Source organism: Centruroides sculpturatus, unplaced genomic scaffold (genome assembly GCF_000671375.1).
Source record: "Centruroides sculpturatus isolate CEXI.00-Female unplaced genomic scaffold, Cexi_2.0 scaffold1834, whole genome shotgun sequence".
Lineage (NCBI taxonomy): Eukaryota > Metazoa > Arthropoda > Arachnida > Scorpiones > Buthidae > Centruroides > Centruroides sculpturatus.
In genome coordinates, this window is record NW_019385978.1 from 52,933 (window position 1) to 115,207 (window position 62,275).

Sequence of the window (62,275 nt, forward strand, 5' to 3'; positions counted from 1 at the left end):
GCTTGAATCAGTCCAATAAAGTTAGAGGTAGCCAATTTATGTTAGTATTTCACTGTGACCTATTAAACATAGATCTAATGAAAGATGAATTGAAGTACATGATGTCATTGTAGACGTAAAAAAACAACCAATGGTTTAAACATCATGGACAGATTTTTCTTCAACAGCAAGTGATAAAATACTTTGTGTACTTATTTCCATCAGGTAACATCATTGTATATATAACAAGATCAATTATGAAATTCACAAAACATCTAAAATTTTAACTAAATGTTTTTGTTGTTTGTTTAAAGGCACAAATATAAATATTCTAAGTAAATCTCTGCACCATGATACTGTTCAAGCATGGACAATTTATATGTGGAATTGTACATTTAATACAAATTGTCAAATTACAGTACCTATTGCTGAATTTTGGACAGCATTTTGTTATCAAAGTTAATTCACTAATTCAGAATATTTCTATACCAAGCAGAATATTGTCCTGACATCTAAACAGTACATGATTTCAGGCAAAGTTTCAAGGCTATGAAGAGGTCATCTGATTCAATAAAATATGACAGCAATCTAAATTCTGTTACAGCCAAGTAATACATCATAGCATTACAACAGATTTATACGACTGGAAACAGAAAACAGTAAAAAAACAGAAACATTGTAATCATTTCTATAAAGAATTATATTTAAGAGAGAACAAATGAAATCTCAAAAGAACTTAATTTTATACAATTAAATATGTTGATTTTAATCTCTTAAGTCTATAATAGATACAATAATACTTTATTCCAAGTTACTAGTTATGAGATATTTAATCAGGATAATTCCTGCTAAGTAGTGCTGAAAAAAAAATTACGCACTACAAGGTCAGATAGTAATTTTTATACATATATGTACATACACGCAAACGCATATTCACACATATCAAAATGAATAATTTGTTACATTAATAGATGACCAATTCTAAATACTTTGAGCTAATAGCTATCAATGGATAAATATATTTAAATGACAATGATAATACAATTATGCTTTTCCACTGTGATATCTAGCCAATGTGAAACTGTTAAAATATGGAAGTACTTAGATTATCATGCTAGTAAATATGGACACGTTTAATCCAAATGTCAATTTAATGACATTCTATTGACTGTACTATCAAAAAGATTAACTGGAAGGATAAAGTGAATTGTAATCATGAACTCTAAGGAACATTTTCAGACTGTCAGGTATGAAGTGTTATATCTGCACAAAAACAGATCTTGCATTACTGAAGTAATGTTAAAGGCACAGAGTAGGTTAAAAATGGAAACAAACACAAACAAAATTGTTCTTTTAGAAGAACATTATATATAGTCTGTTCGTTCAAAAACTCTATCTGAAAGTGAACTCAAATATTATACTGTATATATGGATTATTATTTCTGATTTTAACATAGTTTGTGAAGTTTTAAAGTATGCCGATGTTAAAAATTCTCTATGCCAGAAGTTATAATCAATGAATTTTTTTACATTTTTGTGACAAATAATAATTAAATTTAAACACATATACAATGTTGTAATTTAAATTTTCCATGTGCATGCAGGTCAAGCAATTTGAAAAAACATTGGTTGATATTTGGGTTCTTTTTCTTTAATTCAAATGTTTTGTTCTCTAAGAATGATTCTGCCTAAAGAGGATAGTTATACACTGTCGCAAGTACACACAAAATGAATTATTTTTACGTAGCATCAACATATAGTGGTGTACATTATCTTTTTCTGGTTGTTAAATGTTAAAGAGAACATTCTTCCAAATAAAATAAAACAAAAAGATTGTCATCTGCCCAATTTAAAAGTGGGATGGAAGCTTTTGTTTACAGGGTTAACAAACACTTTGCTGTTTGTTCACAATTAGAATGGGAGTGAGCACCGGTTTGACTGATGATTTCCCTTTAAAGTAATAGTTTTCCTATCTGACCTTGAAAGACAACACTTCTGTCTCCAATTACAAATAAACACAATGTTAATCTATGAAATCTAAGATAATTTACAGCAAAGTGAAATTTAATGTTTATCTGATCAAATTTCAATAAAATAAACAAAATATGCATTTTCATCAATTCACGTATTTTACACCATTAGAAAGAAGTCAAAATATGGAAATAAAAGATAATTGTAGGAATGCCAATAATTTCACAATTTTGGAATAAAGAATGGAATCAGAGATGCCATGCATACAATACTACTAAGTTAGTCAGCCTCATGTGATATGCAGAGTTAATTAACATTGAGTTTCCTTGCCCCTCAGTTTTCTGGTATTATAAATGATGCTCAAAGTCATCTTTATTTTCCTAATGCATGTATAAATTCTATGTCAAAATGTATGTTTTTGAGTTCAAACACCAATGAGCAACTGGGATAACATAATATAGCAATAAACACATCCACCAATAGTCTAAATTATTTCACATCGAATGTTACTGGAAATAATTGAGTCTCCTTAGTGAATGTGTTTTTGCTATGTCTGATTTTAGTATCACATCTCATGGTATGTTTGTAGTTTGTACTGTACAAGCTGATTGAATTCTCTCAATTGTATCTTCTCTAGTTGTTGGTTCTCTAAATATCCCCACAAATAAAATCAGGCATCACAAATGATCATGAGGACCATTGTACTGGTTCATATAATTCTTTCTTTTTCAATGAACTTCACAAACATTAACAGATGCATGCATGCAGTGTAGCAAACACACAAAAGTTTAAATGTTAACCACTAATAAGTGCTGATTTCAGAAAAATGTTCAGATAAAAGTTTTTTTTATGTAGAATTATAATATGCAATAAAAAATGGAAATTCTCATTTAAGAAAATGAAGATGATCTATTTTTTCACTAATTGTATTGCCATCTATGATGAAACAGTGTAATCTTCAAGAAAACCAACATCTAATATCTTTGGTTTAATGAAGTTTTTTGTAGGATATGCATTTTTTGAATTATTCCAGTGGCTTGATTAAAATGAACCACCCTGTATATAAGTAGTCTGAGTAGATCTAAGCAAGAATATGACAATGAAAAGTCATATTCAGATTTGACATCACAATCCTGAGTGTGCGATTCTATTAATTTATGTATACATAATATTGGGTTGTTCCAAAAATAATCTCATTTTTCACACAAAAAACCAATTTTCTTATATAAATATTTTATTGAATTATATATTGACCATTTTGGTCCAATACCTTTTGCCATCTTTCTGNCTTAGCACCATTATCATTTCTCATTTTATAAAAGTGCATAGTAGTTGCCCTAATTATTATTTATTTTTAATTTTTTTTCCTTGACTATACATGTGAAACATTGAGCAGTAACACTATTCAGATTGTTGAGTAAGCCATTCTAAAAGTTTCTAAAGGAAAAGCAAAATAGCTGCTCTTTCTACTTATAAATATCATCCAGATAACTGTCCTTTACAAAGGAATAAATATATTTAAGTATTTTTAAATCTGTAGAATGATTTAAACATACTGTACTTTTTTAAAGTAAAGCATAACAATCAAAATATACAAAAAAAGTAAACCCTTTAAGCACAAATTAAAACTAAAATGCTAGATTATATTGAAAGATTACAGATTTTTATATGATATATAAGTATTTTTTCATTTTTCATAAAAGTGGCAGCATTTATTGATGTGACATGATTAGAATCATTTATTTAATATAAAAAATATTGTCATTTAAAAATTGAATTTTATGTGCTAAAAGGGTTTAATAAACTTATATTACTATGGAATCATTTATAACAAAAAAAACATGTAAAGGAATTTTAACATTAATAACTTTGGAATTTATAACTTTGTTAAAGGTTTAAAATTCAAAAATAAAATGTAGGATGATATTTTCAGCATCTGTTGTACTCACTATATCATTTTTTCAGTTTACTCATAAATACAGGATTATTTATTTCTGCCATCAGGAGAAGCTTTCCTTATGCTTTAAGATAGTTTCAAAAATGGCACTGCATTGAGCACCAATAGTCTTTGTAGATGTCATTAGTTCTATGTACAGTACATTATGAAATAAACATTCCATGCAATTCAAGCTTTTTTGTTTTTGTTTTTTTTGGAAGTCCAATCCAAATTTGCAGTTTGCAATCTTTTATCATCATTTTTACACCCATTATTATAAAACTCTCCATTCAATGATGGAAAGTTACAATATACTATTAACATGCCTTTGAATTGATTAATGAGGCACATAGTCATATTTTCAGATCTTCTTGTACACCAAAGTTAGCAATGGTTTTTTTCACACGAAGGGCAGTTAATCTTGAAGCAGCATTATGATACCAGCATTCTTTCATAATTTTTGACATTACTCTAAGGGCCTTGAAATAAAAATACAAAATAAATATTAATAATGGTGTTGAATTTATCTATACATTTGTTATTTTAATGGAATATTCAATAAAATAAAAAAAGCATAAAGAGAATAATACATACAGTATTAATTACATTATAAATTGTAATAATGATTATAATTATAAGATTTCTGTTTCCTATATCCTATTATTTTTAACTTTTTGTACCCTTTTCTTGTTACCACAAAAAGTGTCAAAACATTGCATTGTTGGTCAGCAATATATCCCAAAAGTCTCCATACAGTGACACAAATGAAGTCCACCAGTGGCTGAATAAATAAAACCATTGAATACTGATAGTTGGTCATTGGTTCATGCCTGACCAATGGGCTGGCCACCGTGCAGTGTTCTGGGCTTTCTTTGTATGTCTAGCACCGAAACAGAATCCAGTTTCCACATAGAAAGTCCTGCTAGAAGTTACCCCATTGGCAGATCACACGTGTTCCATTACCTTAATCTACTGACACAAATCTTAATTAATTAATGCTGACATTTTAATGTTTTGTGAATAAAGTTACATTTCACCACGGTATTTATGGAAACTTTTGGGACACTCTGTATAATTATAAATTTTCATATTTTAAGAAAATTAAATAAGCTAAAATAACTCCTAAAATTATAAAGGAAAAGATTAACTCAATTATTTTTTATTTTTTTAAATTACAATTATTTACTGAAAAATCTTAAAGTTATTGAATAATATATATTCCCGTTTTCTTATTTTCACTTAAAATTATCATCATCATTATTAGTACTGTAATTGGTATACTGTCTTTTTCATAATACAATATATAATCAAACAATTTAAAAAATATATTTATTTAATTTCATTAATAATGGTAAATATATAATTTCATAAAGATCATAAAAATTTTAATTATTATCTAGTAGAGACTTATAAACTTAACATTCCGTAAAATTCATTATGTCATTAAAAAAAAACAAACACTAATGTAACACTTGAATTACTCTCCTGGCAACACTTGATAATAGCATCAATTCTGTGTGTTAACAAATAATTCTTTTCCCAAAGTGCCACTACAAAATGCCACAGCACAAATGTCACTAACTCAAAAGTAGCCATTAAATAATCAATTTTTTTTAAATCAAAATTTAAATAGAAACAGAAATAGTCATTATTTGTACATAGTTAATACATACAGTACATGAATTTTCACATATAATACATTGTAATAAACATGTAATAATAAGACATTGGCAAGAGGTAATTTTTTTATCTTTTATAGTATAGTAATTATTTCATATTAGATTGTACAGTTGATTTTCTTTCACTCTGAATGTGTTAAAAGATTTTTAATAGATTAATTTGCAGAAATGTATTATGAGTTGTGAATAATGTGGCCCAGAGTCTGTAAAACTCGCCACTTTCTTAGTCCACATTAAGTTGACTCTACTGTAATAAAATAAGTGCCATAAATTGAATAAAGCTATATTTTGACAAAAATGCATTCCACTATTGCTTATTAAAACATGTTACTTAAGTGTATTTTGTTTGTTTATTAATGAGACAAACAAATAAAATTTCTGTATTTCTTCATATACATGAGGCATACTTTCTTAAGACACAAAGACTTTCTTAACAACTCTTGTATAAATAATATTTTCCTTTAAAAAATATTTCAATTAATACAAAAATTAATTAAAATGGCCATGGAATATTTTTGTGATTTGTTCTGCCACCTGGGAATTGTATTTTAATGTTTTTTACATAACAAGACAGATGAGACACTTCAAAAAAAAGGCAACTCAGCCCGTAAAGATTTTTTATTCCTGAGGTTGTAAGAAAGGACAAGATGTGAAGACTTTTATTGTTGCTTCTATACTGTGAATATTTATATATATATTTATAGTCCTTGGCCATTTTAATTAATTTTTGTATTAATTGAAATATTTTTTAAAACTACGAGTTATGAGCAGAACACTCAAAATCTGTGAAGCTTACTTGTGTCTGAGATGCTGTCTGAAATATTTTTATCAATAAAATATTTCATACTGCATAATAAAATATACAAAATCAATAGAATAGTGTAATACATGCTTGTAAAACAACAACATAAGTAAAGTGGGATAAGAAAAAGATAGGGGTCTGTATGTTCTGTTTATTCCTGCATAAGTTACTACATTAGCTGGCTCATATTACACATTAGTCTAAGTATATTCTTTGTGAAAAATTGAGTAAAAACAATTCTATGTTTTCATTATTTATTCCCTTGTTTATCTATTATGCTATGACCAAATTTACAGATTGGAAACACGTGTTATAACAAAAGAGAGTATATGTATATTTATCTATCCAATTACAATATTTTTAATGATTTTCAAAATTATAAAGAATCATTTATGCTTGAGAAAAATACATTGATGATTTTTTTTAAATAAATGCAAATAATTGTAATACTACATTGTAGTTTTTATCATTACAATGTAACCTTTTCAATTAATTAAAAAATTTTTTTTAGAATAAAACTGAATTATTAAGATTAATAAAACAAATCACAACTAATGCTATACAATTTTTTCATTTTTTTTTAAAGAAAGGAACTGTAGTTTTTTATTTTTTTAAATTATATATAGACAAACATTAAAAGGTGTTAAAAAGTTTTAAGTTCTTAAATACTTAATTAATAATTATTAATTTTTAAATGAATTATTCAGGCCTCTAGTTTTTGTAATATGCTTTATTATGAATTAGATAAAGATAAAACCAATAAATTGCCTTATTTAAATTGTGTAATGAAACTTCAATTCTACAGAACACTGTTCTTGGTGGGAAGAGCCAAGATCATGTTAGATCACACAAGGTCACTCATACAACTCATTGCACCATCTGTCTGTAATTATGTGCTGACATTGTATGAATTTCTGAGTCTCAACATTAATTTACCCATTTATTAATAATAATTTAATGTGTAATTTTACTATTAATTATTTAATAGTAATCTAATTAAATAATTAGAGATTAAGAAAATAGTAACAAATATATAAATGCTTAAATATTTTAATTTAAAAAGTTTTGATGGTTTTTTTTCTATTTTCAAATTGAATTTTAGATTCAAATTGTTGGAAATCGGTGCTAACTTGTGAGCCAAATCCATGTGCTAATAATCAGCAATGTATATTGAAAAATGGTGTTTTTCAATGTCATTGTTCTGCTGGATTAGAAGGAAATCTTTGTCAATATGGTATTGTAAACATTAANCACAACTGACATCTGGGGACAAACTAGACAATGCACTCATTCCTCCGATACCAGCAGCACACTGCTACTATCGATAGTTTAATAAATATATCAGTTTGAAATACGTATATTCTTTTTGGTCCACCCTGTATATTCTATCCTATAATGGTGGCATGTACTTAAAGGCAACCAAAGGCTTTTCAATTTTATAAATAACATTTTTAATTGAATGTCACCAATGTAAAAATTACAATGCAACAATATTAATCAAATCTGTATAAACTGAAAATGAACTTTTAAAATGATTTGTTTTTATAGAATAATAATTCATATAGAAGAGATTTTACACGCAGATAATTTTATAATTTAGAGAAAAATTATTATAAACCAAGAGACAATCAAATTTTACTTTAATATATATCCTTATGAAAGAAAACAGTTACATGTTATTACTAATCAAATGAAATTATTTTATTAAATAGTAATTACCATTAAATAAATAAAATAAAATATCTAAATTGTTTAAATTAAGGTAATAAATATATGTCCACCCTATGCAGTTTTCATAAACAGTAAAAATAATTGAATTGTTTTTAATTTGTAAAGAAACCTTTTACTAAATGGAATATGCCAATTGAGTTATGTTCTATAACAAAAATCAATACATATTCTTGGTGCATGCCTGGAAACATCATTCCACTCAAAACATGAAGGCAATAATTTATATACATCCTGAATTTGCAAATAATCACTATTTTCTGAATCTCCTTTTGCAGCATACTTATCAGTTACTCATTTAGACATTGATATAACACAGACACAACAAAGGTTTTGTGAAATATTGGCTCATGCATCTTGAAGTACTGTCTTCAGCCGATCATTTGCTTGGGGTTTGTATTTTCACATCTCTTTTCTTGAGGACATGCCATAGGTCATTGATTGGGTTCAGATATGAGAAATTTGGGACCCATTCCACCTGATTTTGTGAAAGCCAAGTAGTAGTAGGGCAAGCAGCACACAAGTTGTGAGATCTTGTTGGAAGAGCACATCTCTCTGAGGATGTAAACAGGTAAACAATACTAATGAAGAATTACCTGTAGTGTTATGCATTAATAGAATTAAAATCAGCAATGCCAGAATATTCAAAACATTCCCACATTTGCATCATGGCTGGAACCTTGACTTCTTGTTTTCATAGTTTTAAACAAGTCTTTCATTGGACTGTCTGATATACAATAGCAAATATTTTTGTATAGTATTAGGAAGGACAACTCATCATACCAAATTACAGTAATACCTCGACTTACGCGAACCCAGAGTTACGCGATTTTCAAATCTCATCGATTCGTCTTTTGTTTGAGTGCCATGCAACCCTTGATTACTCACTCCCCCACACTATTGTTCAGCTTATATGTTTGGACATGTTGCACGGAATTGACGCATAGCTACAATTTATTTTGTGTTATTTATTTCTGTGTTTGTTATATCTACGGAGACTCAAGAGACTCTATGTGTGATTTCTTGTAACCATGGACGAATCAAAAGACAAGATAAGATTATTTAAGAGAAATTAAGAGAACATTTATTAGCTCACATACACCCGACTTGGATTTTACACAAATTGTGAAATTATATCACAACTTACGGTTATCGCTCGGTCCAACCTATCGCGTCAGTTCGGGGTATTACTGTACTTGTTACTATTTAGTTTCTGTACTTGCAGGTGGTCCCTGGCCATAAAAATGTTTCGTATGCTGAAATGACATTAATATGAATTTCAGATTATTCTTGTTTGAGCCATAGCTTGTGTCATGTAGTCTGTTGCTAGCAGTTTGTTGAGTTACAGGATTGTCTATGCATACACTCCAGAATTCTGTTGCTGCCATGTATATACCAGCTCAGTATTTCATGACATGATGATACAAAATTTTATCTCTCCTGGCAGTAGTTGTTGGCAGTCTACTGGTGTTGTGTCCAGTTGCTGTAGAATAGTTTTCTTGTAGTATCTAAAGAATGTTCTGACAGCAGATTTGTTTGAACACAAAAGTCCATAGAAATCTGCTACACAGTCATTGCAATTTTTCTGGAGGATCTGCTCATGTATCAGAAGTCCTAACTTACTTACTTCTTGTTGTTTGAGTTTTGAAAAACAGAGACAGCATGAGATTTTATACTGCCATTCATATGCACATGAGTAATCATACAGTACATAGTATAAAGCAGTGAAAATTTATGCATGTGTAGCCGAGTGACAGCTAAGAGTGTGTGTAAATTTATTGCCTTCACATTTTGAGTAGAATGATGTTTCCGTATATATTGAGATGTTTATTAGTGTAGATCCTAATTACTAATTTAGTTGTTGAGCATAGCTTAAGTGGCATACTTTGTTTAGTAAAAAGTTTTCTTACAAATTATAAATGATTCTGCTTTTCTTACCCCATTATTTTGTGTGTGTGTGTCAGTGGCGTACCGTGGGTGTCAGCCGCCCAGGGCGAAGGGAAATTTCGCTCCCCCTTATTTAGGTATTTCAATTTAAAAGACCAAAATTCAGTTTTGTCACAGAACAAGCAACGAAAAATTCAGTGGTAGTGCAGCGACTGTTTAAAATAGTTCTATTGGATATTAGTGGTGTATATGAATGTGAATGAATCGTACAAGTAAGAAAAAAAAAGATCAACAGGTTTCACAGGAATTCCTCGAATGAAAAAGTTCACCCGGCGAGCTGATTCACTACACGATACTATCAATACTTTGCCGGACGATAGCACTATCGTAGGCGCGATGCAAGTATAGATTAGGATGTTTCAAATGTTTTCAAGATATTATTATTATTTATTGTGAAATTTTGCCGCCCGGGGCGGGCTGCCCCCACTACGGTACGCCACTGGTGTGTGTGTGTACATTACTCTACCATGAATAAGATATTTAATTTTAATTTTCAAAAATTATACATAGAGAAGTTTCTTAATTACATATATATAGTATATAATTTTTTATTATATTAATATNTTTTGTTTGTAAAAAATAAAGAAATTAATATATAATGAATACAAATATCTTAGAATATTAATTTTTGCTTTTAATTTTCAAATTAAAAATATATTACATCTATATAAAATCTTACATGATAAAAATAAAATTTATTTTTTTAAAGAAGAAATTATGCATCAAAATTTAAATTAGGATAATAAATTTTTATTATGAATTCAAACAACTTATTAAAATGTTATTTATTGAAATTGATATTACTATTTATTGTAATTAAAAACTGGATTTGTTGCATAATCATAATTCATATTTTATTTCTTTAAAAATTTAAAATGAAAAATAATAAATTTATCTTAGTATACCTCATATGATTGCCATCTGTTTGGTATAGGTGGTCTTTGCCTATCAACACATACCACTTTTTTCATCTCTTCTATACTGGGATCAGAAGGCACCATGTCATAGTAAGGAAGTTGATAATCTTCAAAAATTCCTAAATTTTAAAATTTAATAAGATTTAAGTTCAATGACACAGTACATTCAAAGTTGTACAGAATTATAATAATTACAATAGAACCCTGTTATAACAATCAGTAAATGAGTGTAATGTAAATAAAACTTCAAATTTAGATAATTATACATAAAAATTTTAAAGTTTAATTGAAAGAAAAGAAGAAAAACCCTGATTAACTAACATACTGCATTATCTAAGATGAACCCATACATGAATATACTACTTTTCTTATCCTGTTAATTCTTTAAAAAGTTTAAAATGATAATATGTATTACAAAATTATTTATTTCTGTTATCTTTTATTATTTAACTTCAATGTCAGACAAATTATTCATATTAAACTGTAAGTACAATAATACATATTTTCGTTCTTGAAACTATCGTATGCATTACATATATAATAATTAATGTAAAAATGTTATTCTTATATATAATTAAATTTGCTAAGATATAAAAACAGACTTAAAGTGATGTGCCATATAAATCTTTTACATTTGTAATTTTTAATCCAAAACAGTAGTAGCCACTCATTTTATCCAAGTCTTCAGTTATCTGAGGTAGCATCAATCTACATTACATCAGATAATTGGGGTTCTACTGTATTTCTTAAAACTAAATAACTTTACTCTTCCCTATAACTTCTCAAAATAATTCCTTCCCTTTCCAAGCCTTTCTATTCTTGCATATAATTGTTTCAGCATGAAATTATTGTTTACAAAATAAACTTATTCCAGAGAATTTCTTTTGAAAATATCTATTATGTAATACAGCACCATACTTTGTTAGTATTCCCTTTTTAGTAATATTTCAAAATTATACTAGTAACAAAGCTAGACATTCAATTCAATATTTCTTTCATAAAACTATTATTAAAAAAATCATTATCTGAACAACAAAATAATGTCTGTAATGTTTATATAACTATTGCAGTATAAAATATTTTCAGAATATCATTTAGTATATGAAAGAACTTTTGATATATCATCACAAATTACCAGCTCCATTATCATATTTCAATTGTTATTAATTAAATGCAGATTAAAACCATTTAAAATTAATGTGGATAGTAGTCTATATCTGAAAAGAGGAATCAGACAACCAGTTCTTCACATGTATTACTTTTATCTTTATTTAAGAGATCCATGAGTAAAAAAAAGGTTGAGAACCACAGGTCTAAACTCTATATGACTGCATTGAGTTGCATTGCAAAATAATTTTCAGTATCAGAAAATTATGTTGAGAAAATCTCTATTTGCTATGGTTATAATCAATTTAAGAAATATGAAATAAAAATGCAGTCATATAGTTTAGACCTGTGGTTCTCAACCTTTTTTTACCCATGGATCCCTTTTCCAATTAATTTTTTTTGTGGACTCCCATAGACATTGCACAGAAAAAGAAAAATCTTATATTTTTCACTAATAAAAATGGAAAGGAAAACATTCAGAAATGTTTTCCTTGAACTGTCAAGTGACATGACGTTGATGGTATAAGATTCTTCTAACAAATCCCAACTTTATAATCTCTCTTTGACCTTTGTCAATGAGATATATATATGTCGTAGACGTATTCAATATTTTAAATAATTTATATTTTAACCTTTATACAAGAAATGAGTAATAAAGAAATTGACAATATACAAAGGGTATTTTTTAAATAAGGTCTGATTTTTAATACGAAGAAAAATACTGTAAATATCATTAAAATATATTTTTTCCCATATTCTACATACTTTTATCTACTTTTCTACATAATTTCCATTTTTGTTCAAACATTTGTCATACTGCTCAGCAATTTTTTAAATTTCAACTTCAAAGAAATTTGCTGCCGGAAGACAGTAGGCCATGACACTTGGTTTGTATGGCATGCTAGAGTTCTCTCAAGGTCACACAATACACATCAGAATTGATTGTCGTCTCTCTTGGCATAAAATCCCTTTCCTGTCCCAAAAGACAGTTGCCATGATTTTTCATGCTTAAAATCGAATAACAGATTGTATCTCACAGTTGGCAGGCGACTCAATTTTCTTAAACATTATGAACTTCTACAGCTCAGCACACAAACAGACAATAAGGATGCAAATGGCATCTAAACATGCACAAAGCATGCTGGGAGCAGATGCTCATGCACACTGCTGTGATTGCATGTCATTCTCACTCTCATTCACAAATGGACCTTATTTAAAAAATAGCTCATGTATATACTGTAGAAATTTAATTCTCAGTAAAACAATTGTTCAGAAGTAGAATTACCCTATAGACCATTAAAATATCACTATGAATCCCCAATTCAGTATTTTTTTTATGTGGGCCCCAGTAATGTTACACAGACCCCTAGAATTGATGTGGACTGGTTGAGAACCATTGGTTTAGTTTAACAAAAGAGTGCATTAGATGACTGGAAATGGAAAATGATTGGATATGAGCAAATAGGTAAAATTCTTTAATTGATTAAATGAATGTAAGAGGAGATAGTCACTGATTATGAGTGTCCATGTTCATAAATTTTGGATTTTCATCATTTTTCTTGTTTTTAATAGTGTTTCAAATGCAATAGCATTGTTTCAAAGTAACTCTGTGGAGTAGTGCTAAATGCACATACACAAACACATGCGTACACAATTTTTTAAAAGTACAGTAGAGCATCATTTATCCAAAAGCCGGTTATCCAAAATGTCAGTTAACCAAAAGCATTCCAGTCGGCAAATTTAAATTTTCACTAGTGCTGTGGTGCTGCAATCTTTGGTTATATCTTGGGCTCCTCCAATATTTTTTTTTGTTGGTGTGTGTGTTTTAGCTGGCAGCATTGGCACTTTTGTGTGGTGTTTTTCTGAGGACTGTGTGTCATGCTGAATCGAACGTTTTTGATACTAGATTAACTTCTAAACTATAATTGTTTTTGTTTTTATATTTTTCAATATATTTATTTTGTTTGTAAAAAATAAAGAAATAATTTTTATGATACAATAGCCACGATTATTATTTTAAAATGTTTATGTTACGCTTAACATGGACAAAAATTCAACGTGAAGCGACACACAACAAAGAAAAATTTCAACATGGGATAGGTTAATATATTTTTTCGTACATAATCAGTTATCTGAACAACCTCAGTCCCCAATTGATTTGGATAAACTACACTTTACTGTAATTTAAGTACATATACACACAATTTATATGTTAAATCCAATCTTTAGCCAAAGCCATCATATTAACTGTCTGTGATCATATATATAAGTACTTAAACGTTTTTCTAGTAGCTTCACAGTTCTTAATATTTCATCTAGTGATGATACTAAAATTTAAAAAATATTAATCATAAATAAACATAAAAAAATACAAGCTCTTAACTAAATAAATTCTTGTATACATAAAATAAATTCCAAATACTACTACAATATTAGTAATTCAGTTTCTTTGAATATTTCAATATTCAAACTAGAGATGCCACGAATATTCGGCTACTATTCGGTATTCAGCCGAATACCAAATCATAAAAAAAACAAACACATACATATTACTCAAAACATATTTATTTTAATCATAAATTACTACATTTAATACTTAAAATCTATCAATGGCAAGTTGTGATGAATGAAAACAATTTTTTCAGCATTTGTTGATAGCAAATGATTGTGCTTTTCCTCATAAACTATACCTGCTTCTGAAAATAGCCTCTCACTATATACTGTAAGGAACCAAGTCTGAGTGTTATTTTTAGTTACTTTTATTTTTGCTTCTATTCTATTTTTGTTTGGGGCTTATGTTTTGTTAGGATGAAGGTTTCCTCACCACTCACCTTAGAAACTTAAAAATAGAAGAAGAGAAACCAACTCACCGACGAGAGAAAAGCACCGTGGATAAAACTCACGCACACTTGCGCTCCCGAGCGGAAAAAGTAAGTCCGCACTGAGAAAGAGGGGGGGAGACCCCACAAGCACAACTTAGGAACTTGCTAAACCTTATAGAATAAAACATCCTGAAAATTGTCAAAAAGAATAATGTAAAAGATTAGCGAGTATTGTCAGAAAATAGACTGTCAGGCAAACAGAAAAAATTTATTGTTAGCAATAAGTATGTAAATGAGGGGAGTGATCGCTCTCAGAATTGTGACGTCATCTCACAGTATAAAGACTGAACCTCAAGTGAAGGTGACTGAGGTGAGCTTCTGTTATCAACGAGCGTGGTGAGCTTCATAGCAGCAAACGAGAGAGAGGTATCCGATAGGATAAAGTAGTTCCAAGGCAAATTTGAAGTTATTCGATTTGTGGATCGAAGGCTAGAGAAAGTCTTGAGAGTTGAGGAAAAAGGTTCCTAGTATATTGAGGTGACAATTAAAACCTTTAATTCGTAAGAATTATTGTACATAAGTTAATTCTTTGAAATTTTGTCAAATTCCAAAGGGGAATAGAGTTAAGTTAGAAAATAATTGATTTGAGTTTTGTTGGGTTGATTCTTATTGATTTACATGAATAAATTGTTATTTGATTTTTACTAAATTTTGTATATAGTTATTACTAGAAATTTTATTAAATATTGGCTTGGTTTTGATTAACTTTGTCATTATTTAATTCGGTGCACGCTTAAAGTCCAGGCCTGGCACATTAACGCGAATCCGCATAAAGTACCCGTTAGATAACGGCTATTTCCGGCACACAGTCGTGTCGATAATTGTTGGAAAAGTCTGAAAAATAATATAGTATTTTACTATACACTACTGTCGGGAGACAATAGATAAATCTTAGCAAATTCTGTCAGGCTTGGATACTGTTTTGCGTTTGCTGACCACCACTTGTAAAGGTCTGCCGTCTGATGTAGATGAATAGTTTTCATATAAAGTGATACAGTGATATTTTTTTAGTAATAAGGACTATTAGTAACACAATTTGATGTAACAATGAACAAATAATGCACGTTGTGACATGATCTACTTGCAAATAAAACAAATGCACCCACAGTGTTGCTACTGCACCCACCGCAATGAGACCAGTCGTAACTTGTCACCCGTGAAATGTACACATATTTTACCGAACATTCGGCACTTTGGCCGAGAGTGTAGCTGAATATTTGGTATTTGGCAAAATCACTATTCGTGGCATCACTAATTCAAACACAAAGTAATTTGTAAATTTTTGTTCATTTTTATATTGCATTTGACTGCCAATTTTTCAATACACTTAGTTCCATTCCAAAGTCTTGTTGGATTAACAGTTTTACTAGATCAACTGAGGTCATATATAGTGATGGGATGATACCAAAATTTCTCCCAATTCTGATTCTACAAAAACTCCAGATTCAAATATGATTCTTTTGAACACTTTCTAAAGTTTAGTTTAGATTAGAAAAATTAACAATTTACTTATGAACATAATACATTCATTATTTAATAAATATCAAGCTTAAGAATGGAAAATGATTGGAAAATCCAGAATCAATGTTTTAAAAGAAACCTGAAAATTTTTCATTTATAGGTTGATATGCATGCTTTTGCTGTGTACTACAAAATAAATTTGTAATCTTATTTCAGATAAAGTTCTGCAACACTACCCTCAAAGAAATTACAGCTAATTCCCTTTTACTAAAAGAACTCCCCCATCACATCACCTTGCCATCTTTGGAAACTGGCTTTGCCAGCCAACATGATGACTACAGGAAGGTAAATGAGAAGATGCACTTCTGTACATGAGAAAATAAAACGAACCTCTTTATTTGAAATTCAAATTAAAAATTTCTCATTAGTAATATAATACACATCTACAGAGAGGGCCAAGAGTGGAAACTGCCCTTTCTAAAATTTGCTTTATTCTTTGTTATTCTTTATTGTAAAATTGATATTCAAGAATCACAAAGTAAAGATAATTTTTAAGAATTGCTATTTCATTAAAATGAAGTAATTTTAGTCTGTAAATGACAAGATGATCCTTATATTTCTTAAAGATGTAATGCAGGTATTTTACTATTTGAAAAATAGTTTTTTAGTGTAACTGACCTTTTTACTTGTTTTTTATATTTATTATTCCCTCTTATGAAGATAGTTTAAGTAAAATCTTAAAACCTATTTAAGGAATGCAACTTTAGTAATTCAATTAGTTAATTAACTGTTCTTTTTATATCTTATCTAAGACAAAATCTATGGAGCCTTCTTAATATGTACAAACTTATATAGAATCAGTTGAACAAATGATAAGCTACCACATACTCAACTGCAATATTAAGTATGACAGTCTCTTTCAGGAAGTTTTAGCTTAGCATAGCTTAGAATGTTAGAATGGCCCTCCAGTTCATAAAGCTTTGTATCTTAAAGTAATCCTTGGAAAGACTTAATGGAGAAAAAATACTATTTTACTAGGTTTTCTTCTAGTTCTCACTTGAAGGTCTACAATACATAGGTCTTGTAGATCATTGACAAACTATACAATGAAATGGGAAGGCTGCCATTTCTTGGAAACAACTAAAGTAGTTGTGTGGTTTAATTATAATATTTCAAAACCATGTAGTAGTTATTATTAATTTATTCATAAAATGTTTTATTTTGTGTGCAAGCTTGTAATAATTTTGGAAAAATTTTGTTTGTAAAACTTGTGTTCTGGAAAAATTTTGGGCTCTGAAAATATTCAGAACCTCTGCATGAAGAAACCTTGTAATACAGCACTGTACGTCTGTTTGCAAACACAATAATTCCTGAGGCGTGCTATGAGCACATACATGCTTGCCTTTCCAGACTTACATATTTATGATAACTTTACTTGACCATGATAACTTTACTTGACCATGACAATGGCAAATATGATCAAAATTACCCTGAAGTAATTATTATTATTATTTATATTTTCATGTATTTTCTAGTGGCACCATTTTTAATTTCCAGTATCAGTGAACTTTAGCAAGAAACCCCCTTAGAACATCATAATATGGGAATCTCCAACACATACTCACCAATTTTTCAATTCCTGACATTTTTTTGTTTTTTAGCTATAATTAGTCTGATCCCTCAACCATTAGTCATTCCCATTCCCTCAAGTTTTATAACTGGTTCACTTTATTTGTAATACCTTGTATATTGAAAATTATTTTTTTGCATTTGATAGAGAAAGTATAAAGAAAGGTCAACTTCACTGTGAGCCCATTATTTCTTTAGATATGTAGAAAAGACAAGATATAAAAATATCTTAATATTTTGTCTCTATTGAGAATTTTTTGTAAATTTTCTGTGTATATTTTTTGTAGTTTGGTAATATTTACAATAAATTTTTTTCTGCATCTTGTTGATTATATATATTTCAGATACTACATTCACATGTTATAATTTCTTTATATATTAATAATTCAAGTTAATTTATTAAAATATAAAATTTTTTAACAACAACATTGTGAAATTGAGAAGATTTTTTTTGAAATGTTAATCAAAAGATTAAACTTAAATAAAAATAAAGGAATGATTTATATAGCCAATGTATATCATGATTTACTTCATGATGTGCAATACCTGATTTACCTAAAGTTAAAAAAAAAACAATGAATGAAAAGTTAATTTTCAATAATTATTTATAATTAAAACTTAAAACTTTTAACAAAACTTCTAAATAAATATTCACAACAACAGTGTGCTTTAAAGCAAATAACTATAGTTTGGTTATTCGCTTTAAAGCACAAAGCTGTTCATAGAATTTAATAATATACCGTAACTTACAGTAGAGCATTGATTATCCGAATCAATTGGAGACTGGGGTTGTTCGAAAAACTGATTTTTCAGATAACTGATTATGTACAAAAAAATATATTAATCTATCCCACGTTGAAATTCGTTCAAATCCTGGCATGTCCTTAAGTACCCTCTCATGATCACACCAGTGCTGCCAGCTAAAACATGCACACCAACAAAAATACTATTGGAGTAGCCCAAGACATAGCCAAAGATTGCAGCACCACAGCACTAGTGAAAATTTAAATTTGCCAACTGGAAAGCTTTTGGTTAAAAAAATTAAAAAACTATTGGAGGTTGTTTTTGACATCAGAAACTAGCTTTAAATAACTTTACCGAAGTAAAATCCGTGCACTACAACTTTAGAACAATTAATTAAATTTGATAAAAAAATCACATTAAAAAACAATTAAGCACTAATTGTGCATCATTAAAGGTAAATTAAAATCGCGATAAAATTTTTTCGCACAGGAAAAAATTTTTGAAAAAATTTGGAGACTTAAAAAACATTCCAAAAATCAAAAAAAGAAAATTTTTTTTGGGGGCCAAAAGTTAATTGACATTTCAGTTGATCAATGATCTGCTGTATTTAATAATTAAAATAAAAGCTCAATATAATGGACTATCACAAGACTGAAGAAGTCCATTACTAGAGAGGTTGAGGCGCACGTTTTAAATGTGTAAACGTGTACGTGTGACGTTCGGCGCCGCTTTCCCGTAAGCCTAAAAGTTTGACAATGGTGTTTGGATAGTCGGTGGAATCACTCTCGACATTCCAAACACCATCGTCACACTTTTAGGCTTACGGGAAAGCGGCGCCGAACGTCACACGTACACGTTTACACGTTTAAAATGTGCGCCTCAACCTCTCTACTATATAACAAATACTTAAACTGGACAGTAACTATGTATGTTTCAGTAACCTTACATCCAATCCAGCAGGATAAAAAAAAAAAAAAAGCAATTCAAATGTTTTTGGCCTATGCTGAAGACCTTCCTCAGGAACAATCGAGCTCTAAAATGGAATGCTAATGTACAATGGAACACAAACTTTAAAAACTTTAACTGTTAGAATACTGTTACATTGTTGAAATAAGTAATTTTCATTGGTTCACAGTGACAAATCATAACATGTTTGCCTTGCTCTGGAAACAGGTTTCTCAAGCTTGTAATTGACACAATTATCCCTTAATGTAGCTTTAAAAATTTTCTGGGCCCTCATATCTCCACTGTGTTGACTCTTGTTGGGAAGAAGAGTGAGAGTCCTGAGAAGAGTGGCATGTTGGAGTAAATGATCCACATTCTCACCTGAAGCGCAAACAGAGAGGGCAGCGGTGGCTTTCCCATGTGCTTTGCCACAACATGATCTTTCCCCTATTTCAATAATGACCTTCTTGTGGAGCCAGTATATCACTAAGTCCTTATCACATCGCTTTAAAACATTGACTTATAGGGTCTCATCAAGGAAGTGTACATGTATTGCTTATCTACAGAAGACATTGAAACAGAATTAATTAATAAACACAACATAGCATATGCATTTTCCAACCACCTTGTTAAGAATATTGATCTTAAAAACTCATTTCACATTGTAGAGTGACCAGAATGCAAGGGAAGACAAAACATGGAAACATTGTCTAGTTGTGAAATACCACCAATCCTTATCTGTTATTTTCAACCAAACAGCCTGTCTCGATGACCTCCAGATTGCATACAATGTTCCCCAACTATTTTCACATTACTTAGAAATAGGAAGGATCCTACCAACACACACACACACAGCCCCCGGAGAATACAAACTTCCCATATATGACAATGCAACAAATCCAAGACTCGTCATTCAGAGAAAATGAAACCAAAACTGTACAAAACTAGTCAATCAGAAAATGAACAAAAACTAGATGTAATGTGAAAATCTACATTTAAAAAATGAATTTTATATAACTTTTGTATTATATTATTCAAAATAATATAAAAATTTTACATAAAGAGCCAAAAATATATAACAAAGTTTAAAGAAAGTATTGAAATTTTTAAAAGCCGAAATAGTATAAATAAAAATCCAAGTGTAAAAATAAATAAAAACTGGTTTAAAATATTATAAAAAATTAATATATAAAAAAATTTTTTCAACAATAGTCCTAAAAAATAAATATGAAATATTCAATTCAGTATTAATTAACTTAAGACGACAGAATATGCTAATGAGCACTATGGTGATGCGACATAGAAAGAGGACAAAACCGAATCAGAAATGAAGAAATAACTTTAGTGGTTTGAAGACTGTATAACTACTAGTAGTATTATCCAAGTAGAATTTAACCCCAAAAATGATAATTTATTAGTGGAATATAAGTTTTGTTTCTTTGTCTTTTTGGATTATTGTGAATAAAAAAGGAATACAAGTTTATAGCAGTTATGTCATCTCACAAGAATATTTATATTAATTGAATTTTGTAATAACTGTAACTCAATATAAAATTGAAATTTTAGTCAAAATGGAATATCATATTAACCGTGTACTTCTCCTTATCATGATTTAACCATGTAAGATAAAAAACGGATTAATCAAGGTATGTTAATGGCAAATATGTGAAATAATATAATGTAATAGTTAACAACACAAATAATGATATATTTGCCAAAACAGACATGCCAGAATACATATGTAGCAAATATGTGAAATAATATAATGTAATAGTTAACAACACAAATAATGATATATTTGCCAAAACAGACATGCCAGAATACATATGTAGAAAATATGTGAAATAATATAATGTAATAGTTAACAACACAAATAATGATATATTTGCCAAAACAGACATGCCAGAATACATATGTAGAAAATATGTGAAATAATATAATGTAATAGTTAACAACACAAATAATGATATATTTGCCAAAACAGACATGCCAGAATACATATGTAGACATGCCAGAATACATATAGGTTGAGTGCGTGTTGTATGAAACTTTGTTCAGATTGCCGAATCAGTAATATCCAGGTATGCTGGTGAGTTAACTAATTTGTCTACATCCTTTTTAAATAGTGTAGGAGGTTTTTTAAAGTATTGCATGTTAAAAGATTTTTTATTCTTAATAATTTTAGATGACTAAAGAGGGGCATATTTAGCACAAAACGCGAGATGTAAGCACGTATCAACTAGAACAAAGATGAAAGCCAAGAAACCCAAGTGACCGTTAAGTTACACTACATTGTGTTGGATAAACAATACAAATGACTTTTGTATTTATTTTTTTCAAATAAAGTAAATAAAATGACAACTATTACAAAATAAAATGGCAACTAAAATATCTACAATAACAGAAGGATGGTGGTCTGCAGGACCTAAAAAATAGTCTGTACTAGCAAGAATCTGTTATAAAGGAATCTGTTACAGCAGATGAGTTTTCTTATAAAATTCCAATACTTTTGGTCAAATGTCAGCCATCCATAATAATGCAAAGTCCATAATATCAAGCTTTTATTGTATTAAATAAGATTATGGTTTACACAGTTTGATGCAATCTCAATAAAACTGATATTATAAATTATTCCATAATATATACAATAACATGCATTATTTCTTTCATATACACTGCTGGCCATTAAAATTGCAACACCAAGAAGGAAAGCAAATAAAAAAAAAAGATATTTATTGCACATAAACAGTATAGCAATAAAGACAAAATTATAAAATTTGCAAGCAGTTTGGGGATTTACAGGGGTGCAAAATTAGTAAACACAGTTGCCACCCCCGGTGGCTAAAACGGCCCTTATCTGTTTAAGCATGGAGTCGAACTGGGCTTGGATGACAGAAACAGACAATTCATTCCATGCTGCTTCAAGTCTATGCCATATTTCGTCAACTGTATTAGCAGGAGAGGGGGTGGCAGGCCAGTCTCTCAGCAACCCATGACCAAATGTTTTCAATTGGTGAGAGATCTAGAAACCGTGCAGGCCAGGGCAACATTGAATATCCTCTGTATCGAGGAAGGTCAGAACACAATGTGCAACATGAGGTCTTGCATTATCTTGTTGGAAGATGGCATTTTGCAGGCCTCGAAGATAGGGCACAACACTGGATGCAAGATGTCAGAAATGTACCGATCTGCGTTCAAATTACCATCAATCTGAACTAAAGATGTGTGTGTCATGTACCCAATGGCTGCCCATATCATCACACCAGGTGCAGGGCCCCTAAGCCAATATCAAATGCAAGCAGGCGACGAACGGTCTGCTGAGAGCCTTCAGACACATATACGGCCATCAGAATGCTGCACGCAGAACCGGGACTCGTCTGAAAAAAAGACATTGTGCCACTCCTGTATCCAGCTTTGTCATTGGGTGCACCAGAGTTGCCGTCTCTCTCTATGCTGCATTGTCAAGGGAAGCCGAAGTAATGGTTGCAGTGCTGACAGTCCACACTGCTGCAAACATCATCACACCAGATACTGGACGTGCTGCAAACAAGCTCATTTCCTGACTAATGGCCCGTGATGTGGTTGTACGATTTTGCACAGCCGACCTCACAATATGTCTGTCCTCTCAGGTGTTAGTCATGGGAGGGCGTTGAGATCCTGCATGCTGTTCAGTAAGACCCTCAGCAACCCATCGATTCCATATTCGCATGACAGTGGTTGGATTTCGCCCAGTGCGAGTGGCAATATCATGGAACGATAATCCACATTCTCAATAGTCAAAATGATTTCTGAATGAGAAATCCACTGCACAACTTTTCTTTTATGCAGTGCTTCAGATGTCATTTGTCCCTCCTGCATTGTCTAAATGACCTGAAATACTAATCATTTGCATATATCAACCTCTTCTTCCTTTCATATGATTTTGATGTTCATACGATCATTCCTTCCTGGTGTTGCAATTTTAATGGCCAGCAGTGTATAATATCAAAAAAAGAGTATTTAAATAGAAAAATGTACTGACCTCCAACATTGCATCGTCGAGCAATTTCCCAAAGTACTAAACCAAAGGCATATATATCAGCACGTTTAAATGAATCAAATTGATTGGTATTGATAGTCTCATCAAGTACTTCAGGAGCTAAATACCGTTTTGTACCAACTCTTGTATTGGGTGGAATATCTACTGAATATGTGACTGAGTCATATCGAACTGCTAGTCCTAAATCAGCAATAGCACATGTTCCATTGCTTTTGACTAAAATATTTTTACTTTTTAAATCACGATGTGCAATGGCTGGTTTACCTAAATATAGAAAAATAAATGAAAGTTAACTTTCAATAATTATTTTTTACATTTTCTATTGATATTTCACTTCATATTGCAAGAATTATAGGAGAAATTTTTTAAACTGAAAATAATATTATACTCAAATATTTACACGAGGTTCATATTAATATTTAGATATGCAATCAAAACAAATTCAATACAAATATCAATAATTTGTTTTATTATTATTAGAAGTGTAATTTAATAATCAAGCATGTAAATATTACATATTTTGTTATTACAAATTTATCAAGAGATTCTTATAATAAATATAATGAGTGTTACAAGTATCTCTTAATAATTAATTAACCTTTATTATGATTCTTGAATTCTTTTATACATTATTCAATTTTTAACTGATATATGTATAAAAGTATAGATTTCAAAATTTAGGATTTTGAATATTTATAAAATCTTAAAAATAATTTTTTTACCTTGAGTTCCTAAAATTTCAATGTGCAAATGAGCTAATCCATTGGCTATGGAATAAGCCATTTTACACATTCCAGCACTGTCTACTGTAGTTCTTTTTAAATAATCAAATAAGGATCCATTTTCATGATAATCAGTGACTAGCCATAACTGAGTCCAAGTACCATTATCTAAAATAATTTTATAGTTTTTTATAAAATTTTATAAATTCAAATAAAAATAATTATTTATTATATTTTATTTATTTTAATACTAGCAAATAAACTTTCAACTATTTGTGAGTTATACTATGTGGTTTAGAATGTAATTTTGTTGCAGTAAATTTTCATGTTATGTGCAACATGTGTATTTTTAATATGCTATGTAACATCTAACATCCACATAACATAATATCATATGGATGTTATAAAGAAATATCAAACATAATACAATAGCTCCTAACATAATACATTGCAGATTCGAATATATCACACTTGTTTTGGTCTCCAAATTTTACAAGCACTGGAGTCAATAAATTTTAAATTATCAATTTCCATTGAATTTCTTTTTTGCAATGGAATATGGTATTTTATTCCTATCATTGTCTTTGAAACTACCACTGCAAGTGAAACAATAAATTAGTCAAGATCTAAATAAGCAAAACAGGTGAACAGATCAATTATCATTTATGTTTCATTTTGATATTAAAAGTTGTTTATTTATTGGTTTTAACCTCATTTACAAGTTTCTGTGAATTTGAAATTTTACACTTTATGTGAATTGAGGCAATACTGGAAATTTCACACCTTTGTATAAAGGTGTGAAATTTCCAGTTCACCACATAATGTATAAAGAAAAAATTTGTTTATTTCTGAAGGGAAAGTTGTGAAATGTTTATATAGTAGTAACTTTATTTTGCTTTTTAGAGAATTTTTACTCTGTAATTTTATAGGTTTTGATGTTCTATGTTAAATATTTATTTTTAAAATTTTCAATTACTGTATTTATAATTTTTATTGAAAAATATAATTTATATGAATTTTTAATAAGCTACTAATTGTGAAATATAGTATCATATAATAAAATCTCAATTGATAATTTGTTTTTATATTGACAGTACTTGTGTTTAAATGTCATTGTTAAAGAAACAATAATGCTAAATGGACGAACGTTCATGGTATCGAGGTTTACGTAAATGTCAATTAATACAATATAACCATGAATAAAATTCAGTATTGAGAAACTCAGCTTATTTTATATCAGAAATATTTACTGATGAAAGAATAAGAGGATAGAGATTCCATAGTATGTATAATCTGTTTAGTAAAAGCCCAGAATTTTTAGGGCTACTGTATTATCTTTGTGATAAATATTTTAATCATTTTAAACAGACTTAAATTTTTGACTAAATAAAAAATTGGTATGTTATATCCAAATTACGCTTTATTTGTAATACGGCAATTGCCTGTTACAATGGGAGAACCATAAACTTAAATAATATAACNCACTTTTAGGCTTACGGGAAAGCGGCGCCGAACGTCACACGTACACGTTTACACGTTTAAAATGTGCGCCTCAACCTCTCTACTATATAACAAATACTTAAACTGGACAGTAACTATGTATGTTTCAGTAACCTTACATCCAATCCAGCAGGATAAAAAAAAAAAAAAAGCAATTCAAATGTTTTTGGCCTATGCTGAAGACCTTCCTCAGGAACAATCGAGCTCTAAAATGGAATGCTAATGTACAATGGAACACAAACTTTAAAAACTTTAACTGTTAGAATACTGTTACATTGTTGAAATAAGTAATTTTCATTGGTTCACAGTGACAAATCATAACATGTTTGCCTTGCTCTGGAAACAGGTTTCTCAAGCTTGTAATTGACACAATTATCCCTTAATGTAGCTTTAAAAATTTTCTGGGCCCTCATATCTCCACTGTGTTGACTCTTGTTGGGAAGAAGAGTGAGAGTCCTGAGAAGAGTGGCATGTTGGAGTAAATGATCCACATTCTCACCTGAAGCGCAAACAGAGAGGGCAGCGGTGGCTTTCCCATGTGCTTTGCCACAACATGATCTTTCCCCTATTTCAATAATGACCTTCTTGTGGAGCCAGTATATCACTAAGTCCTTATCACATCGCTTTAAAACATTGACTTATAGGGTCTCATCAAGGAAGTGTACATGTATTGCTTATCTACAGAAGACATTGAAACAGAATTAATTAATAAACACAACATAGCATATGCATTTTCCAACCACCTTGTTAAGAATATTGATCTTAAAAACTCATTTCACATTGTAGAGTGACCAGAATGCAAGGGAAGACAAAACATGGAAACATTGTCTAGTTGTGAAATACCACCAATCCTTATCTGTTATTTTCAACCAAACAGCCTGTCTCGATGACCTCCAGATTGCATACAATGTTCCCCAACTATTTTCACATTACTTAGAAATAGGAAGGATCCTACCAACACACACACACACAGCCCCCGGAGAATACAAACTTCCCATATATGACAATGCAACAAATCCAAGACTCGTCATTCAGAGAAAATGAAACCAAAACTGTACAAAACTAGTCAATCAGAAAATGAACAAAAACTAGATGTAATGTGAAAATCTACATTTAAAAAATGAATTTTATATAACTTTTGTATTATATTATTCAAAATAATATAAAAATTTTACATAAAGAGCCAAAAATATATAACAAAGTTTAAAGAAAGTATTGAAATTTTTAAAAGCCGAAATAGTATAAATAAAAATCCAAGTGTAAAAATAAATAAAAACTGGTTTAAAATATTATAAAAAATTAATATATAAAAAAATTTTTTCAACAATAGTCCTAAAAAATAAATATGAAATATTCAATTCAGTATTAATTAACTTAAGACGACAGAATATGCTAATGAGCACTATGGTGATGCGACATAGAAAGAGGACAAAACCGAATCAGAAATGAAGAAATAACTTTAGTGGTTTGAAGACTGTATAACTACTAGTAGTATTATCCAAGTAGAATTTAACCCCAAAAATGATAATTTATTAGTGGAATATAAGTTTTGTTTCTTTGTCTTTTTGGATTATTGTGAATAAAAAAGGAATACAAGTTTATAGCAGTTATGTCATCTCACAAGAATATTTATATTAATTGAATTTTGTAATAACTGTAACTCAATATAAAATTGAAATTTTAGTCAAAATGGAATATCATATTAACCGTGTACTTCTCCTTATCATGATTTAACCATGTAAGATAAAAAACGGATTAATCAAGGTATGTTAATGGCAAATATGTGAAATAATATAATGTAATAGTTAACAACACAAATAATGATATATTTGCCAAAACAGACATGCCAGAATACATATGTAGAAAATATGTGAAATAATATAATGTAATAGTTAACAACACAAATAATGATATATTTGCCAAAACAGACATGCCAGAATACATATGTAGAAAATATGTGAAATAATATAATGTAATAGTTAACAACACAAATAATGATATATTTGCCAAAACAGACATGCCAGAATACATATGTAGACATGCCAGAATACATATAGGTTGAGTGCGTGTTGTATGAAACTTTGTTCAGATTGCCGAATCAGTNTATGTAGAAAATATGTGAAATAATATAATGTAATAGTTAACAACACAAATAATGATATATTTGCCAAAACAGACATGCCAGAATACATATGTAGACATGCCAGAATACATATAGGTTGAGTGCGTGTTGTATGAAACTTTGTTCAGATTGCCGAATCAGTAATATCCAGGTATGCTGGTGAGTTAACTAATTTGTCTACATCCTTTTTAAATAGTGTAGGAGGTTTTTTAAAGTATTGCATGTTAAAAGATTTTTTATTCTTAATAATTTTAGATGACTAAAGAGGGGCATATTTAGCACAAAACGCGAGATGTAAGCACGTATCAACTAGAACAAAGATGAAAGCCAAGAAACCCAAGTGACCGTTAAGTTACACTACATTGTGTTGGATAAACAATACAAATGACTTTTGTATTTATTTTTTTCAAATAAAGTAAATAAAATGACAACTATTACAAAATAAAATGGCAACTAAAATATCTACAATAACAGAAGGATGGTGGTCTGCAGGACCTAAAAAATAGTCTGTACTAGCAAGAATCTGTTATAAAGGAATCTGTTACAGCAGATGAGTTTTCTTATAAAATTCCAATACTTTTGGTCAAATGTCAGCCATCCATAATAATGCAAAGTCCATAATATCAAGCTTTTATTGTATTAAATAAGATTATGGTTTACACAGTTTGATGCAATCTCAATAAAACTGATATTATAAATTATTCCATAATATATACAATAACATGCATTATTTCTTTCATATACACTGCTGGCCATTAAAATTGCAACACCAAGAAGGAAAGCAAATAAAAAAAAAAGATATTTATTGCACATAAACAGTATAGCAATAAAGACAAAATTATAAAATTTGCAAGCAGTTTGGGGATTTACAGGGGTGCAAAATTAGTAAACACAGTTGCCACCCCCGGTGGCTAAAACGGCCCTTATCTGTTTAAGCATGGAGTCGAACTGGGCTTGGATGACAGAAACAGACAATTCATTCCATGCTGCTTCAAGTCTATGCCATATTTCGTCAACTGTATTAGCAGGAGAGGGGGTGGCAGGCCAGTCTCTCAGCAACCCATGACCAAATGTTTTCAATTGGTGAGAGATCTAGAAACCGTGCAGGCCAGGGCAACATTGAATATCCTCTGTATCGAGGAAGGTCAGAACACAATGTGCAACATGAGGTCTTGCATTATCTTGTTGGAAGATGGCATTTTGCAGGCCTCGAAGATAGGGCACAACACTGGATGCAAGATGTCAGAAATGTACCGATCTGCGTTCAAATTACCATCAATCTGAACTAAAGATGTGTGTGTCATGTACCCAATGGCTGCCCATATCATCACACCAGGTGCAGGGCCCCTAAGCCAATATCAAATGCAAGCAGGCGACGAACGGTCTGCTGAGAGCCTTCAGACACATATACGGCCATCAGAATGCTGCACGCAGAACCGGGACTCGTCTGAAAAAAAGACATTGTGCCACTCCTGTATCCAGCTTTGTCATTGGGTGCACCAGAGTTGCCGTCTCTCTCTATGCTGCATTGTCAAGGGAAGCCGAAGTAATGGTTGCAGTGCTGACAGTCCACACTGCTGCAAACATCATCACACCAGATACTGGACGTGCTGCAAACAAGCTCATTTCCTGACTAATGGCCCGTGATGTGGTTGTACGATTTTGCACAGCCGACCTCACAATATGTCTGTCCTCTCAGGCATTAGTCATGGGAGGGCGTTGAGATCCTGCATGCTGTTCAGTAAGACCCTCAGCAACCCATCGATTCCATATTCGCATGACAGTGGTTGGATTTCGCCCAGTGCGAGTGGCAATATCATGGAACGATAATCCACATTCTCAATAGTCAAAATGATTTCTGAATGAGAAATCCACTGCACAACTTTTCTTTTATGCAGTGCTTCAGATGTCATTTGTCCCTCCTGCATTGTCTAAATGACCTGAAATACTAATCATTTGCATATATCAACCTCTTCTTCCTTTCATATGATTTTGATGTTCATACGATCATTCCTTCCTGGTGTTGCAATTTTAATGGCCAGCAGTGTATAATATCAAAAAAAGAGTATTTAAATAGAAAAATGTACTGACCTCCAACATTGCATCGTCGAGCAATTTCCCAAAGTACTAAACCAAAGGCATATATATCAGCACGTTTAAATGAATCAAATTGATTGGTATTGATAGTCTCATCAAGTACTTCAGGAGCTAAATACCGTTTTGTACCAACTCTTGTATTGGGTGGAATATCTACTGAATATGTGACTGAGTCATATCGAACTGCTAGTCCTAAATCAGCAATAGCACATGTTCCATTGCTTTTGACTAAAATATTTTTACTTTTTAAATCACGATGTGCAATGGCTGGTTTACCTAAATATAGAAAAATAAATGAAAGTTAACTTTCAATAATTATTTTTTACATTTTCTATTGATATTTCACTTCATATTGCAAGAATTATAGGAGAAATTTTTTAAACTGAAAATAATATTATACTCAAATATTTACACGAGGTTCATATTAATATTTAGATATGCAATCAAAACAAATTCAATACAAATATCAATAATTTGTTTTATTATTATTAGAAGTGTAATTTAATAATCAAGCATGTAAATATTACATATTTTGTTATTACAAATTTATCAAGAGATTCTTATAATAAATATAATGAGTGTTACAAGTATCTCTTAATAATTAATTAACCTTTATTATGATTCTTGAATTCTTTTATACATTATTCAATTTTTAACTGATATATGTATAAAAGTATAGATTTCAAAATTTAGGATTTTGAATATTTATAAAATCTTAAAAATAATTTTTTTACCTTGAGTTCCTAAAATTTCAATGTGCAAATGAGCTAATCCATTGGCTATGGAATAAGCCATTTTACACATTCCAGCACTGTCTACTGTAGTTCTTTTTAAATAATCAAATAAGGATCCATTTTCATGATAATCAGTGACTAGCCATAACTGAGTCCAAGTACCATTATCTAAAATAATTTTATAGTTTTTTATAAAATTTTATAAATTCAAATAAAAATAATTATTTATTATATTTTATTTATTTTAATACTAGCAAATAAACTTTCAACTATTTGTGAGTTATACTATGTGGTTTAGAATGTAATTTTGTTGCAGTAAATTTTCATGTTATGTGCAACATGTGTATTTTTAATATGCTATGTAACATCTAACATCCACATAACATAATATCATATGGATGTTATAAAGAAATATCAAACATAATACAATAGCTCCTAACATAATACATTGCAGATTCGAATATATCACACTTGTTTTGGTCTCCAAATTTTACAAGCACTGGAGTCAATAAATTTTAAATTATCAATTTCCATTGAATTTCTTTTTTGCAATGGAATATGGTATTTTATTCCTATCATTGTCTTTGAAACTACCACTGCAAGTGAAACAATAAATTAGTCAAGATCTAAATAAGCAAAACAGGTGAACAGATCAATTATCATTTATGTTTCATTTTGATATTAAAAGTTGTTTATTTATTGGTTTTAACCTCATTTACAAGTTTCTGTGAATTTGAAATTTTACACTTTATGTGAATTGAGGCAATACTGGAAATTTCACACCTTTGTATAAAGGTGTGAAATTTCCAGTTCACCACATAATGTATAAAGAAAAAATTTGTTTATTTCTGAAGGGAAAGTTGTGAAATGTTTATATAGTAGTAACTTTATTTTGCTTTTTAGAGAATTTTTACTCTGTAATTTTATAGGTTTTGATGTTCTATGTTAAATATTTATTTTTAAAATTTTCAATTACTGTATTTATAATTTTTATTGAAAAATATAATTTATATGAATTTTTAATAAGCTACTAATTGTGAAATATAGTATCATATAATAAAATCTCAATTGATAATTTGTTTTTATATTGACAGTACTTGTGTTTAAATGTCATTGTTAAAGAAACAATAATGCTAAATGGACGAACGTTCATGGTATCGAGGTTTACGTAAATGTCAATTAATACAATATAACCATGAATAAAATTCAGTATTGAGAAACTCAGCTTATTTTATATCAGAAATATTTACTGATGAAAGAATAAGAGGATAGAGATTCCATAGTATGTATAATCTGTTTAGTAAAAGCCCAGAATTTTTAGGGCTACTGTATTATCTTTGTGATAAATATTTTAATCATTTTAAACAGACTTAAATTTTTGACTAAATAAAAAATTGGTATGTTATATTGCTGATATATATATATATATATATATATATATATATATAAGCACAGTAAAGGTGTCAAGATAATCCCCAGAAACTTAATTTCATTGACCAATTTTATTTCATTGTTATTAATGTAGAAGGACATAGTTCTCCTGGGGAGTTTAGCCCCATTTCTAAAAATCATTATATTTGATTTTTTTGGGTTAATCTTTATTCTCAATTGTTCGAAATATTTGGTTATTACTTGAATTTTCCTGTTAAGAGCTACTGCTGTGGGCGCAATAATAACTATGTCGTCTGCATACGAAACAGAGTGAATCACAGTGNATTAAAAAAAATCATTCTCAAATGCTTTTCTCTATTTTGGAATATGCCTCCACCTCCCTTCACCATTGATAAACACCTTTTGAATTATGTTAACTCTATAAATGACCTAGGTGTAATGTTTGATAACACACATTTTCAGAACATATTGATAAAACAGTAAAATCTCTCATTATATGTCACAATGCACATGAAAAAATCAATTTCAGATATCAACAGATTAACAGAAAATAAATGAAAACCAATAGAATTTCTTAGCTTAAAAATTTTGATGATAATTTTAAAATGTTTTCTTACCTTTGTTATCAGCAGCAATAAATCCTAAAATATTATCATGTCTTAACATGACAGTCTGATAAATTTCAACTTCTCTGAACCACGATCTTTCATCTCTAGATGAAAATATTTTTACTGCAACAGCTTCTCCTCTCCAACGACCCTTCCAGACTTCACCATATCTTCCTTTGCCAATTATTTCAATTAATTGAATTTGCCGTGCTATGCTACGTTGAACAAGTAGTGGCAAACCTAATAAAAAAAATAATAGTAATAATCATTTAATTTTAAATATGAAGTAATTGGAAGAAATTTATAAATCATATTTAAGGATAATATCAATAAAAAGTAGAAAGACTTCCTATCAATAACAAAAGGTACAAAAAAAAAAAAAAAACTTTAAACAATCATTACAGATATTTCAAGTAAAACCTTGTAAACATATGGTAATGTAAAGTATGCTTACACACATATACAATAAAAACCTTAAAGTAAAACTGGTTTTCTCAAGGGGTGATCTTATTTGAGGGGTGACTAATATATAATGGATTGAGAGTACTGATCTTGTACTACATCCAATAGTAATACAGTTATCACTGGTTTAAAATGGTTTTGCCTAATGCAGGATTTGATTAACATGCAAAAGTAATTGCAGCAATCCTTTCATATATGCTGCAGAAATTTTAATTAATGCAGCTTTAATAGCTATCTTTGTTACAGAATGTTTTTCTCAACAAATAAAATGTTCGTGAATTTGCTATTTTCATACTGGGGTAATTTCTGTTATAGATATATAGATGTGTAGTTTAATTATGATAGTTTTGAAATTTAACACATTACTGCTAATGTGATATTGTATTCTTTGTTTAGAAGCTTATTGTAAAACTTTACTTCACATTTTGTTTGTGTAAAATCAAATTGAAATGTCAGATAAAATGCATATTAGGCATATTATGTATGCTTTTTAAGTTTTGTAAAAGATATAACATTATACAAACAATAAAAAATAGTCTTAGTGTATGGGGATGATGCTGCTAAATGTTGGACATGTCAAATGTGATTTTGAAAGTTTTGTTTGGGAAATTTTGAACTAAAGGATAAAAAATATACAGGACACTCAAAAGCTATTGACAAAGAGAAATTTCAGGAAGAAATTGCTAAAAATCAACAAATAACAAATCTTTGTGTGTCACCAACATGATGATTGTGTCTATATGATTTAAGCGAAAAAACAAACTGGATTGAGTATAATTTTGTCTAATGAAAGTAAGCATCTCTAAGGTTTCATTTTATTTTTAAATTAGTTGCAATTTTTATCGTAGAAAACTTTTCTTATGGATAACAAAATTAAAATAAAAATATTTGTTATTAACCAAAAATTTGTTCTAGAAGGTTGTGATTGTTCAATTGAGTACAGAGGTACCACTGTATTTGACTAATGTGATGTTGATATATGTGGTAACATCAAAGGAGTAATCATGTACATAGTACTACATTGTATAAGGGGGCATTAAGCTATCACATAGAGCAATCATGAGCAACCCACAGCCTGACAAGTTCCCAATATGTACACTTGGGACTTCAGTAACAATCTTATTCTCTTGTTTTCTGCCTCATGCCATTTTGCACAACCTTAATTAAGCTGATATTTGTGATGAAAAACATTCAAACCAAACTTAACCAGTAAAAAGTTCACAATAAATTTTGCATTACTAGTGTGCATATATCAGCATGTATTATTTTAGAACCTATTATATTGGCAATTATGTTAGTATTTTGCAACTAAAACTTGCAAAATGCAACTCCATGAGAAAAACTGAAAGTAGCCTAACCTAACCAGAAGACTACCTGAAGAAGTTCCCTTGTGGACCAGAAAAATTTGCTCATCACTGATCTAGAGTCAAGGTGACAGTTTAGTCATTTTCTTGGAAATAAAAACTGGAGTTAGTCAAAACATTGTCCAATTTGGTGTGCTATAATAGGGCCCTAACCTTACACTATAGTACAGTAATACCTCGACTTACGCGAACCCAGAGTTACACGATTTTCAAATCTCGTAGATTCATCTTTTGTTTGAGCGCCACGCAACTCTTGATTACTCATTCCCCTCACACTATTGTTCAGCTTACATGTTCGGATGTGTCACGCAGAATTGACACATAGCTACAATTTATTTTGTGTTATTTATTTCTGTATTTGTTATATCTACGGAGACTTGAGAGGCTCTGTGTGGTGATTTCTTGTAACCATGAACGAATCAAAAGACGAGATAAGATTAACGAGAACATTTATTAGCTTACATACATCCGACTTGGATTTTACACAAATTGCGAAATTATACCCCGACTTATGCGAATTTGACTTACGCGGTTATCTCTCGGTTCTACCTATCACGTAAGTTCGGGGTATTACTGTATTCTAGTGTAACACTATACAGGCTACTATGCAAGCAACACAGCAAAAACTATTCCAAAACTATTATGTATTGAAGTGTAATCAAATGGAAAATTCAAATAATAAATTTATGAAAAATTGCAACATAATTTGAAAAAGAAAAAAACATAACTGTTAGTCTAAGTATGTAAACAGGATAGGGTGGCATTAGACTTTGTGACATCACCCTAAGCCAGAAAAAGACAATGCAACAATTCAACAGGTGAGGTGAAACTCCTGAATGTGAGATTGAAGAGTCCAAGCATTGAGTCTGAGGTGATCTACTCTTAAAGAATTTTCTGGCATTCTTTTAGTAACAGTTAGGCTATGCACTTAAATGTCACCAGAAAATATTTTGTGTACTTTTGAATTAGATTTAGTTGGTCTTTGTGGAGATTAGGAATAAGATAGTTTTAAGTTCCAAGTTGGAAAATATAAATATATATATTTATTATATTTATCTATTTATTTTCCAAACAATATATTCAAAACAAATCAATTCAACTCTGTACAAAAAAAAATTATTTACAATATATATAGTTTGAAATATATATTTTTAGTACTAATTCATCATGTTCATATTTATTCTTGTTATATTAGTGTTTGACTTAATAAATATTATTATTAGTTTAATTGAATACTTGTCAATTTCTGTTTTTTTCTGATTTTTGGTGAAGACTCATGTAAATTACTCTTACCACTATCAAAGTCCCAGCCTGGTACTTGGTTGAACCCAAACTTTATGTAACATTATATTCTTGGGTATTATCTGGGATTAATTTGATCATAGTTGATCATGTAGTGCATTACATAACTATATGACTGATTAGTAGCAGGAAACCAACCTGATGGACCAACAATTATCTATTTATATGTTCAAAAGAAATGACATCAAGGGTTGGGTGGGGTGGGTGATAGGTAAATGGTGATACTGATTAACTCGTCAGTCTGAAACCCTTACTTTCCCAGTTGTTTTTTTATTGGCTGTCCATTCTCTCCACAGAATAGGCAGAGAGCTGAGTTTGTTATGGAGAAACAGTAAAGTGTGAGACTGTGGGCAAAATGACAAAAGTAACCATGCCCACACATCCAGTTCATTATTTCAGCAGCCTTAAATGCAAATTCTAAGAATTATTTTTAAAAGCAATTTTCTAGAAAAGAAGTATAAATACTTTTTCTTACAATTAAAATCAAATGGAAATTTTAAAAAAGCAAATTTAGTGAAATCTGTTAAAATCAAAATCATATAAAAATAGAATTTTGGGTATATTTATATCTTTCTATAAATTATCTTTATGAAAATTTTTAAGATCAACTTCTAATTAGCTTACTGTAAAACGTAATAATAAATGTTTACTATTATGATTATGAAATTCTACTTTCTTTACATTAGAATAAGACAACAACTAAAGCAGTTAATTGTATTATTTTATATACAAATGAATTAAAATAAAATTTTAATTTTTAAATACAGTACCTGAACCAGAACCTGATGTAGTTGTATCTATCATCATATCTTTCAATGAATAACCAGGTCCTAGAATAGTATGATTTATTTCAGAAGCAATTTCTACATCTGCCCTGTATCGATGTAATCGTTGTTTCCTTTGCCATATTGACATACCCAACATAAAAAATATGCAAACTAAACAAATTGGCCCAGCAATGACAAATGCCAATTCTGTATTTCCTAAATATGGATTCCAATGACTAACACTGTTTTCTGTAGAATTGAAAAAAAATTTTTTAGTTAATTTAATTTAATAAATATTTTAATATGTATATATATACANAATAAAACAAAAAACTAAATTAAATTTAAAATGCCAGAGTTGGAGTCAGGAAAATTGTGTCGACTCCGACTCTTCTGGCCAGAAAGTCCTCCCAACTTCGACTCCACAACCCTGGTGGAGACAATGCTGGAGAATGTGTATGGTGCAGAACAGATAAAAAGTTTTGACATGAATGTCTTTTGCATAAGAAATCCCCAGTTGATCTTATGATATGGAGTTGTAAGTCAGCAAAAGGCAATGAAGAACTGTGTATTCTAAAAGAAACTGTAGCAAAATGTACAAAGAAATTTTGGACACTTTTCTGATTCCTAAGGTAGAAAATCAATTTGAAGAAGAGGGAGTTGTTCTCCAAGATGATAATGCAAGTTGTCATTGCATGAAAAATGTAGAAGAATTTTTGAAAAAATAAAACATTAAATATTTACATTGACCATCAAAGAGCCCTGATTTAAATGTTATTGATCTGTGGGCTAAACTGAAAATGTTACTAGATGAAAAATAAAGGAAGAATTGAAAGCTGTTTTGTTGCATAGTTGGAAAGAAATAAATGATGACTATTGCTCAGAACTTGTTAAATCAGTGTCATCCCACATTAAAGATATTAAGGCCAACAAAAGCCCAACAAAATACAAAACAATTTTAATTTCATTTTTTTCTACTATGTTCAAAAACTTTTTCTAGGGGTTTAAGTACTGTATGTTCGTTAAGCCATGTATTTATTTATATATTTCATTAAAGTTTTCTTTAGAAGAAAGATTATAATTTTTCTATTTTAAAAAAACTAATACTTTATGATTTTTCATAATAATATCACATATATATAAGAAGAATCTTGATAACTGATTCATAATTTACTTTCATATCTTAATCTAATTTATTCCATACATAGATCAGCACTTCCCAAACTGGAGTTTGCAGACAAGTTCCAGAAAATCATTTATTTTCCTAAAAATATACTGATAAAATCAGAAGTTTTGCTACAGATCATCATCATAATTAATCTTCAATATGATTAATATGCATATAAGTTTCAATCTTTCCACTAATCCCTATTTACTGTATACTTTTTGTGCATATGAATCATTTAATGAAAAAAGCTTGCAAACTGAAGTGAACTTTTGATACAGCTCATTAGATAAGTGCTCCATTCATAAAAAAATTAGCTTTGAATGTATCACTTAAAATTATTTAGATATCATTCAAATTCTGGTGTCTTGAAGGAATCTAAGGATAATTAATATTTGTTCCATAAACAATTTTGATATTAGACCTATATACCAGGTGTATAAGCTTAAATCTGCTGTTTGCTAATAGATGGCGTAAGCGAGTGTATTAAGTTACCATGACGACACCATATTGTTTTTTTGATGATTTTGACGTCTTGTCAACATTAATCAGTGCACATCATCAGATATTTCATACAACAACATATATTTTTTTTTGGTAATCATGTCTACTTTTGTGCCAGAAAAAGAGCATATGCGGCAAGCTTTGCTTTTCTGCTTTAATTTGAAGAAATCGGCTGCCGAAGCACATCAAATGCTTGTGGAGGCTTATGGAGACAGAGCTTTATCGGAAACCACATGTAGAGATTGGTTTTATCAGTTCAAAGATGGAAATTTTTACCTGAGTGACAAGAAGCATGAAAATTGGCCCAGGAAGGTTGAGGACCATTAACTGCAGGTTCTTTTGGTTGAGGACGATACCCAATCGCAAAAAATGCTTGCCGAGCAATCGGGTGTTACTCAACCAGCCATTTCCATGAGTCTACGTGCCATGGGAAAGATTCAGAAGATCAGAAAATGGGTGCTGCATGAATTGAACGATAGGCAGATGGAGCGACGCCAAAACACATGCGAAATCTTGCTCGCCAGACAAAAAAGAAAGTCGTTTCTGCATCGGATTGTAACTGGCGATGAGAAATGGATATATTTTGAGAATCCTAAACGCAAGAAATCGTGGGTTGATCCAGGCAAACCATCAACATCTTTCCCAAGACCAAATCGCTTTGGACGGAAGACAATGCTGTGCGTTTGGTGGGATCAGCAGGGTATTGTCTACTATGAGCTGTTGAAACCTGGTGAAACTGTCAATGCTCACCGCTACCACCAACAACTGATCAAATTGCACTGTGCTCTGCGTGAAAAAAGGCCGGATTATCAGCAAAGACACGACAAGCTGATTTTCCTCCACGACAATGCACCATCGCATGTGTCAACATTGGTCCGAAACTACTTGGAGACACTCAACTGGGAGGTGCTACCCCATCCCGCTTATTCACCAGACCTGGCCCCTTCCGACTATCACCTCTTTTCATCGATGGGCCACGCGCTTGCTGAGCGGCACTTCGATTCTTACGAAGACGTCCGAAAATGGCTTGATGAGTGGTTTGCCTCAAAAGAAAAGAAATTTTTTTGGCATGGTATCCACACATTGCCTGAGAGATGAACAAATGTGTCACTAGTGAGGGAAAGTACTTTGAATAAATTTGTTTTTGCTTTCTAAGAAAAAAACATGTGTTTTTCTGACTAAAAAACAGCAGATTTAAGCTTATACACCTATGTAACATATTTCTATTTTTTGTGTCCTTATTAAATATTGGTAAACATTTAATAAGCCATTAATAATTCTGATTCTATTATTCACTATTCAATTTTGAATAGTGAATATTAAAATTATAATATTATAAAACATTTTGTTTTATTTTTAAATTACTTCATAAAATTACTGATGATAAAAAAATAAATCTTTGAAATTCAATGACTTATATAGATTATTTCTAGGACAAAAGTATTATCATCAGCCAGATTTTATTTAAATATAATATATATTTATCGGTTAAAATAAATATTAATTTTAACTTAAGAATGATATTTACTATAAATTTAAAATTTTTCTAATTGAAGATATGTTATAAAGAGTAGGATTCCTTTTTCAAGTCAAATGGAATAGAATAGGAAATTAATTTTTAATTTTTATCAACAAGCAATTAAATAAAAAATTTGTTTGTTACAATATAAGTAATAAATTTATATTTCTAACATAATCTTAAAATATTCATTTAGAATTTGGAGTTTAGATTTAGTAGTTAATTATATTACCCAAAAATTATAAATAGTAATGTATTTGTATCCAATGTTATTTCCAGATTTCACACTACAAAACCTGAAAAACATCAACTCAAACTAAAGCTATAAGACACATGCAATTTATTGCTTTAAATATTTATAACAAACTCTTTTGAGTCTATCTAACTTATCATTATAGATTTAAATTTTCTGAAAAATATTGTTGAAACATTATAAAATTAAGTAAAAAATTTGTGTTAACATTTAACGTTACTATTTAAGAAGTAATTGATTCCTGAAGATGAGCAGATATCTTGCTCATCTTTGAATTTTAATTTTAAACACCTAAAAAGCAACATTAAAGATTCAACATAATAAATGATTAAAAAATATTGATTTTTTATGTACTGTATAAAAATTATATCTTTAGGAATCAACAGTTCTATTAAGACATTTTATATATTCATAAAATGCTCAGATACTTTCAAAAGTCCTGTTTACAATGCCTTTCATATTACATCAACTACAAGAAAAGGAGCTATTTGCTGTTTGAACATCATGAGATATTTACAATAAGAAATATCAACTGAATATAGCCAACTAAAATAAGTGAAGTTTTACTTTGTAATAGGTGTAGTTCTAATTTCTGGATTTCTAAAAATTCAAGAGTATTCCTTTACAAATATTAGCAGTTAAAACTCTGTATAAAAACTTATACAATACTCCATACTTTCCTTTTCCAATGATTAATTCCTAAATAAACTAATTCTTTAATATTCAAAATATGATTATAATTTTTTTAATGCATGTTTAAAATTTTATACTGTAATATAAAATATACAGTAAAATTTTGTTTGTTTTATTGATTCCTAAAAATTGTAAAACACAAGAATCATTTGTTGACAAAATATTCTGAAAGTAATAATATTGTTTTTTCAATAATTGTAGTAATTGTTTAGCATGTTTGTCACCACAAATAAATCTACACAAAAAACAATTTCTATTTTCACATCACCATATGGCTGCTAGTACAGTAGAGAATCGATTTTCCGAAAGTCAATCATCCGAAAGAATTCCAGTCGGCAAATTTAAATTTTCGCCAGTGCTGTGGCGCTTCAATCTTTGGCTATGTCTTGGGCTACTCAAATATTTTACGTTTTTGATACTAAATTAACATCTGAAGTATAATTTTTTATATTTTTCAATATATTTATTTTGTTTGTACAAAATAAAAAAATAATTTTTGACGATACAATATTCTTTGTTAGGCTTAACATCGATGAAAATTCAACGTGAAGCAACATGCAACTGAGAAAAATTTCAACATCGGATACATTAAACTACTTTTTCGTACATAAATCGGTTATCCGAAATATCAGTTATACGAACAACCCCAGTCCCCAATTGATTCCGAAAATCGACGCTCTACTGTACTTACATCAGCTATGTCATATAACCCTAGAAAAAAGTTTTTGAATAGCAACAGCTATGTGAAAATTATCGATTACAAAAATTTTTTCTATTTGTTAACAAATAATCCTAGAGTAATAAAAATTCTGGAGCTTATTTCTAATGATAAGATCTTTTATTATGCAAACATCATAATGGAAAAATTTTTTGAACACAATAGAAAAAAATGTGTTAAAGCACTCTTGGTAACAACAATAACATTAGTTTATGAAAATTAGTTGTCAAAGTATTATGTACATCTATTTTCATTGTTGTTGCCTTCACATTGCTTTAAAATGGATCCTATTAAAGGATACAGTGAAGATTTTTGAAACCAAATTGGGACTGATTCTGAAAGAGAAAACTCAGAAGTTTCTCAACAGCTTGGTTGTGCTGTTTCAATAATAAATTACACATGGAAGAAATATGAATAATCTGAAAGTGTAAAACATTAAAGAGAACTGACTGAGAGCAACAAGCAAGAATCAAGATCATGTCTTAAGATACATCTGCCTACAAAATCAAAAAGCCACACCAAAAGAATTAAATGTTAAGTGGAAAGTTCAGGATGCCTTCTGGAATTGAAACTGATTATATGAAATAGACTACAAGCTTTTTAAAGCCAAAACAAAACCATTTATGATGAAACAACACACAAAAAAACAAATGTAATGGACAAGGCATTGTCAAAAATGGACCATTAATGATTCTTCTGAAAAAATAGCTTTCTCCTTAAGTAGACACTGTGTTGGATGTGGAGACCAGGGCTGTAGAATTGATAAAAAAAACATTCGACTCCAACTCCTGATAATTTTAGTAGGCTGACTCCAACTCTGGCAAAATTAAATAAGTTATTTTATGAGGGGCAGAGGCACTCATACCCTACTCTGAACTATAAAAGGAGCCCCGGGCATTTACCCAAATACTTTTATAGTTATTATTTTTAATATTTAACTTACATTAATATTTATTTGTATAAAAAATTAATTTTAGCAAATATTTAATAAGAGGAAAAAAAGGAGCAATAAAATTCTACATCTGATATCTTTATTTTACAGCTTTTGCATTTCAATTTCACCATAGCAGAAAAGTTAGCCCAACTAAAAAGTGCACAGTATTTCAGCACCTTGTCCAGAAAAAAAAAATATATACTCTGATCAATTAGTCTGGCTCATGCAGAATAAGTACAGTGGTGCCTCGTATTAAGACACCAACCGAATGCCGTAAATTAATCGGGCTATTTTTATGCTAAATTCCAAATTAATTACGTAATTTATTTAGAATTTAGCATAAAAATAGCCCGATTAATTTACAGCATTCGATTGGTGTCTTACTATATTGGATATCGGGTTTGGAGATGTTTATTTAGGTGCCTCGTATAACGTACGCCTCAAATAACAAACTTTCTGTTTGGCAGTTACGTGACTCGAGCAACGGACTGGCTGTGAACAACAGATTTTTCATTCGGCAGTTACATGAGGCGAACAACGATCTTTCTGCAAACAAGTGCGAATGATGTTTCCACACTTTTGCCGTTGCCAATGACAATCTGCTATTTTTATAATATATTAGTATTATTAGAATATATTATTAGTATATATGAAGTACAGAGCTCCTGTTGGGATTCAGCTTGCTCCCTTGTTTATTACGTACATCACCTCAGTGCAGTTATATTTATTTAAGTGTTGTGCAAATCATGTCTTCTAAAAAACAGAAAGGTGATTTCAATTAAAACAAAGCAAGAAATCATCAGAAGGAGTGAAAGTTGACAAAAACTTCCTTGTAAATGGGGAGAGGTTCAGGAGTTTACCAACACTCACTATCCAAACACAATTGAGGCCAACAGGATCAATGATCTCTACAATGACACCCTTGCCCATCATTTCTGACAGGTGTTGAAGAAGAGAGAGAAACAGATCACTTTGGACATGTTTTTCAAGAAGCCAGCTGCCAAAAGACAAAGGATGGAACAAGAGGAGTTGACCCTGCAAGCTCCAGTAGTCTCTCTTGAATCTGACTCCGATTAAAAAACAATAAAAAAAAGACCCGCTGCAATGTGTAAAAAGTCTGTATCTGTATGAATGTGTGAAGTAAGTTTTCCTCCACCTCCTCCTCACAACATCTGTCTACCCGGCATAATTGGTGACTGCTCCATTTTCATTTATTTTATGGTACAGTACGATTATTTTATGGTGTGGAACGAATTATTTGTTTTAACATGTATTTCTATGGGAAAATGCGTTTCGTATAACGGACTTTTCACTTAACGGACGTGCACCTGGAACAGATTAAGTACATTATATGAGGCACCGCTGTACTTATTTAGAGCAGGGATAATAAAGGAATGAATCAAAAATATTCAAATTCAATTGGTTCAAAATAATTTAACTACTAAACACAAATACTACAAAGAATACTACATATTTAATAAATTAAATTGGTGTATTTTGTATTTAAAATAAATGAATTGTAACAAAATACAAAAACATTTTTAAAAATTATTAAATATAAAATTAATTTTCTTTCATTCAAATAAAACAAAAAACTAAATTAAATTTAAAATGCCAGAGTTGGAGTCAGGAAAATTGTGTCGACTCCGACTCTTCTGGCCAGAAAGTCCTCCCAACTTCGACTCCACAACCCTGGTGGAGACAATGCTGGAGAATGTGTATGGTGCAGAACAGATAAAAAGTTTTGACATGAATGTCTTTTGCATAAGAAATCCCCAGTTGATCTTATGATATGGAGTTGTAAGTCAGCAAAAGGCAATGAAGAACTGTGTATTCTAAAAGAAACTGTAGCAAAATGTACAAAGAAATTTTGGACACTTTTCTGATTCCTAAGGTAGAAAATCAATTTGAAGAAGAGGGAGTTGTTCTCCAAGATGATAATGCAAGTTGTCATTGCATGAAAAATGTAGAAGAATTTTTGAAAAAATAAAACATTAAATATTTACATTGACCATCAAAGAGCCCTGATTTAAATGTTATTGATCTGTGGGCTAAACTGAAAATGTTACTAGATGAAAAATAAAGGAAGAATTGAAAGCTGTTTTGTTGCATAGTTGGAAAGAAATAAATGATGACTATTGCTCAGAACTTGTTAAATCAGTGTCATCCCACATTAAAGATATTAAGGCCAACAAAAGCCCAACAAAATACAAAACAATTTTAATTTCATTTTTTTCTACTATGTTCAAAAACTTTTTCTAGGGGTTTAAGTACTGTATGTTCGTTAAGCCATGTATTTATTTATATATTTCATTAAAGTTTTCTTTAGAAGAAAGATTATAATTTTTCTATTTTAAAAAAACTAATACTTTATGATTTTTCATAATGACTAGGAGAAAAATTTGCAGTTATAAATAAATTAACAAACACAAAACAGAAAGACAATTCTATGAGTATATATTAGAAAGGAAGAAACTCTAAAAAGTTAAAGGAGTCAAAATTTAATTTAATTAAATGATTTTCAGGATTTTACCATCCCATTTTCAGATCAACTACATTCAACATTGTGACAATTCAAGTAGAACAACTGTAAATGCTTATAAACTTTTAAGTCAAACTGAAAAACAGCATATGTTCAAATATTTTTAAGACACAATTCACAAGTTATCAGGTATATTCCAAACCAATAATATTTGAGATACAAAAAAAAACTACAATAGGCCAAACACAAATCATCATCAAATAAATATGCAAAAATCAAAAATTAAAAATAAAATTAAGACTAGGATATCTAAACTTAGACACTTGTATGAGAGAAAACAGGAGAAATTATTTATAATCCTAGCAGAACAGTTCTTCATGAACAAGAAAGCTATTCCTCAATATAAAGACAGATATTTTTATACAAAACAAAATTTTTGCTATTTAGAATCCTTTGTGACTGCAACTTTAAGATAGCTTTTTATATCTGAAACAACTGTAGTTCTGTCTTTATGAAACCTCCTAAGTGCTAGCAGAATCTGTTTTATCAAGTTTGTTTGCTTTTCTAGACAATCATTCAGAGAAACACAACCTTTTCCTCAGCATGAAACATTAAATACTGGTCTAATTTTGGTTAAAGAATTTAGTTTAAATGTTTCTTTATACCACAAGTGATAACATGGTTTCCTAATTCTTCTGTAGGAGATGTTATTAGAAATAGATGTCTGTAAACATCTACTCCTAATAACAGTTCAACTTCTGGGTATTTTGTCCTTATTCCATAAAGTCAAATATCTCTCTTGCTCAGCTCTTCTTTTCAGTATGGGTAATCTATCATATTTAACAGATTGATCTAAGACTAAAATGTTATGGGACTTTTAGTCCCATAACATTTTAACCTAAGTCCCATTTAGTCCCATAACATTTTAGTCTTAGATCTTTTAATTGACAGTTAAACAATTAAAAGATGTTTATGTCAATGTACTCATACAATGTACTCAAGATTTAATCTTGAGTACATTGTATAACTGTCTTTTGTGAAATAATCCACTTATGAATAAATAATGTATCAAAGTTCAGAATCTATTGGTTTATAACCCATTTTTTTTGTAGCTTCTTTCAAAATGTAAGAAAGCTGAGATTCATTATCTAGAAGAGCTCATACTACACAATACTTATCATTTGACTTCAGTTTTACTCTCAAGTTTCAAGCAACATCTCTTCAGAATTGTTACAATTTGATAAGGTTACATATTGCTTTTTATTTATATTTTCTCTTTTGTCCTTTAGTTCTCTTCTGGTTAGTTGATATTTCAGGATCCATCACTGTCCAGTGCTTCTCTCTTCACAAACTATACATTTAACATTTGTGGTATGTCTTTGCACGATGACCTATTTTCAAACAAACAAAACAGTCCCACTTTTTCTTCAAATTTCTTGCTTTTGTTGAAGTGGAATTTTCTGAGCTTGGAAACACTGCTCTCATGAGGATGATGATAAAAGCACCAACTAACAACTGGTGCTTTTATTGTAATCTCATCAAGTTTTGAAGTATCTTTTAATCTGCATGAAGATTATTACAAAATACACAGTTGATAGATTTCTTCTTTTCTCCTACAGACAATACAACATCAGTTGGCATTCAGTGATTATCTATTTGAATTTGAACAATACAAATTCAAATTGATGCATTCGATTATAGAACTTATCTTTAAACTGATGCAGATCTCAGGAGAAGATGGAAAACATTAGTATTTCATAAAAATATTATGTTACTGGAAGGACTTAGGTTTTTTTTTTGTATATTTATTGGTAGTATTGTTTGTTCTTTCTTTTTATGCAAACTTCTCATTTTGTTTAAATCCTATCTTCACTTTCAACGTCATTTTTCAAAAATAAAAATAAGTTTTTCAATCTTTCAGTATAAATATTATTTAATTTGTTATTGTCAGTATTTTTCTTATGACATAGTAATACACTTCTAATATCTCTTCTGGGACATGGAATTCTATAAGAGGGAACAACATTGCTGGGTATTTATACAAACTCATTCCAATGAACTCTAATGCTCTCAAATAAGACTCCAGTTTATCATATAATTGTGTAGAATATTTACCTTCCTTTTCATTTCTGTAGCATTCCTTATAACCAGCCCAAGAAGCTCTCTAACATAAAATTCAACAAGTAACTCTTTTTTATCAAATTTTGTCTTAATATTATCCTTTGCATTACAGTCTTACAGCAAAGTCAACCTTTTATTAGAGGCTGCTCAACTACCTCACTGTACAAAATGTTATAGGACTTCCTTCCGTATTAATTTTACAATTATATGTTATACAATTATAGTCCTGGCAATTTTATAAAACCAGGCCTCAGAGTGCCATTTTCCCTATGAAAAAGTGAGAAAAGTGAGTTGAAATACAGAAACAGTGAGTAAAAAGTGAATGTAATAGTGACAAAACAAAATGAAAACATGGAAGGAAAACTCAGCAAAATAGCAGTAAAAGTTGGTTTTTTTCTCTTTTTATTCTGTTATGGTTAAATACATTTTAAGCATTTCTGTATATAAATGCCTGGGTGTGGGTGGCCAACCTGCGGCTCTTTAAAGGATTATTTGTGGCTCTCGATAAATGTACCCGAGTTCCCTTTTCATTTTTGTGTTATTATATTTTTAAAAATTATTATCGTTTGTATGTGTTTCAAAATGTCTTTTAAATTACTAACAACAAATATGAAAGACTAAGTGCAACGTTGTAACAAATTTCATTACCGTCCAAGTTAAGAATGATATGACTCATCGAAAACTGCGCGAACGAACATAAACAGTGGCATAATCGTCCGTTATCGACCGACTCCAGACCAATTTTGAATTTGTAAACTGTCATTGCAATGGACAGTTGACATTGTGTTCTGGAGGAAACAATTTGTATCACTCTTGCTACGGATATAATTTGTAATCTGGAAATTTCGCATACCTTTTTAATACGTATTTAATTGCGGCTCGCAAAAAATTTCAAATTTTGAAAAATGGCTCGGACTATCAAGGAGCTTGGCCACCCCGAGTATATACTGTAATACAATAGCCATTCTGTTACATCGCAGATTTGGATATATCCCGTTTTTTTAGTCCTCCAAATTTTAAAATACCAATTGCCATTGATTTTCTATTTGCAACAAAATACAGTAATTCTAACATTGTCCTTGAAACTACCACTGAAGGTGATACAATAAATTCATCAAGATCTAAATATGCAGAACAGGTAAACATATCAATTGTCATTTGTTTCCTTTTGATATTAAAAACTCTTTATTTGTTAGTTTTAAGTACCATCTCCTCATTTATAAGTTTCTGTGAATTCAAAATTTCACACCTTTATGAAAATTGATGGTATTGTGTCAATTCACATAAAGGTGTGAAATTTCGAATTCACCACATAATGTGTAAGGAAAAGATTTCTTTAATTCTGAACAGAAAGTTTTTATACAGTAGTAACTTTATTTTGCTCTTTAGAGAATTTTTACTCTCTGTACTTTTATAAATTTTGATTGTTCTATTATATGTTCCATATTTATTTTTAAAAATTTTCAATTACAGCATTTATAATTTTTACTGGAAAACATATTACACAAATTTTTTATAAGCGCTTTATTGTGAAAATAAATCGCTTATTAAATACTGTATAATACTGTACCGTATAATAAAATTGTAACTGATATTTTGTTTTTATATCAACAGTATTTGTCTTTACATGACATTGTTAAATAAACAATGCTAAATGTGCGTTGGTGTTATCGATGTTTACATAAATGTCAATTAATACGATATTACCAAGAATAAAGTTCAATATTGAAAAACTAAGCTTATTTCATATCAAAAACACTTGCTGATGAAAAAATAGAAGATAGAGATTGCATAGCATATATAATCTGTCTAGTATAAGCATAGAATTTTTAGTACTCGGTTATATCATGCTTTTTTCTTTGTCTCCTGACAAGCACGATATAACAAGAAGCTACTGTATTTCCAGTAAACTATAAATACTTAAAAAGTCTTTGGCACCTGTAAATAATCAGTAATAAAAAATGTTCTTTCATTCTGATTATTCTGAAAGTTTTCAGCATCCTTCTTTTCTGGTTCCTCTTGATTTTTAACACTTTTAACACTAACAAGCATTACATGTGCTGCCTGTACTTCATTCATGTTCTTGCTGTTAATGACCTTCTCCAGTTTTTTTTTGTTTGCTGCTTTTAACAAAACTTGGCATGTCACATGTATTTCACTTTCTTCTACTTTTTTCTGGTTTAAGCACTCTTTCTGACATTAATGCTCTATCAGGAGGAAGTGCACGGCGTAAAATTGAAAATCCCTGTTCCATATCAGCATTGCCATGAGAGAGAGTCAATGCTGATTTCACTAATTTGGCTACACTGGACATCTATCATGATCAGAAATTGTTTATTTTTCGATGCTTCAAGATGTGTAAATATTGATTAAATATGTGTCAAAATAAATTAATAAATCTGAAATAAACAGATTTCAAATAGTATAAGTATAATAATGTTTTATTAACGATTTCATAAGTAACAAGGAACTTTTTCCTGCAGATGAATAAAAAGCAACATCATTACAACATTGTTAATCTTTTGGGAAGCGTGTGAAAATTTTTCCCACCAGCAATCGCGTGTTTTACTTTTTACAACACTTAAAATTTACCAAATAAATTAAAAGATTTGATGTGTAAATATGAATTTACATTTTCGTTTACTTTTTAGTCTCAATTAATGCACACTTATAATCAGCACCAGAGAAGAGATTAAAAAAATGGATATTTCACAAATAAAGTAATCACACATTTTATGAAAATAATACTTACTACACGGAATAACTATACTTGTAGTCAATTTACATATACATTTAGGAATATATAGATGTGATTAAACGTTAACAATATGCCATGAAATCATTAAAAGAACTTTATTCTATTTAACTCAAGTTTATGAAATTATTTAAAGATAGATAAAGTAAAAAATATTCTTGTAAACAAAAACTCCATAATCCAATTGTTAATTAAAACCAAATGATTTGCCAAATTATTGGGCTATAACAAGAATAATTAAATGGTCAGAAATGAAATAATTTGTCTAGAGGTAGGAGGTTACGCCACTATCTCGTGTTAATTTTAATAATTATAATATATTGTTGCTCAAACACTATGAAGTGTAACAAATTTAAACACTTGGCGTTTTTTCATCTTTATTTATTTGATACTAAATAACTAACTAAATAAACTAAGTAAAGATGAAAAAACACCAAGTGTTTAAATTTATCACACTTAATACTGTTTGAGCAACAAACAAATTACAAAACACGGTTTCAAATTATAAATTAAAAAATTATAATATATTTTAAATTTAGAAGCAGCAGCAGTGTTGTCAGCTTGAGAGATTAATTAATTAAATTAATCCCTCAGCATAACATGTTTTTCCCTACAAAGGGATTTTGTTAGAAAACAGCCAAAAACGTAGGGATGCTTAATTAAAATACTTATTTTTAATCCCCATAGATAGAAACGCAACTCTGAAGAACTAGATTTTGGCTAATAATCACAATATGGCATGAGTACATAACTTTAATTGATATTGGCTCAATTTTGGCTTCTGAATTTATAATGAGAGGGATTTTTTAAATGCATGAAAGACTTTACATACGTGAAAGGAACTTTTGTTTACTATAACCTAACAACACTAAGCAGAAGTTGTGATTTTGAGTCCCACTCAGGGCTGAGTATTTTCTTCCAGAAAATTCTAATCCAATAGTCTGATAATTTGGCAGATCGTTTGGCTTTAAAATTATTTTTGAGTGGTTCCATATCTTAATTGAGCACATGGAAATGACCAAAAAAGTGAAAAAATGACCTGAAAAGTGAGGATACTTCAAAAAAGTGAGTGCAAGTAAGAAAAGTGAGTGACTCCCAAGGCCTGTAAAATGTATTTTATATTTTTTATTTGTGCCATCACTGGAAGGAAATCCTGTAACATTTTTCATAGTAAGGCAGATGAGCCACCTCTAATAAAAGGTTGACTCTGCCGTAAGACTTATTTTCCTGAGGTATAAGAAAGGACATAAAAAAACTCACTATTGCATAGTCTTAAAATGTATTAATCCCTAATAATCTATTTACTGTGTGTTTGATATCAAGGAGATTTAAGACAGTCTTTCAATTGTCCTGTTATTGTATTATTGGCATTAATTATATTTAAGTACATTTAAGTACCAAGGCAACAGATGTACAACTGCTCTAGTATTTTTATTTGAAATCCTTCTTTACTTTCATCTACAAGAGCTGGTTTTGTTCCAAAGAACTTTGGCATCACAATCCCAATCCCAAATCCATTGCACAAGAGAGATGCTAAACCTGTATTGCATAAAACTTACTGAATGAAAATGTTCTTTTATTGTTACATAGAGATCATGTAGTGGATCCTATAAAGTAGGAGTTCTGATTATTATTAGTCAGCTTTAGAGATAAATTCCTGATTTTGATAGCATCCCTATATTGTTTTGTCACTATATAGTATAGTCATGATTGTAGAAATGTTATAGAAACAACAAACAAAACATAGTATTATGGAAAAAATAAAGATAACATAAAAGAAATGGATAAAAAAGCAGGATTATTATTAGTTATGGGCAAAAAAGCCATAACATTAGTAATGCTTTACATAAAGAAGTGTGAGATCTGAATAGCCCCTGTAACTAATTAATAATTAAATTAAATTGTTAAAATTTAAACGAAAAATATTATTTGATTTTGGTGGGAAAATTAGGTTTTTCTAAACGAGGGAAACTGATAAAAAGTTACTTCCTGCAACGGAAGTTGAAACATCCTTTTGTACTATAAATCTCAGCACCCTGGAAATTGTTAACCCCTTAATAAATCCCCTTTTCCTCTGTTCACATGAGAGAATCCAAAAGTGGAGAACTGATTGGAGAACAGTCGTGAGAAATAGAAAGAATTTTGCACAATTCGAGGAGTACGTCACGAAGTTCCATAGAAGGAAGATGTATTCCATATTGGCTCCCTAAGGCTAACGCCCTTAGTTAAGAGTACACCAGAAGATCTCCTAGAAGACAGACGTATTCCAGATCATCTCCTGAAGGCCAACACCCATATTAGACTCCCATGTGTTGATAGGTTAGTAAATAGGGAAGAAAACCTATAAATATATGCCAGGCAAGACCTACCTAGAAAAGACTGAAGGCCCTCATTAAAGATACATGAAGAAGAGAAAAAGTATCCAGAGGTAGTATGATTACGATAAAAATTGTGAGCTCTCTCTCTCTCAATACGTTTAGATTAATTATTCCACTTTGTATGATTTTTGTTATTTCGTTCATTAAATTTTTGTTTTATTATTGTTAAGAAATGTCTCCTCATATTTGAATCACCCCGAGAGATGCATTTCTGGATCATCTCAATATGCGTGTTAATCCGCGTATAACAAAATTGATTAACTGGTGTTGGGAATCCTGACGAGGGAACGAGTGATTACGAAATCCTCTAATCCCACTTTGCATTAACCTTCAACCTGTAAGTCCCTCTGCACTCGACTTATTTTGAATAGAAACCCATCCTTTTAGACAGAGGGCTATTCTAGAGAATAGTTGCTGAGTAAGTGATACTGAAGTCAGGGTTACTCATTATCCCTGGCTAGCCCCTCACAGAAGCATCAGTTTAGTAGTCAGAAAGTTTCCTGTAGTCACTACCACATTAGTGACAAAAACAATATGAGGAATACAATCAAAATTGGGAATTTACGTGCTAAAACCATAATAATCAAAACTCCTACTTTATGCAATCAACTACAAGATCTCTATGTAAAAGAATAAGAAGAACATTTTCATTCAGTAAGCTTTATGCAATATAGGTTTAGCATCTCTCTTATGCAATGTGTTTTGTTGGACTGTGACGCCAAAGTTCTAAGGAATAAACCAACTCTTATAGATGAACGCAAAGGATTTAAAAAATATTCAAACAGTTGTAAAGATTTACAACTTATTTGTGTCTTACCTTTAATTATTTTCTACACTTTTCATCTTTAGCAGTGTATGCATTTAATTCATTAGATTAGTAAAACAGCACAATGATTGATGTGAATTTAAAACTATTAATTTGATACCATTTTATTCTACATTCTATTGAAAGTTATAAATTTGATTTCAAAAAACTTTTGGCTGAAGCTAATTTGAGAAGAATCAAAAACATTTCCAAGAAAACATTTTCATCTTACAAATAGGCAGATTTGTATTACATATGTTAATATGGTGCCATGTTTTAAGGGTTAAAATAATACATTTATAGAATACATTGGTAACTTCATACTTTGAATGATACTAACTTCAAATGTTCCAAAATTTGAATGCTAAGTTTGAAAGAAATTCAATCTGGAGTTTGAACAATAAATCCATATTTGAACTGCACATGCATAAAAAAAATGCACTCTCAGCATAAATACCATCTGATATGCACCCAAGTCATCTCTTGTTCTCAATCTAAAAGCATCTCTTGCATTACACTCATGTATTTTCAGTGCTTTTTTAAACTTTATTTTTAGATGTGTTTGGTTATATATACAGTAGAGCATCGTTTATCCAAATCAATTGGGGACTGGGATTGTTCGGATAACTTATTTTTCGGATAACCAATTATGTACGAAAAAATATATTAATTTATCCTGTGTTGAAATTTTTCTCCGTTGCATGTCGCTTTGCATTGAATTTTCGTCGATGTTAAGCCTAACGAAGACTATTGTATTGTTAAAAATTATTTTTTTATTTTGTACGAACAAAATAAATATATTGAAAAATATAAAAACAATAAAAAATTATACTTCAGAAGTTAATTTAGTATCAAAAACATAAAATATTTGAGTAGCCAAAGACATAGCCAAAGATTACAGCGCCACAGCACTGACGAAAATTTAAATTTGTTGACTGGAGCTCTTTCGGATAACCGACGTTTTCGATAAACGATGCTCTACTGTATTTAACTACTTATTAATTATGGCATTCAAGAAGAATGTGGAAGCAATGAACTCTAAGAGTAAGTATTGATGATTGAGGTGAAAAAGGAACTTGTTGAAAAATATAAAATCAGCATATATATGGCAGATCTGGTAGCAATGTTTAAGATACCAAAGTTGACAATGTGTGACTAGTATCATATTTTTGAAGAATGACCAGAATGTGGCATATAAATAGGGAAGACCAGCATGCCAGTTAAACTTCAACTAAAATATAAAATTAATCAAGCTAACAAAACTAGCTGTTAAACATTAAAAAAAATATTCTTCCCAGTACAATAACATAACAACATTGTAATTTGACTGACTTAAAATCTGGAAGAGAGTTTTTGTTTACAAGACAATAAAACAATTAACAACTTATTGACTGTAGTAGTAGTAGTAATTCAGTGAGAGCTATAATGTCTTAAAAATAACACCTTTCTCTTAAATTTCACAGAAAGTCCTTGTTAATCCATGCAAGCTGAGATAATTTACAGCAAGTTTCTTAAATTTAACATGTTTATTTTTATAATGACACAATCAGAACCAAATTACAGTGTGATAAAAAACAAAAAAAAAAAAAAAAAGAACTTTTTCAAACCCCTTCTGGGCTCTGCGTCAGGTGTTCAGAACCAAATTACAGTGTTATAAAAAAAACATTGAAAACATTTGTTTTTTGATGTTTTTTTATCACACTGTAATTTAGTTCCAAGTGCATCATTATCATTAATTTGGTGTGGTGAGTAGTTATTTACTGTTTATTTTTATGTTTTTGAATCAAATAACAATAAAATACACACAAAAAAAGCACTTTTGGAATTCCAGGAGTATTTTACCTTGTTAGAAAGAAGACAAAATGAAGAAATTAAACATATAATTGTAATTTTTAATGTAATGTTAACAGTTTCACAATTAGAATACAATTAGAATATGGTAAATGCAATTTTCATTCTATGCTTGTTTTTGTGACATAACTCATTCACTTTTTTAACATGCCCTCTAGAGAGGAATATATAACCTCACTTAAACCAGAATGTTGGTTTTTATCATACAGAAATATCTGATTTCATGGTTTCCCCAGACAGACTGGCATGCCAGTCATTCCACAAAAATATGGTAAATGCAATTTTCATTCTATTATACAGTATGTATTTTATTTATTGTTTTGATGTTTAATTATGTTATTTTTACCTTGAATTATGTGTATTTGCTGTTTACATTTATCAAAAAGGATGTTGTTTAGGGTCTAGGAATTTACTTTCCATTATTTCTAATGGGGAAAACTGATTCAGAGTTCAAATGACCTCCTGAAACAAATTAAATTCAAAGTACGAGGCACCAATGTATACTTATTAGTTAATTCCGCAAATGATTAAAATTTTGAATCTATTATCACACCTATCTTCAAACCATTTCAAACTTAAAAGTATACTTTTCCATCACTTCTCAATATGTATATATATAATATAGGTATATATAATTTTAATACATAAAATATTAAAATTATTAATGTAATTTTTTTCTGCAATATTAAATAGAAAATAAGGTAATATATTATTTATTTTAAAATAAAACATTATAATAAATTATATTAATCATGAATCTTAAAAAACAATTTTATTAATATACTTGTACTTACTAATTTATTCATTAAAATAAATTAATAAATATAACAAAATATTTTATTTGTGATAAGATGTCAATATATTTTGGTTTTGTATTACTTGATGTTAAGTTATGGCTTTTCTATTCCTTTCATTTTTCTTCTGTTTAACTTATTTGTGGGTTTCATATGATATAAAAGGAATCTGGAGATTGGAAATTGCATCAAACTTCTTTAAAGGAAACTGAATTAATTTTGTCATCAAATACTTGATTCAGCTCATCTGAGTGAAAATTAAGAAGTTATCATCATCATCCTCCTCCTCAATGATACTAGTTCTCTGATTCATTAAGTGATTGTTTTTTCTTTTAGATTTTGCCAGCTTGCTGTGTTTAAAATAACAAAAATAGAACAGGCAATTTTAAGAGCAATCATATGCAATTCAAACACCTGTCTACTTTTAAAGATATTTATAGTTATAGCTTCTGAAAGGTACATAATTAAGATTTAGCAATCTTCAGATAAATGCCCATAGCAAACTTTAGATAACTATCTACCATAAAACTTGCATGCTATAAGAAAAGATATGAGATGCATTAGAAAATAAACATAAATAAGTTATGCAATCCATCACCAAATACAAGTACATGCTTAAAGTCATCTATAGATATCTAAAATCAAGCATTTTAAAGTTGTGTACAAAACTAGAGTAATTATAAACTATTACACAATAACTTTTTACAACAATAACATGCAAAATTTAAATTAATATTTAAAACTAGTGTCACATTTAATGAAACATGCTGAGAAGATAACAATAATCTTTAAACTATATAAACAGATGAATAAAGTAAATTCAAATTAAAACTTAAATATTTAAGTATATATATATATATATTTATAGTTGACCATTCATTTACAATAATTGAAAACTTACCATAACTTTTTGTTTTCAAATTAAAAAAAAAAAAAAAATTAAAAATCTTAAAATAGCAAAAACATGTTATTTATTAGAAGTATCAATTCAAATGAAGTTGGCATTTCCAATATAAAATCTATAAAAATTATTCTGAACCTAATATACAGTTGCATTTTATTTCATGATTAGATGATTAACATTCTTTATTCAGGATTTATAAAAAAAAAATTTAATGTAATAATCAATATAAATTTTATTTAAAAAAAAAAAAAATAATAAATAATCATTATTTTACAGAGAAAATGAATTTTCAATATAAAATAATGACTAAATGGTGATAAAATAAAAATTTGTAATTTTCTATTTTAAAATCGATGTTCTAAAAAACATATCAAACCTCTTAATTTCTGCAAAGGTTAAACAGTTAAAGATTAAATCAGCTAATTTAATAAAAATTCATAATAAATTTTTATTTAAATTTATTTCTTCATTTGCAGATTTAAAGAATTTATTTCAGAGGTCTAAAATAAATTCTTTGTTTTGATGCTACTTCAAGACCAAATGAAACAATAGTAATAGTAAATGTAAAATCTCAAACTGACAAATTTTTTCCCCCTTGTAATTTATTAAAAACATTCAGTCAAAATTTGAAGATTTGAAGCAGTAGAAATACAGAAAACATTAATACATCACATAAATTTCTTACAGAGTAATGAATTTATGTGAAGTTCATCATGCACACAATATTTAAGTTCTCAGGATAATTATCTTTGGGCTACTTTTTTAAAATAAATTATTTTAATTTGTAACAATTTCTTTTATCAGTATTTTTTAAAAAAAGATATACAGTAAAACCTGTCTAAAATGGAACCTGAATAAAACAAACTTGCCTAAATACAAAACTTTGCAACAGAGCAATTTTCTATTAAATTTTACTATATGCCAGAAACCTGTCTAATGGGGAAGTTGAAAAGAGTTTTGGATATGAAGGATGTAATTTAACCTGAATAAAACAAAAAATTAAGAATCAACTTGTTGCAGACAAATGAATAAAATCATTTCCTGGTGTTATGATAATCACTTCTGAATATGACAAACTGTATTCTGAGAATGAGTTTGAATAATTTCAGAAAAATAAATGTCCCATGACAATGAATATACAAACACAAGGTATTTGTCAGAATTAACCAAGAGTAGAATCAAAAAGTTGTAAGATTTTAATGAGTTTCTTAGAACAGAGTTCAGGAACAAGAAATGAATGTAATTTATTGAAAACAATGAGGATAAAGTAATGAATGCTGCCAATTTTCTTTGTATGGATGTGTAGTAGTTTAGGTAACTGACTATTACTGAGAATTCAAGAACAAATTGATTAACATTATTAATAATTATAGAGATTGAAATTAATGATTCATTAGAAAATTAAATTCCTTGAAAGATCGGATCATAAAATAATATGATCTCTGTATTACTGTAATATAATTAGAATTTCCAACACCAGAGTGAAACAGTAGTTTAGTTCTCTAATTTATTTCTTTACTGTGTGTGATCTGAGAACTCTTAGTATTTGAATATCTAGCACAAGTTCTTGGGAATGAAAACATTTAGAATAGAATGATTCTTAATTTTTGCATTTGAACACTCCTATTTAGTCGAAATCATTTTGGATTAATTTATCTAATAAAAAATGTTTCTTAAATATTGTAATAAAAGTGATTAGACTTGCAGACCTATAAATTCCTGCCTGTCCTTCCTTAAGCTCTAAAAATGGAGTTAAGATAGAGGAAAGTTCAGACCAGATATGGAAAGTTTAGGAGCTAGAGATCCCAATTAATTATGTATGAACTTCTGGTTTGGACTGAAAATTACATTATTTCAATTAAAAAATTTTTCTCCAGAACAGAGATGACTGGCATGATTCTCTTGTCAACAGGAAAAGTATGATGTACAGGGGTAAGATACTACTATTGATAGAATTGATAGCATTATGACAGAAAGTGCAGCCCTGAATTGTAATGTCATCACAATAAATAACAGCTTGTTTTATTATAAAAATGAACATTACTGTGTGTGAAATTTATCTATCTAAAATTTGTATGATGCAGTTCACTGAACATTACCTTCTTCAACAAATGTTCCATAGTTCATATATTCCAAGCAAAAAACAATGTTTAAAATTACTAAAATAAATATATTTAATGTATTTCTAAATAGGAGATTTAAATTTAACATCTCTACATCTTTAAATAATTTGTTTTATTTATGTTAAATACTAAATTATAATACATAAAAAATGAATTTCTGTAAATTTATTCTTTGAATAATTTTTAATATTTTTATATGGAAATGACAATATTATTCATATTCAGACATCATATATTTAACAACAGCTTCATTCACACTGATACGTATTTTTAAAATTATTTTTAAAGCACATTTTTTAAAATGTTTTATAAAACATACATCAAGTGACACCTAAACAATTATTAACATAAAATTATATTCATGCAATAAAATCTCTATAGCATGCAGTCATGCAATAACAATGCAAAAACATCACAAAGCATATGAAAAAATTGTGTACAGAGAAAATTTATTTGCAAAGCAATTTCAAATTAACAACACAGCAAGCTTGCACAAACATATTGAATTTATTCCAAAGCTATTTCCTGTTTGTTTTCATTGTAGCTCACATAACCCACCTGAAAATCTATGGTCAGGAGGGAGTGTGGGATGAAGGTCCTTGTTACAAAAATCATATTCATTACAGCAGATTGTGACTTTTATGATTCCAGGCTTGGGTTTGTGACACATATGTGGTTTGTCTGGAGGAAAGTGCTTCTCTTTATGTAAACACCTGAATTAATGAAAAAGAAACTAAGTTCAATACATCTGATTCAATACATAGCTTTTCTTACCTGAGGTGGTAGTAGGGGGTGCTAATGTTGGAAAAAGATCACGATTACAGTAGTCATAACCATTGCAGCATTTAATTACAAATTGTGTATTTCTACCTTCTGATTGATGACAAACAACAGGATTTTCTGGGGGATGCAGTTCATGCTTTTGAAAGCACCTACATAGAATAATAAATGGACAAGATTTTATAAATGTTGTTATTTATGACAACATTTATAAAGCATCATAGAAAACTTAGGATGATCATCTAATTATTCTTGAGCACAACATTAATGTTACTTTACTATCTTATTTTAAGGAAAATATTCTAGTAATAAAAACAAAATAAGAAGTTAATATATTTAAATTTCTAAAATAATGTTATCAAAATTACAATTTATTTATTAATCTAAAATATTTTTGGAGATTGTTTCATGAATTTTCAGCATCCTAAAAAGTAAAACAGCAATATGCTAAATTCAACTTTGATAACTTGATGTGCTGAAATCCCAACAAGCCTAATATTCTGACAGATGAATATAATATAGCAGAAGCTCCTTATTCATGAAGGTTACGTTCTATAAAATTGCCATGAATTACTGTGAATACAAGAAGAAAGAATATTTTGAAAAAGTATATAATTAATAAATAAAAAATTGAAAAAAGTGTTTTTATATAAAGAAATTTTTCTGCCATATTTCTAATCTCATTCTTTTTTCTTTTAATGTATCTGATAATAGACTCATTTACAATGAAAGTGTAAGAAACAATAGCTGTTAAATTTCTTTCCTGTATATAATCTAATACATTAAATTTGTTTTTGAAGGACACCACATTCTTTGATCTTTTGGATAATTTACCATTTCTCTGTTTTGTTTAGATGACATTATTGATTTGTAAGGATAGAAGAATGACCTTTTGATATTATAACACTGACATTCTCTTTACTTATTGTAAAACATAATGCTTACTATTAACTTAAGTGCACATAGTAAAATAATCCAAGAAATTATGAGATAAAATTCATTAGTATAGTTAACAGACAATAAGAAGACAAACTGTAGTATAATATGTTTATATTAATACTAAACAGATTAAACATCATTCTTTCTTAACTGAGTTTGTTATTTTTGTTAATTCTTATGCAACACAGTATATGATGACCTTTCGGCATTAAAACTCTTCTAATAAACATAAAATTGTCAATACTTCCTTGAATAAATGAATTTTAGCTTTGCAAATATTGAACTGTAAATACACAAAATGTGAAATTATGGAACTTCTACTGTACTAAATAAAATAATTTTCAAATAATAAAATATTCCAGTAGTGAAAAATTTTGATGTGATAAATGCTAATTCTTATTAAGAAAAGTATGCAAGATGTTATTTTTCATTAAAATTAAGTTATAGTGTTATAAAGTTATAAATACAAAAATAATTAGTAACAACTCTACTAAAAACTGAGCATCATATTTTTCAATAATATATAACAGACATGGGCAAATGCAACTCCGAGAGCTGTATGTAGCTCTTTTTGAGTTACATGCAGTTCTTGCCGAAAGTGTTAATTTCTGCTTTTTATTATCATTTTTACAATTTTATTTCCACAATTTTGTGAAATTATGTTTATTAAAAAAATTCAATATTTGTTTTATATTATATTTATATTATATAATAAAATTGCAGTACAGAACTGTGGTACAGAATAAAAAAGTACAGAACTGTAGCTCCCATGCATTTTGAAAAACCTACATTTCGGCTCCCACTGAACTCTTGCTTGCTCACCCGATTTATAATATAATTACTATATTATAAAATTACTTTAGAAACATGTAAATGAAGAGCAATGCATCTACAGTGTCAAATAATTTAATCATATTCAGATAATGTACTGAATACATTTGTCTTAGCCAAAATTTTGATCACAGAAACATCATTTTATTAGTAGTTTGTGAATTATCATCATGTCAGGATATTTTCAATTTGGGATTTTGTACCTTTTCAGACTGTTAATGTCAGAATTCAGCATATAGTAATAAAACATTTTACAGAACCTTCTTAAATAAAAACTCCAGTAAGTCATCACCGATAGAAAGACTAATGTTTCAATCCTCCCTCTGGATCTTCCTCAGGTCAATAGTTTTAGAATTATATCACTTTTTTGAATATCTGCAATCGTTGTTTTTTAAAATGTTCTGCTTTTCTAATGCATTTTCTAAACTGTTGACCTGAGGAAGATCAGAGGGAGAATAAAAAATGTTAGTCTTTCTATGGGTAATAACTTACTGGAGTTTTTATTTAAGAAGGTTCTGTAAAGTGTTTTAGTACTATATATTTAAACCAGGGGTGGCCAAACCGTGGCGCATGAGCCAAACTTGGCGCATTGGACGATTACAAGTGGCGCTTTAGTCAGTTCTGAGCAACATTGCCAGATTTGGCTTCTTTGCAATTAAGAATATTACATAGAAAATTAATTTTTTATAGTCTGTCTTGGCAAGTTCATTTGTTGCACAATTCGTTGCAATCAACTTTACAGATAAAATGAGTGTTCTCCACATAGTAAATTACAGTGTATGCATGTATGTTTATTTTCGATCAGTGCATAGGCGTCTAAATGACAGTGCTACCGTCCGGACAGTCCACGAGTCGGTTGGACTGCTACACCTGTTGACCTTTTTTTTTTT

The 62,275-nt window shown here is 29.6% G+C and overlaps 1 protein-coding gene across 2 annotated transcripts; it reads right to left on the minus strand.

Annotated features, from left to right (window-relative positions):
• Window positions 1–3,906: 3,906 nt before the first annotated feature.
• Window positions 3,907–59,992, minus strand: LOC111612908 (TGF-beta receptor type-1-like). Of its 2 annotated transcripts, XM_023354198.1 has the most exons (7): window positions 59,394–59,990; window positions 36,840–37,085; window positions 32,951–33,181; window positions 30,942–31,109; window positions 30,202–30,483; window positions 10,948–11,078; window positions 3,907–4,365 (listed from the first exon to the last, which is right to left on the minus strand). In XM_023354198.1, exons 1-7 carry the CDS (start codon window positions 59,503–59,505, stop codon window positions 4,240–4,242), a joined length of 1,296 nt encoding a protein of 431 aa, XP_023209966.1. In that variant the 5' UTR covers window positions 59,506–59,990; the 3' UTR covers window positions 3,907–4,239. The 2 variants fall into 2 exon arrangements, with proteins under 2 accessions (XP_023209966.1, XP_023209965.1); XM_023354197.1 differs by lacking the exons at window positions 3,907–4,365; window positions 10,948–11,078 and having other exon boundaries at window positions 29,826–30,483; window positions 59,394–59,548; window positions 59,610–59,992.
• Window positions 59,993–62,275: the final 2,283 nt, after the last annotated feature.

Excerpts from the sequence above, each read along its gene's own strand:
- LOC111612908 (XM_023354198.1), bottom strand. The coding sequence starts at position 59,505 with ATGTGTCACAAACCCAAGCCTGGAATCATAAAAGTCACAATCTGCTGT. Across the intron at positions 37,086-59,393 it reads TCCTGACCATAGATTTTCAG|AAAACAGTGTTAGTCATTGG; the intron begins GTGGGTTATGTG and ends TCAATTCTACAG. Across the intron at positions 31,110-32,950 it reads TATTGCTGCTGATAACAAAG|ATAATGGTACTTGGACTCAG; the intron begins GTAAGAAAACAT and ends AAATTATTTTAG.